Raw genomic sequence first — 72,089 nt, 5'->3', positions numbered from 1 at the left:
GGAGCCGCATGACTTCTATGTATGCCCCTGGTGAGTATAATGGTTTATTTTTTCTATACATTAAAGAACAGCAGCAGAACGGGGAACATACCAAGATGGGGGATAAATATACCAGGATGAAGGGTGCATTATAATTATATATAATATATACAGCTCTGGCAATAATTAAGAGACCACTGCAAGATTTTCAGTTTCTCTGATTTTTCTTTTTATAGGTATATTTTTGAGTAAAATGTACATTGTTGTTTTAGTCTATAAACTACTGACAACATGTATCCGAAATTCAAAGCTAAAAATGTTGTATTTATTTGCAGCAAATAATAAAGCGTCAAAATACTAACAAAGAAACCGTGCTTTCAGACCTCAAATTACTCATGTTTTAACTCAGGAAGAGTTTAGAAATCAATATTTGGTGGACTAACCATGATTTTTAATCACAGCTTTCATGTGTCTTGGCATGCTTTCCAATAGAAAACTGTTCAGTGGTCTCTTGATTTTTGCCAGAGCTGTATATATATGTATGTATATAACTGTATGTATATATATATATATATATACTAGATGGTGGCCCGATTCTAATGCATCGGGTATTCTAGAATATGTATGCGGCCGACCGGACGCAATCAGCAAAACGGTGTTTAAATTTGGCAGCAATATCGGTGATTGGTCGCGGCCGCTACCCGTGACCAATCAGCGAACTGTGTTAGTGAGGACCGGAGAGCTTGTTTAAATTTGGCGATAGAATCGACCAATCAGCAGAGCGTTGTTTAAATTTGGCGGCAATCTCGCTGATTGGTCGCGGTGGCCGGCCGCGATAAATCAGCAGAGCGGCATTTAAATTTGCCGGACATCTCGCTGATTGGTCGCTTTGGCCGGCCGTGACCAATCAGCAGAGTGTTGTTTAAATTTGGCGCCAATCTCGCAGATTGGACGCGTCTGGCGTCCGCGACCAATCAGCAGAGCGGTGTTTAACTTTAGCGCCAAGATCACTGATTGGTCGCGCTCTCCGCACGCGACCAATCAGCGAATCGTATTGGTGAGGAGCGGGGAGCGGAATCGTATTAGTGAGGACCGGGGAGCGCCGCTGCCTGTACCGCTACTTCCGCTGCGAGAAGCCGGGACATGAGAGACTGCTCGCAGCAGAAGTATCCCGACCCGCAGCGCCGCTCCCCGGTCCTCCCTTCACACCCTAGCCGCTGATGTCCCCACAGTATCTGCATGGTGTTACAAAGGTCCGGACATTTGTGTTAAAAATCACTGATTGGTCGCTGGCGCTGCCCGCGACCAATCACCGATTTGGGCGCCAAATTTAAATATCTGCCGCGTCCAATCACCGATCTTGGCTCCACATTTAAACACCGCTGTGCTGATTGGTCGCCGACGCTGGGCGCGACCAATCACCGATTTTGGCGCCACATTTAAATAGCGTCCACGACCAATCAGTACAGCGGTGTTTAATTTGGAGCCAAGATCGGTGATTGGTCGCGGGCGATATTTAAATTTGGCGCCCAAATCGGTGATTGGTCGCGGGCAGCGCCAGCGACCAATCAGCGATTTTTAACACAAATGTCCGGACCTTTGTAACACCATGCAGATACTGTGGGGACATCAGCGGCTAGGGTGTGAAGGGAGGACCGGGGAGCGGCGCTGCGGGTCGGGATACTTCTGCTGCGAGCGCCCGCTCATGTCCCGGGTTCTCGCAGCGGAACAATCCGCACAGGCAGCGCCGCTGACATCCTTGCGGCTAGGGTGGGAAGGGAGGACCGGCGCTGACATCCAATTGGTCGCGGCCGCTATTTAAATGTGCCGCACAAATCGGTGATTGGTCGCAGTCTTGGTCCGCGACCAATCACTGATCTTGCCGCCAAAGTTAAACACTACTGTGCTGATTGGTCGCGGACGCTGCCCGCGACCAATCACAGATTTTGGCGCCAAATTTAAATATCGGCCGCGACCAATCACCGATCTTGGCTCCACATTTAAACACCGCTGTGCTGATTGGTCGCGGCCGATATTTAAATGTGGCGCCCAAATCGGTGATTGGTCGCGGGCAGCGTCCGCGACCAATCAGCACAGCGGTGTTTAACTTTTGCGCTAAGATCAGTGATTGGTCGGGTCCGAAGACCACGACCAATCATCGAATAGTCTTGGTGAGCACCGGGGAGCGGCGCTGCCTGTGCGGGTACTTCCGCTGCGAGAACCCGGGACATGAGCGGGCGCTCGCAGCAGAAGTATCCCGACCCACAGCGGCGCTCCCCGGTCCTCTCTTCCGCATGGAGGTCAGCGACGCCGGCGGTCCTTCCGTTGCTACCGGCCGGGAGATGAGTACCTCGCGCCGGTCATCTCCCGGCTGCATCTCCGTCCCGCAGATGGGTCCGGCGGTCGAGGTCCTTCTGCTGGTACCGGCCGGGAGATGAGCGCCTCGCGGCGCTCATCTCCTGGCTGCATCGCTGCTGAGCTCCGTCCCGCGGATGAGCCGCTAATGGCCGCCATCTTTTTTCATAAATTCTGCGGCGCTGATTGGCCGCTGCCGGACCAATGAGCGACGCGGGATTTCCTGGACAGACGGGATAAGACGAATATATATATAGATATATATATATATAGATATATATACACACACAATTTATTCAGGATGGGGGGGGGGGGAATAAATCTTGCACCGGGGCCCATCAGACTTTGGTTACGCCACTGCTTATTTTCTAAGATTGCAGACCTTAATTTATCAATTAGGCATTTATATGGAAGTGTCAAATAAGTGTGCAAAGTCTAGGAAAAATACTGTATCCAAAGTTACCCGTCTATTCATAAAAACTTACTTATAGCCAACAAAGTACATCTCTTCCTGGCAGCTGTTTATATTGTGGCAGAAGGACATTTACGTTCATCATGCAAGAAAGCATCCCCAGTATGAAGTAAAATGTGTAGTTCAGTGCAAGTTATTCGCGTCATCTAATATGCATCAATTATGAGAATTTTTCTTGTCCACATAGGACAAAAATTCAACACCTAGTGGGATACATGACAAGACAAATTGCTGTAGACCAAGAAGTTGCAACACACTGTTAAATGGGTGTCTCTTATAAAAGGGACTGATAATAGGAATCGGTCACCAGGTTTTTGCCACCTAATATAAGAGCAGCATAATACGGAAACACTAATTCCAGCAATATGTCACTCACTGGGCTGCTTGCGGTAGTTTTGATAAAGTCCCTGTTTTATCAGCAGGAAATTATCAATAGAGAAGTAGTAAACATGCGGCCAGGACAGTAGTCAAGCATATTCATAAGCTTGGTATAACCCCACCACTTATTGGCATATTTCTGCCTATCAGTGGTGTGGGCTGGGTTATACATAGCTCAACATTCAGAGAACTGTTAGATCTGTAGCAGATAAAAAGAGGATTTTTTAACTTACCATACAATCCCTTTCTCTTAGACTTCATTGGGGACACAGGAAACCATGGGTGTACATTTCTTCTGGCCGAAGGCTTAGGCCACGGCCCCACTATCAGTATTTGGTCAGTTTTTTTTCTCAGAAGTGGGAACCAAAACCAGGAGTGGGTGATAAATGCAGAATTGGTGACTTGTTTCTATTACACATTTTCTCTGATTGTTCCTCACCTGGTTTTGGCTTCCACTCCTGAGAAAAAATACTGACCAAATACGGATAATGGGGTCCTGGCCTTACCCTAACAATTACAACCTTAAGGGAAAAAAAAGTCAGCTCCTCTTCAGCAGGCTATACCTGCCCATTGAAAATTAAGCAATGCAGTTAGGGGAAAAAAGCATTAGGAAAAGCAGAAAATAATTACAAATACACACATGCCCAACAGGACTTCAATGAAGGCTACGCGAAAGGAACTTTATGGCAAATCCAAAAATCCTCTCTTCTCTGGCGCTTCAATGAGGAACACAGGAAACCATGAGACGTCCCAAAACAGTCCCTAGGGCGAGAAATATATACAGTTGTGTAAGGCAAGTAGTAACCCAAGCGACTGCCATTTGCAGCACCTTTCTGTCCAGACTCAAATCCGCAGAGGCGAAAGTAATGACAAAGGACCATGTAGCTGCCTTACAAAGCTGCAAGGTCAATGCCTGATAAGCCGTGGGGCCTTCTTGGGCTGAGTGGAATAAGACTTGATCCCCAGCTGGGGAGCACTTTGTTATTGGCTTTAATAAGCTTCCAGAATGGCAGAATGGGCAAGGATCACATCTGGGGCAGAGAGACCTCGGCAAGGTCCTTCTGGAAAGACAAACAAGGAATCTGAACGTCTGAAGGAAGTGGTCACGCACAGCTCTGACCAGATTCAAACAGTGAGGATTTCTCTGTTTGATTAGGACAAGGAAGAATGATCTCTTCATTAAGGTGGAAGAAACCACCTTGGGAAGGAACAAAGGTACTGGATGCAAGACTACCTTGTGAAGGACGAGAAAAAGTGAAGGGCAGGATAGAGCCACAAGTTCTGATACTTGCCTGATGGCATCGATAGCAATCAGAAACACCACTTTCCAGGAAAGCCAGAGCGGGAAAATGGTGAGAACCAGGTTAAGATCCCAGAGATCCAAGGAAGCCCAGTAAGAAGGAATAGAGTGGGCCACACCCTGAAGAACAGTCCTGATTTGAAATATTGAAGCCAGATCCTTCTGGAAAAAATGGACAAGGTGCTGAAACCTGGCCCTTAAGAAAGCTGAGGGCTAAGCCAGACTCAAGGCCCAGCTGCAGGAATGCGAGAAAGGAAGGTAGGGAAAAAACCATAGTGGGTGACCTCATGAGATTCACACCAGCGGAAGAAGGCCTTCCAGGTAGGATGGTAGATACAAGGCGAGGATGGCTTCCGTGCCTTGATCATGACCATTTCAACCTGATCAGATAAACCTAGGTCTAAGGGATAACGTTTCTCCTTGTGGAGAGTGACATACTGGCTCTGGCACGTCAAGGTAAGGAGGCTTATTCGCCGTGCAATGCTCCTCTGGGAAATTTTATATGCAAATTGCCAAGGGTTGATTGTGACTTGTATTATTGCTGCTTCGAATACGTGGCGCTATAGAGTTCAAGTCCTCTTTTTCTCTGAAGAGGCAATTTACATATAAAATTTCCCAGAGGAGCATTGCACAGCGAATAAGCCTCCTTACCTTGACGTGCCAGAGCCGGTAAGTCACTCTCCACAAGGAGAAATGTTAGACCTCAGTCCAGAACCTCTCATCTAGTCAAATTAGTTCTCATACTTGGCACTGATGAGGGCCAACAGCCCGAAACACCATGTCTGCAAATTGAGATTCTGATTTGGCTTTTATCCTAAGTCATATTGCACGACTCGTTAAAGGGTTGATTGTGACCTGTAGGATTGCTGCTTCCAACAGGTGGCACTATAGAGTTCAAGTCCTCTTTTTCTCTGAAGAGGCAATTTGCAGATAAACCTAAGTATTTTAGAAACTGCGGCTTCAATAGGCATGCCAGTAAATTGAGAGACCAAGAATTCGGGTGAAAGAGAGGACATTGGTAGAGGAGGTCTGATCCATCCGGAAGTCTCCACAGAACATCTCCGAGGCGGTTGACCACTTCAGCGTACCATGATCTTCTGGACCTGTGTGGGGCCACGAGGATGATGGGACTTCCTTCTGACTTGATCTTCTTGAACAACTTGAGTAGCAGAAATAGGAACAGATAAGGGAAGGAAAATTTAGACCAAAGAATCGCCAGAGCATTAGCTGTGACCGCTAACAGGTCGTGAGTTCTGGACAGTAATTAGTGAACTTAGTTATTGTGTCTGGAGTGCCAAACTGCAGGCAGATTTGATTGGAGATGGTCGAGTGCAGACAACACTCTCCCGCTGTTTAAGTTTTGTGACTTATAAAGTCTGTGGCCCAGTTATCTACTCCCGGAATGTGGATCTCTGCAATGGTTTGGATTCTTTGTTCAGCCCAGTCGATAATATGTGAGGCCTCTGCATTGCTTGACTGTTCAGAATCCCTCTTTGAGGGCTGATGTAAGCTACATGGTGGCGTCAAACTGAATTCGGATTGGAATATCCGACAGCTTGATCTGCCAATGTAGAAGTACAACCCCTGGCAAAAATTATGGAATCACCGGGCTCGGAGGATGTTCATTCAGTTGTTTAATGTTGTTGAAAAAAAGCAGATCACAGGCATGGCACAAAACTAAAGTCATTTCAAATGGCAACTTTAGGGCTTTAACAAACATTAAAAGAAATCAAGAAAAAAAATGTGGTACTCAGTAAGGGTAATTTCTTTCAGACCAAGCAGAGGGAAAAAATTATGGAATCACTCAATTCTGAGGAAAAAATTATGGAATCACCTGCATCAGTTGTTTACGGAGCACGAGAGGACCTCCAGGTTAGTAACACAATATACCATATTATTATGATGCTTATCAGGAACTACAAAAGTGTGCACACCAATGTGTGAAGGGAGGGAATGTATAGGTGCCGTCGTGGGCTCTGAGAAGTCCCGTTACCGGTAAGTAACTACGTCTTTCTCCTTCCCCCATGATGGCACCACGGAGAGAATTACAGAGAAATGTAACATTAGGGAGGGACCAATGCGTCCAGAACCCTTCTACCAAAAGTAAGGTCTGAAGAAGAGGCTAAGTCCAGCCGATAATGATTAAAGAATGTAGAAGGAGATGACCATGTAGCAGCTCTACATATCTGTTCTATCGAAGTCCCAACTCTTTCCGCCCAGGAGGCTGCTACTGCTCTCTTCGAGTGAGGCTTCAGATTCTCCGGGGTGGCTTCCCCACGTGAGGAGTATGACCGGGTGAGTGCGTCTCTAATCCATCGCGCCAACGTGCCTTTAGAAGCTTTCCGCCCCTTTCGAGGACCTGAAAGCACACAAAGAGAGCCTTGTCCTTCCTACACTCCTGTGTGGCCGCTAGGTACTGGATTAGGCACCTTCTGACATCTAGTATATGTAAGTCCCTTGTTTCTGGGGTTGGGGCAAAAAGAAGGGAGGGAGATCTCCTGCCACCTATGAAAACGTGACACCACTTTTAGTAGGTATGCTGGGTCTGTTTTAATGCCAATTTTATCCTCCAAGATTTGTGTGTATGGAGGGCCTGCAGATAAAGCCTGGATATCACTGACCCTGCGTGCTGACGTGAGGGCTACTAGTAGTGATGTTTTAAGGGACAGGGTTCTTATAAGATGCATCTGCCAAGGGCTCAAAGGGAGGCTGGGTTAGAGCTGTGAGAACTAAGTTTAGATCCCAAAGAGGCGTGATCCGAGAGGGGATAGGTCTAGATCTAGCCAATGCCCTGACGAACCTTGTTATCCATCTATTCCTAGCCAGGTCGCAGTGATATAGAGCACCCAATGCTGCGATCTGAACTTTCAGGGTACTCGTGGCTAGGCCCCTTTCCAACCCCTTCTGCAGCAATTCTAAGATGGCAGACAATGGAACCCCTCCATCCAACCCGGAACGGACGATGAAAGGAACTTCCTCCAGGTTTTCCCATCAAGTCTGGTGGTTACTGGCTTCCTACTTTGTAGTAGTGTGAAGATTAAATTTGGGGAAAAACCTTTATTCCTCAGGAGAGCCCTTTCAAATTCCAGGCCATCATATGCTACTTTTTTACCCGAGGATGACAGACTGGCCCCTGAGAAAGAAGGTCCGGAGGTTACGGGAGAACACAGGGGTCTGAGATGGACATCATCCTCAACCAAGAGAACCATGTCCTCTTTGGCCAAAAGGGGGCTATGAAGATCACTTTTGCTCCGTCCGTCCTGATCTGTTTCAGAACTGCCGGAATCAGAGCAATCGGAGGAAAGGCGTAGCCTAGAGGGAAATTCCATGGAATCGTGAAGACGAGCAACGCTACAGGATTCCCTCTGGGGTCTATTGACCAGAACGCCTCCACTTTCCTGTTCTGACTGTTGGCGAATAGGTCTATAGTAGGACGACCCCACATATTTACAATCTGACTCAACACTGATTCCTTCAATTCCCATTCGCCCTCTCAGCTGGGTTCTGCTCAGGTAGTCTGCCCTGCAATTTTCTACCCCCCTCATGTGTAGGGCCGACAGGGACTTCAGATTGCTTTCAGCTAACTGAAAGATAGACTCTGCCACTAGCATCAGAGGACGGGACCGGGTACCCCCCTGGTGTTTCAAGTATGCCACTACAACCTGGTTGTCCGAGAACACGCTTACGTGGTGACCCCGCAGATAATCCAGGAATTCGAAAAGAGCGAATTCCACTGCTAGCAATTGTTTCATGTTTGAGGATGCCGAACTCAGATCCTTTGTCCAAGCCCCCTGATCGTTCCAGTGAGCCCCCTAGCCCCTGCGGCTTTCATCTGTGGTCAGGATCTGATGGTCTGAAGTCACCCACGGAATACCCCGGGTTAAATTGTCCGCCCTCATCCACCATCCCAGAGAAGACGTAGTTTTTTCTGACAAAGTTAGCTGACTTTGTAAGTGCCTTTTTAGAGAGCTTTCGTCTCCTAGAATCTCCCACTGCAACTGTCTGGTATGTATCTGAGCCCATTGAACAGCCGGAAAACAGGTGGTCAAGGAACCCAGGAGGGACATAGCTTTTTGTAAAGACATCGATGGGTGATCCTTTACCTGAGAAGCTTGGGCTATGATCTTTTGAATCTTCCCAGCCGGGAGACGACATTCTTGATTTTTCGCATCTAGTATGAAGCCTAGATATTCCTGTACTTGGTGGGGCTTGGTTCTGGATTTTTCTAGGTTTAAAAGCCAACCTAAGCTGATCAAGGAATCCATGACCCTCGATAGTTGGTCCCTGCACTGCTGGAAAGAACTGTCTGTTATCAGAAAATCGTCCAGGTATGGGACAATCAGTACATCTTGTTCTCTCAGGTATGCAGTTACCTCTGAAATTATTTTGGTAAATACCCTTGGAGCTATGGCTAGACCGAATGGGAGAGCCATATACTGGTAGTGCTTGACTACCCCCCCTCCCCCCACACAGATATTGCTACCCTGAGAAACTTCTGATAATCCTTGTGGATCGGGACGAGGTAGTAAGTGTCCCTCAGGTCCAGAACAGTCATAAAACAGTATTTTTACTGACTCTATTTTGAAAGTTTGAACATTCAACAGTCTGTTCAATTTCTTGAGGTTTACAATTGTCCTGTAAGTCCCATCTGGTTTTCTCCTCAATACCAGAGGGGAGTAGAATAATTCGCCTCTTTCCTGGGCTGGGACTTCTTGAAGGACTGATTTCTCTATCAAACCTAGAACCTCCTGCTCTAAGGGCTAGCTGCTCTACGTTTGAGGATCTTTGGGAGTCACTATAAAGTTTGGATGGGGGTTTGAGCAGAATTGGAATTTCAGCCCTGATTTTATTATGTTTAGGAACCAGGGGCTGTTGGATATGCCTTCCCAGGTAGGGAGAAACAAGGATAGCCTCCCCACTTCCCAGGAAAAACCTTCATTGGGCAGGCTTCCTATTATCATCGGGAGGTCTGCTGAACAGGAACCCCTTGGTCTTCCCTTTTTTTATCCTCCCACTTATCCTGGTCCCTGGGGGGTTTTCTACGAATATATCTTAGTCAGAAAAGATTTCCTATAAGAATTGTTGGACAGAATAGGGAAGTTTTTTTTTTTTTTTTTTATTATCCCAGCCTTTGTCTAGGATATCGTCCAGAGTAGGACCAAACAAAAATTCACCCTCCCAGGGAGTGGTGTATAACTTAGACTTTGTTTGGAGCGCTCCCGGCCAACACTTAAGCCAGATGGCACACCGGGCTACATTAGAAAAACTTGCTGCCCTGGCTGCTAACCTGACCGAGTCAGCGAAAGCATCTGCCAAAAAAGCAGCGGCTCCTTTCATTAAAGGGATGGAGATTAAAATAGTATCCCTAGCTGTTTTCTCCCTTAGTTTCCCCCCCCCACAGCTTCCTATGAACCTTTCAGGAAGGTGCCTGCTTTTTTTTTGTACATAGGATCTTTCAATACACCCATATCTACAAAGGGGAGTTAACCATTTTGGGAGGCCTTAGCTATAGCCACATCCAATTTTGGTGTTTTTTCCCAAAAGGAACATACCAGGTCATCAAATGGGTGTTTTCTCTTTGGGAATAAAAGGCCTTTCCTTTCTGGTCTTTTCCACTCCTTTTTCATTTAAGAGTGGACTTTATTAAGGGGAAAAAACTTTTTTGTTCCAGGCCCTAAACATAATATCCTGAACAGATCTTTTGGGACAGGGGTCTACCAGCCCCATAGTTGCCCTGATGAGACCATCCGTCTCCTCTATGGGAAAGCAGCTACACCTGCTTCTATCTCTGGATGAGGATGACGAAGAACTGGATGGATCCGAATCCTTGTCATCATACCCAGAGTTACTGGATCCAGAGCCTGGGGGCACATATTTGCCCATCCCCCCCCCCCCCCCCCTGCAGGGACCTAACGGTATCTCCTACTTGTGACTTTATAATGGATCTTAATTCTGAAGCAAATTTTGACGTTTCTTCGTATATTGTTCACTCTATACAAGAGCTACATAGTCTTTTTTCCAAGTTAGTGGGTAACTCTTCTGTGCAAAGTGTACAGATCTTGTGTTTAGTCTTGGTCACACTTTTTCTTTCCGGGTTAGGAGGGGGAACTGCTTTGGTGGATGGGTTCTCTCTCAGGTTTGATGCCGCACTGATGTCCTTGCTGCACTGGGACAATCTGCAGGAACACCAGCTGCCGCTGTTACCACGCTCGTGATGACTGGAAGGGTCCTCCTGACATCCCATTTCTTTATCCCGCTTTCTCTTCTGCTGCTGCAACTGAGGCTGCGGTGGTGGTGAAGACTGGGGCTGCAGAATCTGCTCCTCCTGGTGGATAGGGAGACTGGCCGAGCGCTTTTAGAAGCGCTCTGTTCCTGCTCACTATCAACTATTCATACTTGGTGCTCCCCCATCTACAGCACTTCCGCTGTGCGCACACACTTTGTTATTTTTTTTTTACATACCGGTGCTCTTGAATCCTGGAAGGGGTAGAGCGCAGGCGGCGGCCAGAATCCCAGTCAGGCACTGGGGCGCACCGCGTCATGGGACACCACGTCATAAGGCCGCGCCCCGCCCACGCACTGGAAGCCAGAAGTTCCTGCACACTGCTTACCAGAACAACCGGCCGTGAAAAACCAGGGAGAAGCAGCATCTCAAGTCCTCCGCTGCCTACCCCCTGCACACCCTAGAGGCCCACTGACCCCAGCAGTGGTGCTTCAGGACATTGCACCCGCCGAGGCAGGGAACCCCCGCTGTCTGAATTGGACAAGCCGGGCCTGGTATCCAACGGTGAATTCTTATGGCACTCAGGCCTTTAAAAAGGTACGCCAACCATAGGTTCCCCATCAAAGACAGGAAACCAACTGATACGGGAGAGAGGTACCGCCCTTTTTATCTGTAGGTTTCCTGTCCTTGAAGGGCGGATCCCCTCGCTCTGTGGTGCCATTGTGGGGGAAGGAGAAAAGGAGCCTACTCCTGTCCCTGGTGCGACTCTACATGACTTCTGTCTAGGGACCATAGTTCCAGCTGGTGGATTACAGAACTGCTCCACAGCCCTGGATGCCCCAAAGTCGTGGAGGCGCTGATCCCTGGTGAGCCAGCGGAAGGGTGAGATACTGTCACTTGCACCATCTTGTGTCCTTACTGGGAATGTAATGTATGCTGTTAACTGTAGGTGACCCAATAAAGTTTTACCCGAGTGTGGTACCCTGTGTTGTCTGAGTAGTGTTCTGCCAACAAGGAAAGAGTACAGGAGTTCAGTGGGATAAGGGGGTCTTTCTAAAGCGAGGCCAGCAGACAAGAGCACCCACAGACCCTTGTGTGTCTACACATGCACACTGCAGCTCTATTCTAGCGCAGATAAGAGTTCTGCTGATTGTAGGTGTCTGACCCCTGCGACCTGCACCAATCAATAAATTATCACATATCCTAGGGTTAATAACTTATCTTGACTTTACAAAATAGTATATATTAATATTGGAACACTAACAATACATTAATATTACCAGAGAAACTCACAACTACGCATTCATTACACACTCACATTTTGTTTTTATTAACGCCAACTGTTTTGTTTTTTTTGTCTTTTTTTCAAATTTTTATTACGGTTTTTCTTGTTTTAAAACAATAGCACAAAGAGAACCCAGGTAAGCAAGTCTCAGAACCAAGGCCCATGGCCCTGCCACTATACCATTAGACTGTACAAACCCAGAACGAGGGTGTAACCTAGAAATTAATTAGGAATTTGGGAGGAAAGGGAAGAAAACATCAAGAGCATGAGAACAGTGCCTGCACCTTTTGCTTTCCAGCACAGGTAAGAAAAGAAGTCTACAGTATAGATATGCTTATTATACTAGACAGAACTACACAATGCAGGTCTCTCCAGTACAGGCCCAGGCCACAGAGAGAGTGGTGGGCAGGGGGATTAGTGTGAGTGCACACAACCCCCAATTAGATACTCCCTCCAGAACAAGGGGTATAACATCAGAACAAAACAGGCAGCCAACAAGTACAATTTTCTGATGTGGGAGAATACAAGAGGTAATTAAGGACCATACATGAAGTGAAAAGCCCTCACCAGAAAATAAAGGGGAAAAAAATCCATCTAAACCCAGCCACCTTCCATTAATGGCCTTGGCTAATGCACACTCTGTGATAACTCGTCAAGTTGCGGCCCCCTTACTTAAAGATAACCCTCTACACTGGTGTTTGGTACCTCTATCTCACAGGAGCCAATAGAAACATTCTTTCTCCACGTCTACTTTCAGGCAGAATTTGCACAGAAAGGGCATCTGGGAGATTCACAGTTAGCAGCTTGACGCTACTTCTATCATATATACAGATTTGACTGAGCAATTGAATAAAATCCCTAAGGAGTTGATTGGGGACTGAGCAGGGATCAGATGGGAGCTTTCATTTTATTTTTATTTTTTTGCACCAGCTTCCCAGTGGGTGTAAAGGGTGTTGAGGGGTAAGGGAGGACAGGTACATAGCCTCCCATAGCAGGGGGCCTAGGGTTTAGCCTGTTGGGGCGGTGAGAGAGCAGGCGGATGGGAATCACTGCGCACAATCACACTGTTGAGGAGGGTGACTTGCGCAGCAGTAGATACTGATGCATGGCGTCTGCATCTCTCTTCAGCCAGGCAGCATTCAGTAGGATATTTTCACAGCACTGTTGCACCGTACGCTCAGCAGAGGGCGCTGGATGAGCATCGAAGAATGTCTGGTAAGGAAATGGGGAAGAAAAAGCATTAGAGAAACCCTAAATATTATGCTCTATATGCCAACAAACTAAGGTTCACATAAAATACAAAGAACAAAGAGGAGGTCAGTGTGAAATCACTAAATTACACTAACTGCTTACCTTGACCTCTGCAGCCATCTTGTCACTAGCAAAGCCATCCACAGAAAGCTGAAGGCCAAAAATAATGTGTTAGCGGCAAAAGACTGTCAATGTCACAGGTAAAGTAAACCAATCTCACAGAAAAAGCCTTCATACTTTAATGAGTCGTGAGATAAGGAAGCCACCTTGGTACCGGTTATACAATTCCTCCCAGTTTTCCTTCACAAAGGTCCATGCAGATTTCCTGCCTTGTTTGCTGGCTCCAGCGACACCTCCTATTACAGACACTGTGTCCTGAGGACGTACCTCTTCCTAGAGCGCAAAGAGAAGCATAATGATCTGAAGGATGTGCTGCACACCACTACTCCATCCTGAAAGACCTCTTCACAGGCGGACAGGGATATTTGGGTGAGCAACAGTTGCTTACTGCTGACAGCACCTCTAAACCCGCTATACTTTGTAGAAACCAATGACTATGGAGAAGTCACTGTGAGAACATGTGGGTGAGCAACCAAAGACTTACCGAAAGTGAAAAGCTTAACACCTTGTGGATTAACTCTGGGGAAGAAATGGCTCCAAGAACCCTCTCGATTCGGTTCTTTTCCTCTTGCATGTCAGCCTGTTTGTGGAGCTGAAAGTGTAGAAGTGGAAGATAGCAGTAACATGTGTGATGCCAGGCACTGTGCATAGTTAGGCATTATTGACTTTGCCCACCACCAAAGAATGTGTGCAATTTGGTTTAGATTTAAAAATGAGATCAATGATCACGGAGAGTCGTCCACTAGACAGGAAGGTCTTATATATATACATGATCCTTACAGCATTTCATTAACTGACCATGTCAATTGTTATTTTTATGGTGACACAAATGATTAGGATCAATTATAAGGCACGTGATTCCCTGGGTGTTCAGCCCAGTGATGACTGCGGAGAATACTATAGAGCTTCCTCAATGACCTGTCAATCTATCATTGTTACAGTTTCCTTTAGTTTCCTGCTGCAGGGCTTCTTGTAGTTTGGCACTTTTTACACTACATTTATTACTGACAATGGTGTGTGTGCTTGTGTGTGTTTGCAAATCAGCCATCAACCAAGAGGAAAAAAAAAGTTCTATTGCCACCTACTGGAAGTGACCCCCTGTATAAATCAATTGGGTGGCTACCTTCTTGGGGGAAGAGGCATAATTTGCCTACCATTTTCCCACAGAGCATTGCCTGATCTAGAAGTCTCCCTACATCACAAGAAGAATCTTAACCCCCTAGACCTGAGAATGTTATAAACAAGTTGGCTCAGTAGTTAGCACTGGTTAGGGATCACATCTGACGAAAGACAATTATAGGCAGTTCCCCAATTACAAATGTGAAATGTTCAAAAAAAAAAACCAAAACCTATACTCGCCTCACCACTGACCTCTCCGGCCGGTGCGCTTAGCATGCCTTATTTTTAAGACTTCGGGTCCCATCCAAGCCCCAAAGCTCACTGTGCGTTATAAGATCATAACGTAGACGTCACAACCTTATGACATGCAGTAATGTCCGAAGCCTGGAGACAGCCCAAAGTTCTGGTCTGTAGTAAAAAGCAAAGACATGTGGTGTGACATGATGGAAAGAAAAAGACCGGACGGCAAGCAGCTGGAGTGGTCAGCAGTGAGTAGTAGTATTTTTTTTAATCCCTGCCTTGTTCCAACTTATATACGTATTTGGGTAACGAACATATACAGAACGCATCTAGTTAGTTCCTGCTGATACAGGCAGTCCCCAGGTTACGATCTGTACATCAATAAATAGAAGGTACATCAGGGTTTTTTTTTCTATATTCATATCATGCAAAAACTTGTATATATACCAAAAATGTTATAGAAGAGTCTTAATGTTATAACCTTATCAGTGACACTAACCTTCAGCATGGTATCCAGAGTTGTGGTGTTTCCATGCTTCAGGACAGTCACATAAACCTGGGAACATAGATCTTGATTTAGGTAAATGTTGTGATGTTGGAAGAAGAAAAAAAAAAAAGACACAGCAATTAAGGAACTAACCGGGCTCCTAAGGTCGGCACTCAGCGTGTTCTTTCCTTCTATGTGGTCCTTAAACCTACGACGTGCCTCTTCCAGGGTGGGTTTATGGCCAGCCTTTCCCAACTTCCCTAAAACTAGCCCCCTCAGCAGTGCGTCCAAGTGTCCTATAAAGTAAAGGATATACACCTAAATAAATTTCCTAAAGTACAGTTAAAGAGGTCGTCCGGTCCAAAATGAGAAGTCAGCAAGTTACTCTGTGTGACTGTAGACTTATGAATCCCCCCCAGAGCACGCGCTGTGGGGATTCGCCGGTTTCTGAGCCGTGATACATGCGGGTGGGGGTCAGCGCGAGTGGTTGCCATTTGGCACTAACCTCATGGGAATGGGGCATTCTCCCCCCTGTTTGCACTGAGCACTTTATCACTATCTTCACTGCCACATCAGCCAAGCAGTGTGCACGAGGCACCTTACGGAGAATACCAACATGATTCATCTAAACCAAGTCTCTCTTATTAATCATTCATATTGTATTATCTGAATTTATAGGGTATGTGGTTCCTGATGAGCCGATTAGCAGGAGAAACGCGCCCACGTCGAGTGATACATGCCTGCATCTGTACTTTACCTTAGCGGTGTAGTTGTGGGGTTGGACTATTTGCATTTCTGATCTTGTCCCTACGAATAGGAGGGTCCAAGGACACCTCCATACTATATATCTTCACTTTCTGGCTGACTAGTGAATCTTTTTATGCTTATTGTATTTGAAGATTGGTCTATTGTATATATTGCTATAAAGTGACATCTATTTTCTGGTTTGGTGAGGGATGCAGGAATATTCCCTGTGATCATTTTTGTTACTAATACATATATACTTTTACTGTATTTACAGCCAGATTGAGATTTATATGCAGTATTATTGATTGTTTTTTTATGAGGATTCATTTCCTTTGAGCATCTGGGCCATTAAGATAATTGATAATTGACTGGAAAGGAGTACTCAATTTCCTATTTTTTGATTTACCACACCTGTACTCTACAGGTACAGTGGTGGTGGTCCATTTGTCTTGGGGATTGAATGGTGATTACCCTCTTTCATCCCCTTACACTGATAATTGACTCCCATCATTCTCACCTAATCAGGGACTTATAGGGTTCCTTTAGGGTGAGCAGACGAGGAGCGGGGGCGCCATTTGCGTTCAAGAGGGTGCCAACCTCCGCTATGAGATAGGGACAGATTAGGGGTCAGCTTAGGGCATTGCCCCTTACCCACTTTATGATGATGTCTTTTTGGGCAGAGAATACTTTACAGCCTTTTTAACTATTTTTTGGTGTTTTTTTGAGGGTTAGTTGCATTTGAATTTTTAATGATACAAATTTTAGGTGTATTTTTTCGGTGAAAATGTTTAAATGCTATACACTTCCATTATAATCTGTGATTTTGTTTTTGAGTCGGGACCGCCGGGTACGTATGCGTTATACATACCCTTAGCCAAAGCCCGTCTAGTGGGCACGGGCTCGCTCCATACACTTGAGCGTCTAGGGGCGTTACCAGTATGAGACATGTAAATAAAGAGAGCAGACTGTCAGTCATTACAGGTCTCGCACTGGTAACACTCCCTTTCATAAGTTCTGGAGGCAGATTCTCATACAGATCAGTGTCCAGCACAGAGATCTTAACAGCTCATTTACATTTTAAGAAAAGCATGGCTTTCTCTGGCATAAGATAACAGATGTCATTTCATTCAACTTTCTATGACTTGCATGCCCACATAGATGGTTTAGGAGGGTAAGTCTTACTGACAGATTCCCTTTAACCCACTGCCCAAAAGGGCTACTGATTCAATTCCACTGAAAGTTGTAAAATGACTTTTTTTGTTGCTTTGCAGTGAAGCCTGCTTGGCCACTAGATAGCAGTTTTCACATGTGCTGACATTTTTAACATGGCCCCACACATTAGGCTCTATGCAGATATGCATCCATCTGGCTTCCATCATAAAGCAAAAAAAACTAAATATTGTCTAATGGATGTCAATGGACTACACTGACATTGAATGCAGTCCAAAAAATTTCACAGAGGTGACCATTGTTTTCCCTTGCAAAAAAAAAACTGTTCTGCCAACAGTCTCCAGATGTGAACTTAGTCTTATATATTCATCTCCATCCTCATCAAGACGCATGCTCAACTGGGATGATCATGCATATTTATGTCAATGGAAACACTTTTGCAAGCAGTTTAATCACCAGCCATGAGAAAACATGAGTAAACACTGGAGTTTTTGGATAAAACACATTTATGATCACCTACCCTCGCCAGGTTTTGGGTCCCAGCCTAAGCGCTGTCCTATTGGTGAGAAGACATCTCTGATGAATCCTTGAATCTCCTCATGGAACTCTGTGTGAGATAAGAGTGTGGACAGGATCCCTAGATTACAGCTCAAGTCGCTCCATACAGTGTAATTAGGTTCATTCACAAAGGCCTCCATGACTTTAAGGACTTCAACCGTGCTGATGATGCCTGCTCGCGCCTGAAGGAGGGACACACATTAATAATACTGGGAAAGTTCAAGACTTCCACCATTTGTAGCAACACAGATATTAAGGGCAAATCTTGCACAGACTATTTTTATTTCACTTCCATACTTACCAAGGAAAACAGGTCATTCTGCAGGCCTAGCCTGTCCACTGGCTGAAGGGAGAGATCTCTAATGCCAGGCAGTAAATTGTCCAGCATAGAAGGGCTGTACTGGGTGCGGTAGAAACCAACTGTGCCCGGATTTAGCTAGGTTGGATGAGAGCAGAATTAAGCATGTAAAAGGAGACTTGAGAAATTCTGCAGGGACTCGAGACATTAGGCAGTTTGAAAACATGAGCTACAACAACTCCAAGATACATCTATTTTCCTTTTTTTTCTGGTGGTCTACGATGAGTGCAAAAAAAATTGTGAAAAAGTGTGAGAGTCGTACCATCAGTGGACAGTGGTGGGGCAACATCACTGGGAGGAGCAGACTTTCACGACCTGCAGCTAAGACATACATACACTGGTCCAGTTATGCAGGATATTTAGGCTCACCTTAACCCACTGGTCTGAGGTCACACCTTCTAGAACAACAGTCATCTCTGGCTTGTCCATTAGTAATCTCAATTTAGCGGAGGCTGGGGATTCACTGGTGCAGATGCTGATCGGTACCATCCAAAGGGGGCTCTCCTCACCTGAGCGAGGGCAATAGGAGGATGTTATATGGAGAGAGGGGCTGGAGGCTTACCAGCCAACCTATCATCGGGAGAATAAAGGAGATAAGAGAAATAGGAAGAAAGAAAGGTAGGATAGCTTTGAGCAGCTCCAGAAAAGCACAAGTGAGACTACAATGACAACACTGTACAGGTGAGCAGCATTGTCTGCAAAATGCGATTGGGGGAGTCTGCTACTATAGCCATGTTTAGGGTCGCTCGAGGGCTAGAAGGGGCAAAAAAAAAAAAATGCAACTGGGCAAGTCTTACCATTATGTGGCCCACTAGCACAGAACTTCCTTTGTGACAGCTTTAATATCCGTGTGTCGTCTTTCTGAAAAACAGTAAATTATAATCGTGATGTAGTCCTACCTGCCCTATTACACACATTACATGGGAGAACATGGACTGCCACGTAATGGAGCTTCATGCAGGTACCTGCTCTGATTCCACATAGATCAATGGGAAACCCATCTGCTTGGTCCATGAACTCATTACAGCAGCAATTGGCTTCCCACTGGCTTGCTCAAGAGATTCCCATAGGTCCTCTGCAGAAAAGAGCACTCATTTTACAGCTGTGCGAGGGGAGCTGAGTGGAAAAGGGAAGGTAGGTTTGGGTGGAGGCATCACTATAAAGTTATTAATGGTCAGCAAAATGACAGGGCCATGGATTACCTGTGGCAGCGTTCTTCTCCTGGAATTTAGTGAGGTATTGGTTCATGCCTTTACGGAAGTCCTACATGAGGAGAACAAGAATTTGTATCAGTAATACTAAGAAAATGAAGAGAGATGTGTGAAAGTGCTGCCCAGACTGAACATGTCCCTGGATGATCTGCAGGCAACGTTGAGAGGCACTCTCATAAAACATAGAAATTATGACATGCCATCCTTGAAAACGGGGTGACACTGTAGGGCACAGACCATAAAATACTGATCTAAGGATGGGGTGAGGAACCACCTAAGAATGTGGTATCTGATGAAAGTTTCTACACTTCAGGTCTGTGCGAATTGTTGAGAATCACTGGCGACCAGTCGTCAATACCATTTAGCTATTCACTGACATTGTTGTGCTGCACTAGAAGGTATTTTTGGATTTCTCTGTCATTTCCCCAGTGGACACTATTGTTAGTAACTAACAAATAAAGTAGCACTCTAACGCTATAGCATGTAAACATGAAATATATGAAATTTGACAGGCATTACCACTCCAGAAAATAAGAAAAAAACGAAGATACTTAGTGCATAATTTGCCCAGCAGCCAACGACAAGGCGATCTTTTGCTAGGAATCTATCCTAATGTGATTCCTCCATTGGGCTGATATCCATATAAATGTAGGCTAGGTAGGATCCTGACGTAATTAAAACCCATATAAATGTAGGCTCAAAAGAGGAATCACATTAGGGTAGGTTCCCAAAGTTTACAGAATTCTAAAAGAAAAAAAAAACAAACTACCACAGTGTCCAAAACAGTGTCTGCCATTACTGAGGGCAGAGCTCAGAGAGGGCTGCATGAAGCAGCTAACGGGTGCCCTTTAAAAGCACCAGCCATCATAAACTTGATTCATTTTGGATACTTCAACGATATGACCATTTGGGTGTCTTTCTTTATATAAAGTTGGGGGCCTTATTTATTACATTGGCAAAGGAAAGAGGTTGTTTAACCCAACCTTTACAACTTTGTAAGAATATTGCAGTATATGGTAAAAATTACAGTCTCAAGGGAGGGGAGGGGGGGGTTATCATTTCTGTTTTTGTATGTGATTAATTCGGGGAGATCTTTCCCATGGTTGTAATTATTTGAAAAATGTTTAACAAAAAGAATCTGATTTAAAAAAAAAATCATGGTCGCCTATGAATGACAGCCACATGCTGGACATAGGAGCACGGTCAGGGCAGGCATGGGAGAGTCTGCAGCAGAATCCCGGCTGCCATAGCAATCCATCAGCGCGTCCCAGGGTGCCTATGGGTGCAGTGTGCTGTAAATGCGGCTATCAGATAGGTCAACAGCAGCAGGTAGAGCTCGGCTCTAATAGCCGCCGTCAGAAACAGATGATGGTCGAATAATAGCTATCATCTCGTAGGAATGGTGCAGGCTCAGCTCCTGAGCCCGCTCCATACACCCACTCCCGACGAGCATCGTACATATAGGGCACTTATTGCCCAGGGGGTTAAACTCTTCAGATGGCAGATTTAGTCGAAAAATTGCATCAACCATGTTAGATTTCAACATGTCTGAGCTTTTTGTTCCTGTGGGAGAGGAGCTTTTTTCCCTTTGTTCCCCACTATCTATTTAAAGGGAATCAGTCACCAGGTTTTGCTACTTACTTAAGAGAGCAACATAACGTACAGACAGACGCTGACTCCAGTGATGTGGTGATTACTAGGCTGCTTGCTGTGGTTTTGATAAAAAAGTCATCATTTTATCAGCAGGAGATCATCACTAGAAGACTACTAAACCTGCTGCCACATAGCCTTCCCCTATTCATGAGCTTTGTATAAGTCACCCCCACCACTGACTGACAGCTTTGTATTCACACTGTGCATAGGCAGACAGCTGCCAATCAGTGATGTGGGAGGGGTTATACAGAGCTCAGCATTCAGAGAATTTGTTTTCCTCTGCTACAGATATATAAACAACAGCAAGCAGCCCAGTAAGTGACATCGCTGGTATCGGGGTCTCTGCCGCTACATTAATTTGCACTCTCAAGTGGTAGCAAAAACTCGGTGACAGATCCTTTTTAAAGTGTTTTTAAAACCAGTGAAAGTTTTATTGAAATATAATCAGAATCAGATACAGTATGGATATAGCAAACTGCCAAGTTTTGCGGTCCAATAAATCACCAGGAATGAATGTACATAGTGTTAACAGTATTTAAAGAAATTGTAGCGCAGAGAGCTTGAATAGAATCTCAAAACATACCTCAGTGGGTTTCATCCACAAAATGGAAAATCACACCAAACACACCAAGTTATACAACAGCCATTGCTGCTTGTCTATGTCTATCTAGTGAGATAAGTTGATAAAGGGCGAGAGTCCGAAGCTACTCAAGACCACACAGAAGAAAGTTCAGCCAGCTTTAGGCCATTTTAGTGAGTAATTAACGAGTTAATTTACACCATACTTACCTCATCGCCAATATAATCGTGTAGCATACGGATCACAGATGCTCCTTTGCTGTATGATATGGCATCAAATATTTCATCCACTTCAGAGGGATGGCCAACATCCACCTACATTCAAAAATGTCAAAAAATATGTAAAGTTTTTTTTTTGTTTTTTTTTTAAATGAGCAAAAATGTAGGAAAATAATTACTTCACATTACCAAATAGAACCTCATTCAGACATCAGCGATGTATGCAAAAAATGTCAATGTTTTTCTTCAGAGTTTCCCAATTACTATAATGTTAATCACGGACAGTACACCGACTGCATCCATGTACTGTTATTTTAAAGGACCCATAGACTTGTATGAACGATTGTTATCCTTGATGCCAGTAAAAAAATATGGGCATATGAACAGCTCCACAGACTATATTGAGTACATGTTCTATCCGTGAAAACCATGGCTATAACACATACGTGAAAAGCGGACGTCTGAATGATGAATAATGGTATTCATGGCACATTCAGGCTATAGAGTGTAGTAATTTCATCAAGCCACAGATATGATCACTGGTGATGCGAGTATAGTAAAACCCTTCCTACATCGTGGAACGGTTTGTGGCTTATCTCACGGCTTAGACATCCATGCTGACCACTGCTAACATTTATCTACATTGCATCCCAATACTAAGTGATGCACTGGATGCTGTTCTCCATAAGACAATCTTATATGGAGTCCAATACTTTGAGTACAGTGGAGATCATAAAAAAAAGCACAGAATGACTATAAAACTATAGATTACTAATCCATCAGAGAGAAGACAAGATGATCAGGTGTACATATATACTTAGGGGAATGAATGAATTGTAGTAGACTGCATCTGTAGGCGGACACCCCCGAAAAAAGAGCACGGCAGAGCTCACCATTAGTCTATTGGCCCCGTCGGCGAATGCATCAAGACCCAGTTTTGCGGGGGATTTCGGACGTATGCCCGACGGGGACACAGAAAGCAATGTGAAAGCACCTTTAGGCTGGCCATTCAAACCAGAAAGCTGCCAGCTGAAGTCTCTTCTGGTTGACATATTTGTCCCAAACTCTCCAAACTTCCTATTGTATTCTCAATAGGAGGGGTGTAAGCCTCTTCAGAGCGGCGTATCTCCCAAAGAACAGAAGGATCCAGCAGCTGAAATTACAAAGCCCGATCCCACGACATATGCGGCTGGGGGATCATCAGGATGCCTCCATACATATTGGATGGTATGCCAGGCCTATATGTATCTAAGAAAGGGGGCCTTCAGAGGGTCATTTTTATTAGTTTTGGTTGAAGCCACCTACATCAAAATTACAAAACCCATTAATAAAGTGACTGAGTACCTCGATTGGATGGCTATTATCCAGGGCATCCAGTTCTTGAGCACGAGTGTAATCAGCAGAAACAAATTGTGTCCATATATCATATTCTGGGAAGCAATGATCCACACAGAGGTATTCAATCCAGGAGGCAAATCCTTCATTCAACCACAAATGGGTCCACCATTCCTGACAGAGACGAGACATATTTCAGTCTACAAATATAGACCTTTATGGGACCAAACAGTGGCAGGATTTACATGCTGACTACCTTTATTAGTGCTGCTCCAAAAACCCAGGTTAGATCTACTGCACAAATACTGCAGCCGGAGACTATTTCTAACCTATATGTTTGGCTTTTCCAAACTTCAAATTCCTATTGAAAACTAATAATTTCCCTTTTGATGTCTGCTAAACTGACAGCCTGTTTGGTGCGTTCCCATTATTCTAATAATCAGTGCTCAGTACATAAGGCTGCTTTTACATGTTTGATATTCATGAAGTACGGATTGCAATGTCAAGGCCGGTTGAAGGTCTCCTGAACAAACTCAACAGCCTCACATATCTGTCACGAATTCAGGTCTCGATAGCTGGTCCAGACACCCTGATCTATAAGACTTGTGAAACCGGCCTTAGATGGAAGTCTTAATGAACACAATTTCCTTCAGCTCTAGGTATACATTCATTACCAAAGTCATATTGTGTTTTGCTTTTTTCCAACAAGGAGTTTGCTATATAGGATAATAACTAACTAAAAGCCAGAAAAATAACAAATAACAGTACCTACCATAGTAACTAGGTTCCCAAACCACTGGTGTGCCAGCTCATGTCCCACAACTAGTGCCACCCATTGGCGAGAGGAAGAACACGAGTTCTTGGGATCGATAAGCAGAGCAGTCTCCCTAAGAAATTAATAAAAAGTAACAAATATCTTATAAAGGAATCAGTGTCAGCCAAGTAAGCCAAAATTTTAAAGGGGTTATGCTTGCCTCTTGCCCAGACCAGTGTCTGTACCTCAACCTCCAGGGATGACGCATCGACATAATTAAAGCAACGTCTAATTGCTGGAGGCCAATCTGAGACTAGCAGGGACTGGGCAAGTGTCGTCACAGAAGTGCCAGAGTTTCACCACATTTTTTTGTTTTATTTCAGACAATTTTCTACAGCTGTAGATTTTGCTGTGAAGTAAAGGTAATCCACAGCAAAAACCACAAAACTAGGGTTTGACTCATGATTTCTACCCTATTCAATTCAATTATATAAATACTACCCACCCCAGGCCATTCTACATCATCATATCCATAAAAATAATTAAACCAATAATAGAACTGTAGGAGAAATAAAGAAGAAAAAGAAAACAAAAGAGGACTTCATTTTTGAAGATGCAAAACAGCATTCCTCCAAGCTCTAACGGGATCTTAAGATAATAAAGCAGCTTAATATGGCTTAGATCATGAGCAGATGTTCAGTCTCTTAACGCTAGCACAGTGTAATGGAGATACCTTGACCTATGACCAGATTAGCAAGAAAGGGGGGGCATAGAATCAACGTTCGCACCTGTACGTAACCAGACCCCAGTTTTCCATGGCTCCTGTGAAAAAAACAGAAAGTGAGGGAAGAGGTACACTAAATGACAGTCACCAGTACAGCAGGCCAGTCACTGCAAAAGTTACCAGCCGCAAAGTCTGCAATTGCGATGAGGTCAATCTTGGGAAGAGGGTACGGAACATTGAAGTAATCCTTATAGAAAGGCAGAGTTTTAGCAGCAACCTAAAACAGGTGACAGACAAAAATGTTTGCTGGCAGAGAAATTACCAGGTAATATAAATAATACATACACACATTATATAATGTGTATAATTATATGTCACATGTGTGTATGTATACACACACACACACACAATCTACCTCCAAGGCGAATTTTCCTTGCTCTGCTTTTCCAACTGGTGTGTAAACCCGGACCAGCACGCCATCAGCAGATCGGGTCTCTACGAAGTCATACTCCCCCACCACAAAGGCCACAAGATAGGTAGACATTACAGGGGTGCGTGCAAATTTCACTTCCACCAGGTTCTCATCATCTGGGTATGGCTTACGCTCAACCAGGTTCTAAACAATGTAATATTTAAAATAAAAAAAGCGGAAAGGAAAAGTATACACTATCATTTAAAAGTAAAAGAAACGTAAATCAACAGCCATAAAGGCAAATATTTGCACACCAGAGAACAGCCATTTGACAGAGCTGTGCTTTTCTGGGCTCTGCAGGACCTGCAAACAGCTGATCAGCGAGATTGCTAGGTGTCGGGACCACCACAAATCTGTTATCCTAAGGATAGCTCATCAATATCCTATTCCAGGAAAACCCCTTTAATGGGAACCTGTCACCAGAAAAAACGCTATTAACTTGCAGATACGGGGTTAATCTGCAGATTAATAGCATTACTAACCTGCCAGGCGCCTGCACTTAGCCGAACGCTGCAGGGAGAAAATGAACTTTTTTTCTCCCGACAGCGTTCGGTTTCATTCACCAGGGATGGTGCCGATGCAGTCACTACCGAGTATAGAAAGCAGCGGCTGTAACCGCGCCCCCAGCCCTGACTGACACTGACCCTGTATTGGGATCAGCTGTCAGTTACAGCCGCTGCTCTCCATACTCAGAGCCATGATTGAACTGGCGCCGCCCAAGTGACTGAAACCGAACGCTGCTGGGAGGAATAAAGTGCGGGTGCCGGGCAGGTCAGTAACATTATTAACCCCATATCTGAATGTTAATAGTGTTTTTTCTGGTAACAGATTCCATTTAATATATTTGAAATTTCATTTTATGCTACTGTAGGATTTAAATGCTTAAAAGGTTTGATGTAATATTACACAGGAATGGTGCTGGCTATGTTATTATAGAGCCAGCACCTGCCTCCAGGGTACATCAGACATACTGCTGTTTAACCACTTAAATGCCACTATCAATCTCCAATGCTTACTGTCCTCCCCGTGATGCCATTGCGGGGTTCCAATAAGTTGTCATGGGCTACTTAAAGGGGTATTCCCATCTATAAGATCCTATCCCAATATGTAGTAGGTGTAATATAATAATCATAATAATAATATTAGCAAATACCTCCAATTAGAAATGTAGTATAGTTTTTCTGATGTCTCTTTTCTGATGTGCAGACCTTAGGTAACCATGCTTACGACCACTGATATAGTGACAGTTAGCTAGTTGCTAGTGGTCGTAACCATGGATACCTAAGGTCCTGCAATACCCTGCACATGAGGAAAGACAGAATCAGAAAAACTATACGACATTTCTAATTGGAGATATTTGCTAATATTATTACACCTACGACATGTTGGGATAGGATCTTGGAGATGGAAATACATCTTTAAGGCTCCTGTTGGTACTCCTGTTTAACCTAAAGCACAGGCTGTCACACACAGGAGAGCAATTTTCACTACATACTCTAAGAAATTAGGATAATATTAATAATAAATCATCATCATCAAGTGAAAAGTTTAAAAAAATATATAAACCACTGCTTTTTACCCATCGAAAAATAATATAAAAGAAATAAAAAAAGAAGCACAAGGACCTGACATGACGCCATTGACTCATGTGACAGGTCACGCGACCGCTGACGTCGGCGGTCGTTTGACCTGTCACATGACTCAATGACGTCATCGCAGGTCCTTCACACCACCGCGATACACCGGGGAGACCGGACGCAGCGGAGAAGGAGACCGCGGGCCATCGGAAGGTAAGTATAATCTTTATTTTTTATTTTTCACCATTCTTATTCTTTTTTTTAAACTATTACTTGGTCACACTATATATGCTGTTTGCATGGATTTATATAGTGTGACCAAGTTGTCAAGCACTTTTCCAAGTGATGCTAAAATCGCTTGGAAAAGCGCTTGATAACCCGCATGCAGAAATGCATGCAAAAACAATTGACAAACGCTTCTACCTGGCGGGAAAAACGCATGTAAAATCCGCATGCGTTTTTTTACTGCCAGGGAGAAGCGGAAAAAATATGCAGCATTTCTGCATCGTGGGCACATAGCCTTAACCTCACAACGAATGGCGCAAAAAAACAAACATTGGCAGAATTTTTTCATTATTTTACTCCACATGGAATTTCTTTTCCGTTTTATAGTACATTATATGGTAACATTTATGGTGTCATTTAAATCTACAAAAAAGCCCTTATACGTCTATGTCGATGGAAAAATAAAAAATAAAATTATGGCTGTTGGAACATAGAGGAGGAAAAAATTAAATTGCAAAAAAATTTGGCTACGTCATTAACAGTGTTTCAGAAGAGTAGGAAATGTTCTAAAATAATTGACCCCAGTAAAATCCCCTCCTGCTTCAGCACCACTGCTCTGGTGGCCCCATCTGGTTCTGGACATGACAATGTAAAGGACATCACTGCAGGACTAGGGGAGACCACCAGAAGTGGCACTGAGCCGCTACGGATTTAACTGGTAAGCAGTGCGTCGATATTTAAGAACATTTCCTATCCATCTGCAAATTTTGTGAAATTCCAGAAAACCTCTGAAGGAAAAGCAAAGAAAACCATGCCTGAATAGCCTCAGAACTCCGAGATAGATCTTCCCTTTCACTGCTCCTGATCTTGGTATGATGGCGCCCTTCCACTGTGAGCAGTCTATGTTCCCATGAGGACAGAGAATCAGGGGAGTAGTGTCACATATAATCTTTTGTTGTTTTCCTAATCCCTGACTCATCAGGTAAGGGGGCAGGTCACAATTTCACAGTACAGCTAAAAACCATGAGTAAAACTGACAATAAATAGAAAAAAAAATACATATTTGTCTTTATAACATGCACTTAAGTTAACATAAAATTTACCATATTTGACAAAGCTACACGATCTTTGGGAACAATCAGAATAACGTCAAAGGTTGCCTTGATAGCCGGCTCATCCCAGCAGGGAAAAGCTCTGCGTGCATCTGTGGCCTGGGAAAGAAAAAACAGCTATATTTCATGCCACAAAGAGGTGGAATAAAGCAGCATTAATAAAATAGATGCAGGCACCTAGAGATGTGGCAATATGCAGGAAGGTATATGCATACACACACTTTACGTGTATGTATATATACATACACACACTTTGTGTGTATGTATATATACATACATACTGTATTTTTCGGACTATAAGACGCACTTTTTTCCTCCAAAATTTTGGAGGAAAGTGGGGGGGGGGGTGTTTTATAGTCCACATAATACATAGTCCGGCTGTTGATGGTGGGGGGAGCAGCGGGTCACAGGCAGTAGCCGGCTGCTGCAGCTAACACATGTGCATGTTGTTAAAGAAAATGAATATTCACTCCTCCCCACACCCATAGGAGTGGAGAAGAGTGAATATTCATTTTCTTTAATATCGCACACAGTGTCAGCCGCAGTCTTTCCGCAGCGGCTGGGCGATCACTTGTGCCCGCTATTAAAGAGAATGAATATTCATTGCTCTCCACTCCCATGGGCGTGGGGAGCAGTGAATATTCACTCTTTTTAACAGCAGACACACACATGATCGCCAAGCTGCTGCAGGAGCCGTGGCTGCGGCCAACAGTGCGGTGGCTATTAAAGAACATGAATATTCACTCCTCTCCACGCCCATAGTCCCCCGGTGTAGAGAGGAGGGAATATTCCGGCAGCTGACCTCAGCGTGTGGGGGCACATGGCAGTGACGTCATGCGCTGCTCACACGCCAAGATCAGCTGCTAGCAGCAGAACAGGATGCAGAGGGAAGGAAGGCGAGTAGAATCCTTTATTTTTTTCTGTGTGCAGAGTATTGGGGGCCATGTATACCAGTATGGTAAGGGGCGGGGGGGGTGGGGGGGGTGAATAAATACCAGTATGGTGGGGGTGGGGGGGGTGAACAAATACCAGGATTGGGGGTGGGGGCGGGATGATGTATACCAGGATGGGGGGAATGGGGGGTGGTGGGAAGAGAGATGATATGTACCAGGATGGGGGGGGGGGATGGTATATATCAGGATGGCGGGGTAATAGGGATATATACACTAGGCTGGGGATATACATATACCAGGATGGGGGATATTAGTATAGAATTGGGGTACATTACCCCTATAACAGTGCTAGCAGCAGATCATATATATATATGTTATATGTTTCTTAAAAATTCTGACAAGTGCCACACTGTCAGAGACCAAATGGGCATTCTTTTGGGCCTAGGAGTGACTGACTGAGTACAGTTTAATATTTCTATTCAATGTAGTATCTTATCAGAATCAAGTCTTTTGCTGGATTCCATTTCTCCATTACTATGGCCAAGTCCGTGCATTCACTAAACACTGCCGTACAATGTGAACATTGATCCTTTTAGACTGTTTCTTTCTATTCAACCCTGTCAGAAATGTTACAAGTTACTGCATCCTACTACAGTCTATGACCAGTACAAAATACATTAAAAGGAGTATTCTGTCCCCACTAGTTTCCACATCAATAGGTTAGCGGGACCAGTGGTGTCACACCCACCGATACCTGTCGCGATGCTTGCATATTAGAGGAATCAAGAGACGTGATGTTACTGGCCCTCCTCACCCCCCGATAGGTAATCCCCTTCAAGCAGAACCACCCTGTGACCCCAGTAATGCAACCAAGGATACACATTTCCTTACCTCAAACTGAGTGACAGCGGCATAGTGCACTTCTCCAGATGCTGTGGAATATTTACTGCGATAGAAACCTTTCATCTTATCATTCAGCTCCCCGACAAAATCAATCTTCAGCATCCCAGTACCTACACATACATAAGAAAGCATAAACCAGAGGCGAGGGGGATTCACTACACAGCCTAAGACTAGGAGATGGTGAACAGCGGGCTACTAATCTAGGGTACAGATGAAGATCACATACATGGACAGGACTAAACGTTAGAGCCATGAGGAGGCGTCTGGGAACTATGAAAATAGAATTACAAATCTAAAGCAGCAATGAAGTCTGATCAAAGGCATGTAATCCCAGAAGAGTGTTAGCATATATACACGACACCTACAGGTAGAACAAATAGAATACATTGCTCACTTTTGAGCAGGATTAGTTGGGGGCACCACAGAGGAGACTCCTTAAGGGGCCGTTCAGCTAATCACAGGAGGCACCAGGACTACAATATGGCAATGAGTTTTGATCAGCAGATTTCTTACCCTTTTGTAATGTACTGGGGAAGGACAGAGTCACTTTCTCATCTTCATTCTGGTAGTTAAAACCCGTGGCGTGGATCTCTAGAAAAGAGAGAAAGAAATCAGGTTATACCAACAGACAAAGGATCAACCTTATCAGGACCTTTTTTTTTTTTTTAACAAATGCAATGCTATTCCAATGGTTTTACATTTACAAAAGGAAATTATCTGCCACTTGTCACCTTTATTATCCCAGCTATTGGGATAGCTCTGATCGGGAATGTGTCAAATTTTTTACCATGCCACAGGATATCTGGTCAGGAGCCATGTGCACAGATACCCATGTTGTCAATCATACATTAATGATCACTGAGAAAGCCGGGTCCGCTGGGTGCTCCTGTACAAAGTGTCCCGGCTACTCTACACCTCTCCCACCCTCCGCAGTTGACTGACGTTATGCTGTCTCAGCCATGTAGAACATCATCTTCAAGTCATGCAATCAACATCAGTGGAAAAAGATCTGGAAGTATTCAGAGGGAATCTGTCATCAGGTTTTTGCTATATAATGTGAGAGCAGCATATTATAGGGGCTGAGATCATGATTCCAGTGATGTGTCACTTACTAGGCTGTGTCTTGTTGTTTCAATAAAATCAGGGTTTAATCAGGAGGAAATCATTGCAGGACTAGCTGCCTCATGTCTCCTTATCAACTACTTTGTGCAACCCCTATCCAACCATTGACTGTCCAAAGGCTACTCATCAGTTGTGTGGGGGTGGGGTAATATAGGGGTTTAGCATTTAGAGTTATGCAGCAGAGAAAACAGTAATTGTATCAAAACGACAGTAGGCAGACTAGCAAATAATACATAGCTGGAATAAGAGTCTCTGCCCCTACATCATGCTGCTTTCATATTTCATAGCAATCCTGCTGAAATATTTCCTTTAAAGCAAAGTATCAAGGCACTATACAGAGGTGGCAGCAGTCAAATTTGGTTGATCAAAATTGCTTACAGATTTCTTTCATCATCATCCACTGAGCCCTAGCATTGCTTCCCTAGTGTCTGCTATGATCCTTTTTCCTTTCACAAACATGCAGCTATATAAATTAAAATAGATACCTGGGGGTATATAGTGTAAAGAGTGCCCGATTACCACAGCCCCCCTCCTACCTTCTCTCAACACCCACGTGAATTCCCATGACACAGATGCAGGTGTCTGTGCTTATGAACCAGATGAGCCTACAAGTCTATGAGTCAGTCTGCAAACATTTTTGCAAGCTCCCAGAACACAGTCTTGCAGAAAGTAGACAAAATTAGGGGGTCACCTTTAACCTAATCTATATAAAGAGGGTTTCATTTTTGTAATAAAAAAAGGCAAAGTGGGATAGTTCTTTTGCACCTACGGATTGAAACGTGAGACCGAAGAAGAATGAGGGAGGCAAGGGTATTACTATACATGTCGTCATTATGTTATTTTATAGTCACTGTGCCTTTAAATAAGTCTAGAGCATGTGTACATATGTAGCCTTCTCAGAAGCCCAAGGAATTATTCTAAAAGGGAAAACCATGAATTCAGACAGGTATTTAATAGTGCTGCTCGGGTACGAGCAATCGTACTAATACTACTGCTGGCGGAGGCCTCACACCTTATTATTAGCAAAGTTAGGAGCGGAGAGCCTCTATTATCAGGCTCTATGGCATTATCCACAGCCCAAGTCCCCAGACAGCAATTGGAAAAATCTGGAAAAAGGGAAACAAAACTTCACACCAATGGACTAAATGGATTCATTCTCTGCAATAGGGGCATTGTCAGACTGGCACAGAGCCCGCCGATGACTGTAGACTAAGCTGGCATCAAGAGCAGAGCTTAGCTCATACCTGGCACATTAGGACGCACTATATAGACTTATGTCAGCACAAAACAGCAGACATCCACGAGACAGCTCTTTATACACAGCCGACATTGTAATCTAAGCTGCTGTGCCGCCAAGGCAACTGTGTCGGCACGGCTATGTGGCGGGCACGATCCCATACAGAAACAATAAAGCACTACACGTAGAAGCAAACAGAACAAGAAGATTCAAATACGGGGAAGAAATTTTCACAAATATTATAGGAAAATTCCAATTACTTATGATACACCAGCTACTTTTCTATATTCCCTAACTTTACATTGCTTGTTATTCCCCATTATAGCATATCTTCTATATAATAGCAGTTATTTACATGACACTAAGGTTTTCAGGCCAGGAAATGTATTATTGACTTCGCTCTCCACAAAAGTCAGCTGGGAGGAGCATATAACTAAGCCCCGCCCATAGTTTCTTGACCCCCATTTTGCAGTGTGCCCCATTTGTAGCATATGTAGAAGAGGTCAAGGGAAAGTTGCTCACAAGGATTAGGTAGGTGAGCATTAGCCTCACTATCCCGTTATCTATATTAAAGGGGTGCACTCATCTCTGGCATTCATTGTATATTCACAAATATCGGATAGGTGCAAGCCCCAGACCCATCTTCAGACCAGAAGCCCCCAACCACAGTCTTATGGCTGCTGTGAATGGAGCAAGGTGGGGTGCATTCTGGAGAGTTCTGGAAAACAGGGAGGGGACCCTCATCTATTGGACGTTTGTAGTGTATCCTGTGGTTATCTGAACTGTTGCATAAAATGAGTTGTTTTTTTCATTTTCTTGGGAATGTTTCCTTCCTTCTGTTGTGACCAAGCCATTACTTTAATATTCACACAGAGGATTCTCCGATGCCAGCGATTTGCATACTCCCGGCCACATTCAGACTAGACTGTATCCAGCCTCACTCAATACACTTGCATTAAGTGAGGACGCATCCATCTAGTCGGCAAGTGGCCACATTTGTACAAATCACATACTTGTGGCCACACACTCGCCACAGGCACCGGAGAATCCTCGCTTCACAGCACGCGCTATGTGAGGATTCACAAGTCTGCAGTCAGAGGCCTAAGGCTGGACAACCTCTTTAATGCTTGTAACAAATGCAATGAAATGCGAAAGGGTATTTGTGAGAATGATCCACCCTTAAACTGTTTATATGGTCAGGTTTCTCTGTGAAAGATAATGTCATCCACACCTTTACTGATGCAATCTGTTGTTCCCTGACTAAATAGCTGATTTAATTAGTGTCTTACTTCCCAAATACTCCCCCCAAGCCTCTGCCTTCTTTGCTTTATTTCCGACAAGACCCACCTTCCTCTGCTTGACTGACAACTCACTAGCTATGTAGTCAAGCCATTGAGCTGTCAGTCAAGCAGAAAATGGTGGGGTTGGGCGTAGAATAGAGCAAGGGAGGCGGAGGCTTTGGAAATGCTTTGAACACGCCTAGAGCATTTAAGCTTTAATTCATATGCAAATGAGGCTTATCGGTGTCGCTGGAGTCTGACATGACTTGGTGTCATATGCAGAAGAAAACGCAGCACTACTGGACCTGGGTGCATGAGTTGGGTCCAAAGCTTTGAAATGTCGCGATAACCTCAGCACACCAAATGGTATAATAAGATACTTTTATTTGCAGTCCACAGTAAAGACGTTTCGGTCGACAAGACCTTCATCAGTGTACTGCATGTAAACAAAATGAACAGATATAGAATACAAACATTACAGTGATTATAAAGTCACAAATTATGTATACAAAACATAAAAAAGGTCTATGTGTCTATGTAACCTTTTGTCCAGCAGTGAAGCAAAAGAAGGGGGCAACCTACCAAGTTACTGGGACGGGAGCAGGAGAAGAGAAGGAGATGGGACCCAATACAGGGATTCCTATGGAGAAAGTTCATACTATGAAGTAATGGAAGGATATATGGGGCTATAATAGGGTGAGGACTATAAGGGAGGTAGACATACCGTTTGTGCCATGAAATATAGGAGAGGTGCTGCATCGATCGCGGTATCCACCGCTGGATGTGAGCAGAGTGCACGACTTGGAGACTGGCTATAAATATAAGTAGAGGAGAGGAGGGTTTGGCTGCCAGCCAATAAGGAAGTTTGAATGTGCTAGTAATTAGCGCTCGATGCGGTGACGTCACAGGAAGTGACGCGAAAAAAGGAGTGCCGGCATAAGATTGGTCCGGCGCCGCGCATGCGCACGTGCGTGTGTGTCAGCCGACGTGTAGGTGCGTTCCAGGGACCAGGAAGTGGTTTCAGAATCGAAGTGATGTGTTCCACTGCCGGAAAGGAATGGCAAGGAGCGTTCCACCATCGAGAGAAGGGGTTGCAGAGTACAGGAGGGATATAGGAGAATTAGGATGGGTATGGATCCTTCATCTGAAATATGAAATACAATGTCAAATCGAGTTATAAGACACAGTACAGTAAAACAAACAGGAATACTGCTATGATACCCTTATACAGCCAATCGCCACATTATAGATAAGCATACATGAATCTTGGTCCCTATTAATACATGGCAAATGAATATCGGATTGCGGGTGTTAACTCCTTGTGGAGTAAAAAGGATAAACATATAAATAAATAAATATATGTTTATCCTTTTTACTCCACAAGGAGTTAACACCAGCAATCCGATATTCATTTGCCATGTATTAATAGGGACCAAGATTCATGTATGCTTATCTATAATGTGGCGATTGGCTGTATAAGGGTATCATAGCAGTATTCCTGTTTGTTTTACTGTACTGTGTCTTATAACTCGATTTGACATTGTATTTCATATTTCAGATGAAGGATCCATACCCATCCTAATTCTCCTATATCCCTCCTGTACTCTGCAACCCCTTCTCTCGATGGTGGAACGCTCCTTGCCATTCCTTTCCGGCAGTGGAACACATCACTTCGATTCTGAAACCACTTCCTGGTCCCTGGAACGCACCTACACGTCGGCTGACACGCACGCACGTGCGCATGCGCGGCGCCGGACCAATCTTATGCCGGCACTCCTTTTTTCGCGTCACTTCCTGTGACGTCACCGCATCGAGCGCTAATTACTAGCACATTCAAACTTCCTTATTGGCTGGCAGCCAAACCCTCCTCTCCTCTACTTATATTTATAACCAGTCTCCAAGTCGTGCACTCTGCTCACATCCAGCGGTGGATACCGCGATCGATGCAGCACCTCTCCTATATTTCATGGCACAAACGGTATGTCTACCTCCCTTATAGTCCTCACCCTATTATAGCCCCATATATCCTTCCATTACTTCATAGTATGCACTTTCTCCATAGGAATCCCTGTATTGGGTCCCATCTCCTTCTCTTCTCCTGCTCCCGTCCCAGTAACTTGGTAGGTTGCCCCCTTCTTTTGCTTCACTGCTGGACAAAAGGTTACATAGACACATAGACCTTTTTTATGTTTTGCATACATAATTTGTGACTTTATAATCACTATAATGTTTGTATTCTATATCTGTTCATTTTGTTTACATGCAGTACACTGATGAAGGTCTTGTCGACCGAAACGTCTTTACTGTGGACTGCAAATAAAAGTATCTTATTATACCATTTGGTGTGCTGAGGTTATCGCGACATTTCAAGGCTTTGGACCCAACTCATGCACCCAGGTCCAGTAGTGCTGCGTTTTCTTCTAAATATTACTTACTCCTTTCCGCAAGCACACTGTTGTGTCATGTCATCAGTAACTTTTTCCTATAACGCAGATGAAGCGTCAAACATTATTGCCCAAACCAACCTTTCCAGCGAGTTCCTTAGGGTACCACCCAGGGAAACACGTGGGCGGGACTTGGAAAAAGAACGCAGACATCTCACCAACATCGAGTTACAGATGGAGGATCCATACCCATCCTAATTCTCCTATATCCCTCCTGTACTCTGCAACCCCTTCTCTCGATGGTGGAACGCTCCTTGCCATTCCTTTCCGGCAGTGGAACACATCACTTCGATTCTGAAACCACTTCCTGGTCCCTGGAACGCACCTACACGTCGGCTGACACGCACGCACGTGCGCATGCGCGGCGCCGGACCAATCTTATGCCGGCACTCCTTTTTTCGCGTCACTTCCTGTGACGTCACCGCATCGAGCGCTAATTACTAGCACATTCAAACTTCCTTATTGGCTGGCAGCCAAACCCTCCTCTCCTCTACTTATATTTATAGCCAGTCTCCAAGTCGTGCACTCTGCTCACATCCAGCGGTGGATACCGCGATCGATGCAGCACCTCTCCTATATTTCATGGCACAAACGGTATGTCTACCTCCCTTATAGTCCTCACCCTATTATAGCCCCATATATCCTTCCATTACTTCATAGTATGCACTTTCTCCATAGGAATCCCTGTATTGGGTCCCATCTCCTTCTCTTCTCCTGCTCCCGTCCCAGTAACTTGGTAGGTTGCCCCCTTCTTTTGCTTCACTGCTGGACAAAAGGTTACATAGACACACAGACCTTTTTTATGTTTTGTATACATAATTTGTAACTTTATAATCACTATAATGTTTGTATTCTATATCTGTTCATTTTGTTTACATGCAGTACACTGATGAAGGTCTTGTCGACCGAAACGTCTTTACTGTGGACTGCAAATAAAAGTATCTTATTATACCATTTGGTGTGCTGAGGTTATCGCGACATTTGGTGTCATATGCAGACTGCAGCCAATGAGTGGCCGCTCGTCAGCTGCAGCCATTACTATTTCATCAGAGCGGACATCTGTCTTGACGAAATATTGATGCGCAGACGATCATTGGCTGCAGCCGACACATGATGACTAGTCACATCATGATCAGGGAACAGTGGAGCTGACATTGCTGCAATGGCCCCCGCTATGTAAGGGGAGTATCCACAGTTTTCATCTTATTTGGGTTCCTGAACGGATTAAGCTGGGGTTCTCCAGCAGTGAACTATCCATTTCCAACAGCGACATTTCAGTCAGGGAACAACAAATTACATAAATTAAGGCGTGGAAGACATTATCCTTCAGAGAGATACATGACCATATAAACAGTTGGGGAGGTGGATAATTCTGATAGATTCTCCTGCATTAAACCTTGCTCCTGGCTGCGCCTGCAGGAGATACCAGATGGCATTTTGACACGGAGTCAGAGAGCGATGACAGCAGTGCACAGCGGGCAGCAATGTGTATGATGTGATCTACAGCCTGTCTCTCTATGGAGGCTTCTCTGCTCACCTTCACATGGTGCCAGTCTGTTCCCACTAGGCAGATACACGAGGATCTGTAATCCTCATGTCAATGAGCAGGCCCCTGGGGTTGGGGGGGGGGGGATGTGCACACCATTTCTATAATGATGCATGTATTCTCTGAGACTGAGCCAACAAGGCCCACACTGGATATAGAGCTACCATGGGCTCCGCAGGTGTACGTCCACACAACTGGCACCAGCATGGACATCTGTATTCGATAACAAGATCAGTCCCATATTATGGACACCAGAAGGCTGGCTGTGGCAGCAGACATCTGATGACTGTACTGTTCCAAGTCCATACCAGGATGCCCACTGCAATGCAGTTTATGGTATGACAGGGGCTAGCAAGTCTATCAGGTTAGTATAGTATGCTGGAAATGTTTCACTGACGAATCCCAAGCCATTTGGCAGCTGACCAAGGAATGTCCGTGGCAAGACTAAACTTGTGATGTGCTGGTAGGAGGGGAGGACTGTGGGGATCCAAGCCATTTTAATGTAATGCTTATTAACCAGAATGACTGGTCATTGACAGACAGCCCTTTACTGGTAGATGCAGATTTATCCATCCACTCCAGGCCTTTAGAATTAGTGAGCCACTAGCGCTGCATGCTTGTACGCTGCGGAATGCAGGCACACAACACTGCACCCTCCTCCCCCCGCACTGACAGTACAAATCCAGCTTAGCTCTGCTCTTTGGCACGGCCAGAAAGCTCCATTAGTGCATTTGTCTCCTTAATAACCTGATGCACTAATGGCTTGTAAATTACAGCATCACAGACCAAAATAATCAACTCCAAAATGATTACCTCTCGATCATAGAAAATGCTACAAGAGACATGGCAGATCTTTGCTGGTTTCAATATGAAAACCAATCTCAATCTGCTATATACCTGCACCCATTTTTATTATAAACGCCAAGTGCGTGCAACCTGCAGCCTGGGGGCCACAATGCAGTGCCCCAACCACCAGGACACAGGCCTGATGGTGCAGAAAAACATAGCCGTCATCGGGAAGCAGGATCCTTCTGATGTGGAGACTACAGTGGGGTCATGAGACAGCACCTGCAATCTACTTCCTGCACTTAACATGAATATAGGGGCAGGACTCAGGACACATGCGAGGACCCTCTAATAGCCATTAACATGTAGGTCTCTCATTAGGGAGAATAAAAGTGGCACTGAAGCACGGATAATCCACATCAGATTACAGCAGCAGGAAAGTGGAAGAAATTTTACAAAATGTCGCAAGATTCAAAATTGTAGATATTAAATCAATGATTTGCTTTTCAACCTCCACAAGAAAATCCATAAAGGCAGATTCACAAAATTTGGTGAGGATAGAACTTGCTAACAACCCCGTGGATTTCCGCAAATTTTCCGCAGAAATAATCCCCAGCAAATTCTGTTTGCGGTCTTACCTTTATGGGGGAATTATGGATAGTATGATTTTCTGGGGGACCCCCCAGAGAGGAGGAGGAGTGAAGGTAGCTGATGTGCCATAAAGGTCATTGAAAGGAGTGATCTCACTAGAAACAACCACTCTCAGAATGCAGCCCCTAGGGCAATTAGCAGATTATGCCGGGTGAAGCTGCGGTCGGCCAGGCATATTCCCTGCAGCTGTATAAACTGGCTGCCATTCAATTATATGCCCATCCTTGTAATCCGCTAATGGGATGGGAGTCACTAGTGCAGATAAAGCATTATGGACAGGCGCTGTCTTAATAAGAGAACCCCTTTAAGTTTGTATAAGACCAGTCAAAAAAAAACAGTCCACCCCTGATTTACACAGTGCCATAAACCTAGTATTTACAAAAAACTGCAACGAATCCCTGGTATATATAAGGTGTCCTAGAGGGCATTACTACCTATAAATACATCCAACGAAGAAAAAAAATTGCCAGGACCAAAATACATCCACATTATTTAAAAAGATGTAAATTTTATTGAATAAAAGACACAAACAAATATTATGGGAATCCAACAACAGGTATAATGATGCACAGAAAGGTGGGTGAGCAACAGAGATAGCCCAATACTGTATATACTCTAATTCTGTAGGTATAAAGTGACATAGTGCTCAATAAATCTCTGACCATATAAATAACCCATTTAAGCATATAAAAGTTGAGGGATAGTACCCAATTATGTATGTAGGTTTGATTCACAAATACATTGATTTATGATTATGTTGATTATATACTCACTTTGAGTGTACACACATATATTTTCTTTATATATATGTATTTGATGTATTATTTGTATGATCAGAGATTTATTGAGCACTATGTCACTTTATACCTACAGAATTAGAGTATATACAGTATTGGGCTATCTCTGTTGCTCACCCACCTTTCTGTGCATCATTATACCTGTTGTTGGATTCCCATAATATTTGTTTGTGTTTTTTATTCAATAAAATTTACATCTTTTTAAATAATGTGGATGTATTTTGGTCCTGGCAATTTTTTTTTTCTTCGTTGGATGTATTTACAGTGCCATAAACCTGGAGTTCGTACAATTAAATGATACAATACTACATTGTTTTAGCGATTAGCACTGCAGCCTTGCAGTGCTGGGGTCCTGGGTTCAAATCCCACCAAGGACAACATCTGCAAGGAGTTTGTATGTTCATGTGGGTTTCCTCCCACACGCCAAGGACATACTGATGGTGAGTTTATAATGTGAACCCCAATGGGGAGAGTGATAATGTCTGTAAAGAGCTGTGGAATATAATGGCGATATATAAATAAGCATAATAAATAATCATCAGAAATGCACACTTTACTCATACAAAGCCATTATATCTCCGCTCTTTGCCTGTGTTTATAAACTACAGAAAGGATTTTGTATTCAGTGACATGTTCATCTTAAAGTCATTAAACTCCCTCATAGGACACGTCAGGTTTCTGGGCCGGCAACATTCTCAATCTGAAAAAAAAAAATGGAGTGTTGGAAGGGGGATGGGGTAGTAGGACATGGATTTTTACAGTAAGTACACTAGTCTCATCAGGTCTTAACGTATGCAGTTTGTATTGTGAAATCTGGTTAACAGATCCACAAAAACACAGGGCAATGACTGAATATTTGAGTCAATGGGTAAAGGGCACCTGGAGAAATCCACATCATAAAGACGTATCTCTGCCTGCCATTTCTTGTGCAACATGTGCTGGTCTTGTTCAGTCTGGAGATATTACACCTCAGATGGAAAGAATAAAAGAACTATAAAAATTGTAACAGCTTGTTGAAAATTAACAGTTTTGCTTATGTCAGATCAGTATGGTACAGGTCTGTGTGGCAATAACTGAGGAGGAGGAGGATCCCCATTCCCCTCCATGGCTTGTATTAGCAGGGGGTCAAACTGCTCAGATCTGATTGTCATTTAGCAGGTTTGCTCCATTAATATACAGTGACAATCTTGGTTAGCAGCTGCAGCACAGGGCTACAAGCTACAACTGAAAAGTCCATGAGCCACGTCAAAAAAAAAAAAAAAATCAGCTCTAAACCGCTATCCAATTGCTAGCAAAGCAATGCGGAGGCCGACAGTAAAAGCAACCGGAGACAACAAGGTCTTTCTCTCTACACAGACCATGCAGTTATTTCATGGTAGTGTATAATATAGACTAGTATAGTGATGATGGCTGAACATTGCTAGTAGAAATCAGGTACAGGTAACCATACACACTATCCTCCCAGCCCACCACACAGTCTGCTGAAATCGGTAGATTCAGCCTTGGCTTATTTAATGTGTATGGCCAAGTTTATGTTTCATGCACACAACCATATCATAGCTCTGTTAAGGGCCAAAGTTGCACAGGGCAGTAATAGGCACCCAAACAATACACCTTTATACTGAACTTCTAGTGACGTTTTTATTCTCACAGATTCATGTGGAATAGATCATAAAACAAAATGTGCCACAACATTCCCAGGATGCAGGCAAGGATGCCCCCATCAGGTTTGCTAGTTGCCCAAACAATCCTAGAATGTCCATAAAAATAGTCACTGCCGCAGCCTCTGCCCCCTTCCTGAGATGAAGCATCCTCAGTGATGCTCGTTTGAGGCGCCTGGCTAGTCCCTGCACGATGTGCACAATGGCAGTGCATGCTCTGTTGCCAGCTCAGATCAGCAGTAACGAGCCAGTAACAGAGCAGTGTCAGAATACCCGGCGTGCAGACACCAACAACGCCCCGAAAGGGACACTACTTGCGGGGGCTATGCTGGTCTCTGTACTCCAGGTAGTTTTACAACACACACTATTACTGCGCTTTGGTGCAGGCTCATTAATGCCGATTTGAGCCAGCAACAGAGAGCGCACTACCACTGTGCATTTTGCACATGGACTAGCCCAACCCCTGAAACAAGCGTTACTAAGGACGCTTCTTTTCAGGGAGAGGGCAGGGGCTGCGGCAGTTCCCTGATGACGCTTTGTTTGAGTATCCCAGCATGCACTGGGATTCTCAAACGAAGAGTCATCATAAAGTAAGTGAAAAAAAAAGCAGCTAGTTTGGGAAGGATAGGGAATTTTTAATTCAAGTATATTATTAGAAAATAATGTGTAGATTATGGCATGAGATAGATAAGGATTCAGGATGAAAATTAATTTAGACTTCGGAGCACCCCTTTAATGAAGAATTATGATTTTTCAATGTGTGCATAAAAACCGTGGCAACTTTGTGCACCATGTAGAAGTACAGAATTTACATAGCGCCATTAATTCCACAGCGCTTTACAGACATCATCATCATCACTGCCACCATTAGGGAACATAATCTAAATTCCTTATCAGTAGGTCTTTGGAATGTGGGCGGAAATCCACACAAACACTGTTTCCTTGAAGGGGCGGTCCAGATTTGAGAGTAAAGTCTTTAGTCACTATGTGCAGACTTCTCAATCATGAGAGCATGCAGTTCCATGACTGAATGCAAGGCAAATTGCGTGCTGACTAGTCTCATCCAGCTTCTCTCAACAAGAGTGACTAGTTGGGATGCAACCATGTACAGTCATGTGACCACTCACTTGCATCAGCCAATACTGGGGGATCTTGAGTGTGCACATTGCATGCTGTCATGATTCAGTGGTCTATAGTTACAGAGTGAATGCAGACTTTGCTCTCAAACCTGGACAAACCCTTTAAAAAGATTTAAAAAAGCTAGAATCATTTTATTACCACGAAGTAAAAGAAAACTGAATAAAAAAAAATTAAAAAAAAGACAACCTGTGGAAATTCCCATTCTTACTCCTACGATAAAGATGTTTGAACATTGCTGCTTTGAACTCACACGCAAAACATACCATGCAGTCATCCTGTCGGGGTAAAAGAGAATATATATATTTTTGTAACTTTTATACTTTTGTAACTTTTATACGCTTTTTTTGCTAATGTACTAACCACCATTTTGTGTCTTATAACAATAAGCTTTCCTTGCTACGTATTACTCAAATCGAAACTTAAACTAAGACAGTTCCAGTGTTGCCAAGACTTATTTCAGAGAAACGAAACAAGATTATAAGCTGACGGCTGCAATATCTGCCCAGAGACTGAGATAAGGAGATGTGGACCAATCAGGAGTGGCCAGACACTGGACTTTCATGGCTTACCCCGCTCCGGACAACCTCTTTCCCCTCCCATTATGTAGTGTATTTAGGTTTGTGTATGTAGGAATAAACACAGAACATTGCTGAGAACGTTGTCTGTAGTAGTCTTTTGAGCGTGCTCTGAGTTTGAACCAGCTTGTTGTCTGACTCATTCTTTGAATGGTTGACCCATGCTCATAGCCTTAATTTGGAGTGACTGGAGGACGAGTGGAATGTCATCACGACCCTCACAAATTGCGCTCAACGTGCGGCGTGGCTAGCGGTACGCCGCCCTCCCGGACCCATATCGCTGATTTCCCTGGTGGTGACCGCGGTGGCTGAATTTGAGGCCTGATCAACCTCCATCGAACACGGTAAGTTGAGATGTATTTTATATGTCTCACTTGCCTGTGTGTCAGCCGCAGCGGTTCCTGTTGGGTTGTCAGGTTGGATCTGGGTGGGTGATCGGTCGAGTGGTGAGACCTCAGGCGTCCCGCACCACGTCCTGAACCAGCAAGTGTTAAAACGAGTGACGTCGCATGCCTGCGCGTGCTCGTGTGAACACCATCTCCTCCTCCTCCGGTCACTGAACTCTCTTTAGATAGCTGCCTCCCGTAACTGATAGTCGAGGTTTCAAAGCATTCCTGAATTGTAGTGTAAGGGAGAAAGAATCTGTGACGAATTGAGGTGTACTCTTCGTCTTATACAGAGAAACCTCATAAGGAGGTGTTGTGCTGTCAGAATCTGTGACGAATTGAGGAGTGCTCTTCGTCTAACACAGAGACTGCTGTAAAGTCAAGGTTAGGAAACAGTGTATTGAGGTGTCTCTACACTGTCGGGTGGTGCCGTGGTAGGAAAGGAGATAGAGAGACACCTCAATCTATCTCATCAGTGTATTGAGGTGTCTCTACACTGTCGGGTGGTGCCGTGGTAGGAAAGGAGATAGATTGAGGTGTCTCTCTATCTCATCAGTGTATTGAGGTGTCTCTACACTGACGGGTGGTGACCTGTAGTCAGGGTGCCGTGGTGAGTCGCACTGTAAAGTCGCCATTCAAGGCTAGGAAAGGAGTTAGATTGAGGTGTCTCTCTATCTCATCAGTGTATTGAGGTGTGCTCTACACTGAGGAGTGGCGACCTGTGGACTGCACCAGTGATCTGAGTCGCGACAGATCATTGCATTCTATAAGAAAATGTTGCGTATATTCAAATTTGAAAGATCTCGTAAGTTGCAGAATGCTGCTGTGGGAGTTAAGCCAATTAGTGGAGTTAGGGGAAGGCAAGAAGGCAAGAAGAATGTTAGGAATTTGTATAACATGATAAGCTTATCCAGTACAGGCAGGCTTTAGTTTTCAGTGTAGAAAGAATGTGTTACATAGAAATTGGGAAAGCTGGGTGAGGACTTCTGCACCAGGCTCAAGCACATCTTAGAGTAGCGAGTGATTTGAAGTCTGAAGGCTGGAAAGAAGTAGATGGTGTGGGGGGGGACAGAGAATGCCGAGCCTTTGTTTGGATACATGAAAGCTGCAGACTGTGATTTGTTATGTGCCCCCAAAATGGCCGTTGCACCTTTGATGCCTGTCACTACACCGAGCCCTCAGCCACCGCCCTATAATGGTACCAACAACAAATCACCGGAGGGGTGGACGTGTCGGGTGTGTGGAGAGCAAAACCCACCCTGGGCGGAGTTCTGCTGTGTCTGTGGGGCGGGCCGCCCATGGCACGATGCCCAGCCTGCCTCCAAGAACAATCCCACTTCCACTCCACCTCCTCCCTCCAACGGCCATCTTACTACACCTTTTCCTGCCTCCAAGAACAATCCCACTTCCACTCTAACTCCTCCCTCCCACGGCCATCTTGCTACACCTCTTACTTGTTGTGAAAAGCCCCAATCCGGCCTATATCCACTACTAGATCCGTCCGGTGCATATTACCAGCCACCAGCACAGGTGGAAAAGCCCGCAGTCCCAGAGCACCCATCTGAAACTAATGTGACAACGCTTCCCCTGTTTCCTATGGGAGTCACCCACAACCCTGGGGATATCCTCCTCAACTCCCCAGAATTTCAGGCCAGACTGCTCTCCCTCCGCCAACATACTGTTACTCAAGACGATACGGAGCCAGATGAGGGATGGGCTCAAGATACTCCAGCCCCCCCCCCCTCCTTTACCCCATACGTCTCCTATGGCATCCTCCACCCCAAAACCATTACCCGTACTCCGGCCCTTGCTCCAAGCAACTGCTGAAAGAACACCACCCCCCAGCCTCTCAGAAGTTTGGGACCCCTGCCGCTCCCGTAATCTAGTAGACCCATCAGGACGCCCTGTCACTCTGTCAATAGGCTATGGTGACATCCTTACACATCGGGTGGGGGCCATAGTCAACCCTGCAAACACCTGTATGAGCCATGTTGGAGGATTGGCTCGCAAAATTTCCCTTGCTGCTGGTTCTACTCTGGCTACAGAATGCCAGGCTCACTTAGCCGAAAACGGAGAGCTTTCACAAGGCCAGACCTTAGTCACCCGTGCGGGTAGACTGCCCGCTGATGTCATCATACATGCAGTGGGTCCTATTTATGACTCCCGGAACCCTGAAGAGTCACGTTCCACTCTCGCATCTACCATCCGTTCAGTACTCCTTCATGCAGGAAAATTGACTCATCAGGATATGCCCAGACGCACTTTAGCGATACCACTCATATCTTCTGGAATTTTCGGCTACCCACTCGGGCCGTGCATGGAGGAACACGTACTGGCCCTCAAGGAAGGCGTAGAGACCCTCCCTCATGGATTGGACTCGATACGCATTGTCTGTGTCCGTAGTCCAGCAGTTCATGTTGCTATGCCTTTGGCCCTTGAGCTACTAGTGGCAACCTCCTCCCCGACACCGATTCCCAATGCGGTTCTGTTGCCTGAAGAATCCTCCCTAGCGGCCACCCCAAACACCACCAAGGAACAAGCGACGCTGCCCGGTCCTCAACAAGTTCCTGGACCTTTAGGGATGATCAAATATCAACCCTTTACCCCAGTACAAGTAGACACTCTGGTCTCAAAGCTTCCTGATCCCGATAAATCTCCCATGCAGTATGCTAGACGCTTGGACACAACCAGAGCCATTTATGGTGCAACCTGGGCTGAAGAATCCTCCCTAGCGGCCACCCCAAACACCACCAAGGAACAAGCGACGCTGCCCGGTCCTCAACAAGTTCCTGGACCTTTAGGGATGATCAAATATCAACCCTTTACCCCAGTACAAGTAGACACTCTGGTCTCAAAGCTTCCTGATCCCGATAAATCTCCCATGCAGTATGCTAGACGCTTGGACACAACCAGAGCCATTTATGGTGCAACCTGGGCTGATTTAGCAGGTATCACATCTGTGAAGGCCAAGGAATATTTCTTGCCTACTATCGAAAAGGCCATGGATTCCACAAAAGCAGGATCCCTTAGTACGTATGAATCCGGCCTAGAATACATGAAACAGTTAAAAGCCTGGGCTCAGGATCGCTTGTCAGATCAAGCTGGATCTGTACAAGATGTTCAACAAGACCCTGATGAATCAGTGGAAAGATATGCTGCAAGACTCAGCATGCATTTTGAGGATCTCGGATACAGTCCTCACGTCAAGACGCAGGCCGCCCTGTTGGTTCAGGCCCTAGTAGATGGCCTACAAGACGCTCTCAGAGATGAAGTCCTGAGAGTACGGCCCGAGATTCGTTCTTCTTCTTTCAACGACGCGGTGGACATCGTTAAAGCTTTCCAAAAATCAATGCTAAAAATGGAAAAGGATACTAAGCCAAAGAAGAAAACCGCTCCTGCCATGGTATATCAAGCTCAAGAAAGTTACCCACCCCTTGGCAACCAACATGGAATCAAGTGGGTAATGGTTAAAGGCACAGGTGATGATACTCCTCCCACATATAGAAGACGAGACAGAAGAGATGACAAGGGACCATCCAGAAATAGAAGACAATCTCGTGATTCTGAAGGACGAATGTTGTGTTGGGAGTGTGGTAACCCTAATCACATTCTCAGAGACTGTCCAACCCGCAGACAGTACCATGACCGGTCGTTCCGTGACGGTCCACACAACCATGGACCTTCCCGTGAACCATCTCATCCACGCCAATGACGGCTCGGTCAACCAGTGTCCACTTTCCCGGCTACGCATCTCACGGCCGCCTGTGGGACTGTCACTTTACAGGTGGACCATCAACCACTGGAGTTCCTGGTGGACACTGGGGCGGCCACATCTGTCATTTCCTCTGCACAGCTCCCTCCTTCTGTATCCCTATCACCGGATACCCTCACCTGTGTTGGGGTGGAAGGCCAACATATTTCCTCTCCACTCACAGTCCCTGTGTCTGCAGGACCGTTCACCGGAGTACTCACAAGATTCTTGGTCTCTGAAACTTGCCCTGTCAACCTGTTGGGAGCCGATCTCTTAGAGCGGATGAAGGCAACAATTACCTTCGGAAACCATGGTATGGAGCTTCTTTTGCGGGACCCTCATTCCGAACAAGGGACTGAAGACCGCTGTGTTCTTAAAGCCTTCCCTCTCATGATGATGACCATACAACCTCACACTCTTCTTGATATCTCACAGTTCCCTCACTCTCTGTGGTCCAGTGGGCCAGAGGACGTCGGCCTCCTGCAGGTTCCCCCGGTCCGAGTACACCTCAAGCCTGGACACAGGTACCCACGGTTGCCACAATACCCCCTCAAGGCTGCACAAAAACAAAGCTTGGGTACCCAAATCGCTTCCCTCCTCGAATCAGGAGTCCTTGTCAGATGTGTATCTCCATGCAATACACCCCTCTTTCCTGTAAAAAAGAAAACCGTTCCGGGAGAGTCTCCAAGATACCAGTTGGTTCAGGATCTCAGAGCCGTCAATGCAGCTACCATTTTAGAAACTCCAGTGGTACCTAACCCAAACACCCTCTTGTCTCAGCTGCCTCCAACGGCCACCTTGTTTACGGTGTTAGATCTGGCCAACGCCTTCTTCAGTATACCCTTACATGAAGATTCGTGGTTTCTTTCTGCCTTCACCTTTCAAGGAGCACAGCTTACATGGACCAGGACTCCGCAAAGAGCCCAGAACTCTCCTAACCAATTCACTCATTCTATGAAGTCTATTCTGGAGCCATGGGTTCAAGAGAACCCTCAGGTCACCCTTCTACAGTATGTGGATGATCTTTTACTCTGTGGCACTGAAGAAAATTTGCCAGAGATGTCAGTATCCCTTCTCTGGTTTCTTCACTCAGCTAACTGTAAAGTCTCGAAAGGCAAAGTCCAATGGTGTCTGCCCAAGGTCATTTTCCTCGGACATTGTATATCACAAGGTGCTAGACATCTGACTGAAGAAAGAAAACAAGCCATCATGGATATCACCTTCCCAACCACCTATTCCGCTATGCAGACTTTCCTTGGCCTCATCACTTACTGCAGGCAATGGATCCCTGATGCCTCAAAGCTCATGCAACCTCTGTACGACTGTCTCAAGGATGAAGGCTCAGTTTGGCTTCATGCTGAAGATCCACGTGTTTCTCATCAACACAGACTATGTTTTGACCGCCTTAAACAGGCTGTTGTCTCTGCCCCGGCCTTGGGCTTACCAGACTATACTCAGCCATTTCACCTTTTTGTCTCGGAATCGGAAGGTCATGCCTCTGGAGTTCTAGCACAACGCTATGATCATAAGTATCGGCCTTTGGGCTACTACTCAGCCCGCCTGGACCCTGTCGCCCGAACTGCCCCCACGTGCCTTAAGGCGGTCCACGCTGCTCACATCCTCCTTGACAAGCCAGCTGATATCGTCCTTGGACATGATCTAGTTATACAGGCCGGCCATGATCTCTCAGCTGTTCTGCAACAAACATCTCCGAAACATCTAACCAACCAAAGACACCTGCGGCTGCAGTGTTCCCTACTGTTGCCCTCCAATATAACATTTACCAGATGTCTGACTATCAATCCTGCCACTTTGCTTCCACCTTCTAGGGGGGAAGGTGAAGAGGGTGAAGGTCCATTGGTGGAACCTCATGATTGTATAAAAATTTTGCAGGAAGAGACTTCTGCTCCAGAGAATATGGTGGCACATCCGCTCGCAGACCCTCAAGGGAAGTTCCACACGGGATATGCTGTCACAACGGACCTAACAGTCCTCAAGGCTGAAGCTCTACCACCATACATGTCTGCACAAGAAGCTGAACTTGTGGCTCTCACAGAGGCCTGCCACCTGGCAGCAGGAACAAAGGCGAAAATATATATATATATATGGACATGGAATTTGCAATGATTCTGGACTCTTGTGGAAGTCTAGAGGATTCATCACAGCTGCAGGTACACCAGTGAAACATGTCTCATGGATTAAGGCCCTAATGAAGGCCCTGGAACTACCCATTCAGGTTGCTGTTATCAAGGTCAAGGCTCATGGAAGACTAGAATCCAGAGAAGCCAGGGGCAACCACCTAGCTGACCAAGCAGCCAAGACTGCAGCAGTGGAGAATGTGTCATTAAAGTGGCAGGAAAAGGAAGAAGAGATGGGGGAGACCCTGCAAACCGTAGCTGTGGCGCTCACTAGAGCAAGAGCCAAAGAACAGCCGGCGGAAGACCATACAAGTCCAGCGGAGACACGAGTGGAATCCAGGGGGGTCAGGATGCCTGAAGAAAAATTGTGTGAGGAACAAAGGAAGACCCCCCACTGAAGAAGTCAAGCAATGGAAAGCGGCAGGAGCTGTGCTGGCAGGTCGCAAAGATTCAAAGGTCAACTCGACTTTACCAAGTGGATGGGAAGCCTTGCTTGCCTAGACGCATGTACTCAGCTGTGGCAGCATGGGCTCACGGGCCTACACACAGAGGAAAGAATCAAGCCTTGGCATGTATCAAGAAACTGTACTTTGCACCCGGAATCTCTTCCACTGTGACTGCGTACTCAAAATCCTGCTCTGTCTGCGCTACCTGCAACCCAACGTGTACGGCACGGGTCCCTCTCCAACACCTGGCTAAACCAGACTACCCTTGGCAGAGAATACAAGTCGACCATATCCAAATGCCTAAAGCAGGAAAATAGGAGTACGTTTTGGTAGCCGTGGATATGTTCTCAGCCTGGCCCGAGGCCTACCCGGTTGTCCACATGACTGCTAAAGTCACAGCCAAGAAACTGATCACCGAAATTGCCTGCAGATTTGGAGTTCCCCAAGTCATAGAATCGGACCAAGGACCAGCTTTCACAGCAAATATCTACAAAGAACTCTGGAACATGTTGGGAACAGATTTGGGCCTCCACACTCCATACCATCCTGCCAGTTCAGGCAAAGTGGAGAGAATGAATTCCACACTCAAGACCCAGCTCTTGAAAATGACCCAAGATCATCCCCTCCCCTGACCCGACCTACTCCCCATAGTATTGTATCATATCACACACACTCCTCAGGCCAAACATGGGCTGACTTCCTATAAAATTTTGTTTGGGACCCCACCCAAGATAGGAGAGATTAGGCCCCAAGAGTTGTCTGAAACACATGATAGAGTGGTAAAATTTGTGATTGCCTTGTCTAGAGAATTGACTAACACCCGCTCTCCAGTATCTGCTTCTCTCCCAGAATCTACAGGTGATGCAGTACATGATTTCATCCCAGGCGATCTAGTGTATGTGAAGAAGTTTGTCCGGAAAGACTGCCTCCAGCCGCGGTTCGAGGGACCGTACACTGTGCTTCTCACCACCCAGACGGCTCTGAAGCTTGAGGGCAAGAGCACCTGTATTCACGCCTCCCACTGCAAGAGAGACAGAACGAGTCTATAAAAGATGACTACCTTCTTCTATATCCTTTCCATATGCTTACTGTCTGTCCCAGGGTGGACAGCTACCACACAGGGGTAGATACTTCCTTCTTCTCAGGTTGGTTGGGAGGGCTCAAGGGATTCCTCCAACAAGTTTGTCTAGTAATGGGAGGTCTACTAGTATTGGGCCTGGTGGTCCTGTGCTGCATAGTCCCCTTATACAGGAAAGCTATAACCAATGCTGTCCCAACCTCCGGGACCTTTCTGAATCAAGAGAAGATATGGAGAAATACACTCCTTTGAACAAGCCTGACCAGCCCCCCCATGACAAAGTCCAATTGAGAGATTTAGTTTAGGGACAGTTGGGAGAACTCCATGTGTCACCCAGGATAGGGCTCGATTGTCTGGGGGCGTCCCATAAGGGGGCAGCTTCTAAGATGATTGGGTGAAGAAATCCACCTCCCCTCTCCCCACACATGGACAGTCTCAAAGGCCCCGAAGCAAGGGAAAGCTTAGTGTTTAGGGGGGAATGTCGGGGTAAAAGAGAATATATATATTTTTGTAACTTTTATACTTTTGTAACTTTTATACGCTTTTTTTGCTAATGTACTAACCACCATTTTGTGTCTTATAACAATAAGCTTTCCTTGCTACGTATTACTCAAATCGAAACTTAAACTAAGACAGTTCCAGTGTTGCCAAGACTTATTTCAGAGAAACGAAACAAGATTATAAGCTGACGGCTGCAATATCTGCCCAGAGACTGAGATAAGGAGATGTGGACCAATCAGGAGTGGCCAGACACTGGACTTTCATGGCTTACCCCGCTCCGGACAACCTCTTTCCCCTCCCATTATGTAGTGTATTTAGGTTTGTGTATGTAGGAATAAACACAGAACATTGCTGAGAACGTTGTCTGTAGTAGTCTTTTGAGCGTGCTCTGAGTTTGAACCAGCTTGTTGTCTGACTCATTCTTTGAATGGTTGACCCATGCTCATAGCCTTAATTTGGAGTGACTGGAGGACGAGTGGAATGTCATCACGACCCTCACAATCCAAGAGGAGAAGGGGCTCATCATAAAGTAAAACTGGTATTTGTTGTCTTAAACCTGTAGCAGAGCATGGTCTTTTCTGCCCTCATCTCTCACAAAGTAAAAATTACTTTTGGCGCACACATCAGCTGTCCTGATTCTCATGCTCTGTAACTTGCCACCCACTATTAATTATCAGTTTCTCTTCATCAGCATTCTGCCAGCACTATAGATGCAGGAACTTTATTTTCTTCATTTTCCAGCTTGCACTGCCCCTGTCATTGCCCAATATCTTTCCTTCACCTAAAAGCCCACCTCCCTGTCTGTATGCAGTGTGACAGACAGAAGCAAAAGACAAAGAGCTGCACATAATCAGTCTGGGTATCTGCTGCTAGAGACGGATAACATTTGGCAACAGGCAGTGGTTAGCAAGAAATAAGTCTTGGTTTGCAAATTGCCAAATGAGATCAAGTTTTCTCAAAGTACAGTGACCATTACATCTAGTACTGCTATAGAGCAGAAGAATACATTACAGGACCTCCACCATTACATACTAAATGTCTCGCTCTCCTCAGATGTAACTTATCAAAAATAAATAAATAAATCACAAAAGACAAATGACTCACAGAAGTGATAGCCATCCTTTCAGGAATGGTTTTAACTGTGCCGTCATGAAGCCCATAACTGCAAGGAGATCTCAGTTTCATCAGAACTTCCTCCTTCACCATCTTCATACTTTGAATTCTCTCCTATTAGATCTGTCACACACTATGATTTATCCCTGTCCTCCCCTATACAAAACCTCCATGGCCACGCACACGCACCCACACACGCACGCACCAGATGTAAACCTCACATTTTATCACATAGGAGTCATCGTCAGGCCAACGAGCCTTCACACATGGCACTAATAAATGATGGGATCATCTTCTGCTGCATTCCCTTTCTCCTCCTTAAGCACAGTACCATCAGCTGTCTCGCCCATTCTAAAGTAGCTCTTTCCTCCCAGACGTTTCAAAGCTAATTCATCAGGCGCTGTAGTCACTTGATTCGCTTCCTCTTCACGTCTTCCCCTGCTTGACCCTCTGCAAGCTCATCTGTCATTTGCTGTACTCAACCAAAGTCATGTATGTCACAATCAGCCCTGCACTTCCTTCTGAAACTACATTAAATGGCTCAGTGGACTTCCCCTATGCAACTAATGTTTATAGAAAAAAAAAACCTTTTCAGTAATACTCTGACTTTTTAGATCTACGATCAATAGATTTTTTATCACCACTTTTATAATTCTCTCACACTCCACTGGGTCCTTTTTGAGGACTTTGGTTTATGGGCTGACTGGTATAACACACCTGCTTGCCATTTTCTGCTCTCTGCAATGCTTGGAATGCCCTGGCACCAGGAAAATCAAGTATTACCAGTGTGGAATATTTAATATACTGGGATCAGGTCTCTGATTGGAAAGTGAGTGAGGGTATCAGTAGCTGCTAAATAGCTCAATAATAGACAAAAAAAATGCAACTCACCCCCTTCCTGGACCTAACAGTTGTAGAGAATTATTTAATGTCATACGAGTGCAGTTAGATTTACGTGGACCCAGACAATGGAGAAATTAAGCTCTGATCAGAATTTGAGCCAAGTGTCATTACCATAAATCGATCAGATTCTCTCGGAAGAGAATCATTGCTCATGTGAGCGAGCCCATAGGCTGAGAATATACTCATTTGTCTACCCCACATTAGCGCCAAATGCATCAACAAGAGACTTTACTGCAAAACGGCACAGTTTTCAAAGAGGACTTCATGACCATGCGGTTTTGTGGGTACAACTGCAATTTCCCAGTAAACCACACAGATTAAAGGGAGTGTCAGCAAAGACTAACTGTTCAAGCCACGTACAGGTGCTCGGTGCATTATAGCATGGCCAAAACATTTAAAGGGGTTGTCCGGTCCAAAACTATAAGTCTGCAGTGTGCCCACTGTGCTCTGCGGGGATTCGCCGGTTTCTGAGCTGGGACTGGAGGGTATGTATGTTATGCATCCTCGTGGTCAGAACCCAACTAGTGGGCACGACCTCACTCAATACAAGTGTAAGCAGCAAGGCCAAGCCCACTGGATGGGCTCTGGCCAGGAGTATGTATAAAGCATACATACCCTCCAGTCCTGGCTAATCCCTGTAGAGTACAGTGCACGCGCTGGTGGGATTCCTAAGTCTGTAGTCACACAGAGTGACTGCAGACTTCTCATTTTGGACCGGACAACCCCTGTAAGTGCACCTTACTTACTTGTTTTCCATCTATCTCTACCCTTCTCTGGCTCTATGACGCAAGAGCTGTCAGTCAATCAGAGAAGAGGGGGGTGGAGATGAAGGTAAACAAGCAGGTGGGAAGGTGTACTTAAACGTTTAGCCCCATCAAAGGTGCACAAGCGCTTGTACGCCATTTGTACAGTCATTCTGTACGGACAGATGTGATTTAACAATCATGACAATTTGTGATAAAATCATATTTTGGCGCACTTACAGACTGTCACAGCCGCTCCTCAGTACTGTTTAATATAACTAAACTAGTAATGACTAACAATCAGTCACTACATAACTATTAGGATAGAGAATCCTTAAAGCTGTTGTCCGGTCACAACACATTACATAGAACAGCTCATCAATATCCAATCGGTAGTGGCCATACACCCAACACCCCCAACAATCAGCTATTTGCTCCAGCAGCAGTAATTCTGTTCAAGATATGTACATCTGGCGGCCACTGGAGAAAAAGAACAGCTGATCAGTGGGGGTGCCGGGTGTCGGATCCCCAATGATCTGATATAGAGAGGTCATCAATATGTTGGGATCGGATAACCCCTTTACGTAACTTACCTTCATCTCCTTCTGGGGCATATGAGGCCGTGATGATGTCAATGTCCGCACAGTTCATAACAATCTGATTTGTGGCATTCTTTACCTGCACAGAAAAATACACATAATATTAATTGCTACAAGGCTCAGTGTGTTGGCACTTAATTCACTGCAGGCTAATGCTTCTCAGTGGCACATCTGCCTATACATGCACAGGGACCTTCCCAGCCTACAAATTTCCAATCAGGGCCCTAGGAAAACTACAATCCCATGTGTGATCAGTAATGGAGTATCTCGCTCCACCCAGATTGCGTAACATGTGGTTTAAAAGACATTAGTGCAAAGAAGGTAATTTATTTTCATGAAGAGATACCACCAGCACTTCTTGGTCCAGTGCCCAAGGTGGTGCCTGCCCTACAACACTATAGCATGAACAACAGGCGAGCTTTCCACTCTTCATTCTGGTCATTAGAGGGCTGGGTAAGAGCCATCATCTCCATGATGAAGTGCCTCGTCTGACTAGGAAGCAGAGTTCAAAGGAGACAAGCAATTGATCTAGTGGATTTGCTCCGGCTTCAGAGGGCAGGCACGGCCAGCATGTCATACATTAATTAGATTCAGTCACAGAGACTAGGCCGTGTCATTAAGGAAATTTCCATGCAGCTACAGGGCTCTGCACAGAAAACCCACAGCAGGATCTGGACCTTTCTAGGAAAAGTTTCACTCAACCTGAATGTGTGCACCAACAAGGCAATTACTTCCACCCAGGATTTATTCACATTTCTTGGCAAAAAATGGTTTGCATTTTTGTTTCTCTTTTCGGGGGATTTTGACCACATGGCTTTATAGCATTGGCCCGATATGCCAATATGGCAAAGTTTCCTGGTGCACCACTGCCAGATTGTGTGACTACAAGAAGAATTGTATAGGGTCCAATGGTATAGGGTTTTGGTAAGAGATATGAGATAAAAAAATGGCTAAAATGACAGCCGTGTCCTAACAAGTAGAGTCAATATAATATAATGCTGTATCAGATATACAAATTTAGAGATATTTTGGCAAGCGGGTTCAGTGGCTTCATACATGCAGTTTATGAATAGACCAGAAGAGTGGCAACTGAAGGCGCTAAACCTGCCGGTCCAAAAAATGTCTTTGTTGGCTACTTACACTGGCAGATATTCTGCCCGTAACCAGCACTACCTGGCAATACAGAGTCAAACAGAGCTCATTTCCATTCTGCACATATTGTAGGGTTTTCATACAATCAGTCACTCTGCATAGCTTCCATTATTGTCCCCATTTACAGAAGAGCTGTTGGATCCCTGCACAAGTTTACACTGGGCAATGATGGCACCACATGAATGGGCTTAGTCTGTGTAAGGCTTCTTTCACATGGACAACGCCTGGTTCAGAACACCCGGCCTAACCACGGCATCAGGTCTTCCAAGCACAGCACTGTGTTTCATGGACGTGTGAAACCATACTTATAGGTAGATCCACAGTATCATTCATTGTCAAGAAGAAGTCACCCTGAGCATGTTCTGGTCCCCATGAATAAGAAAGCAACTTTCAGAGTCATTGAGGTGGGGGAACAGCATGTACAGATCAAGTGATTCTTCAGCCTACAAAAAGAGAAGTCCCCTATACATGTGCTAGAAGTAGGATCCATCGTCTGAGAGGATTAATGGATATACAGTTACAAAGATCTTTGTCAGGTCATACATAGTAGTGAGAAAGGTCTAGGGTAAAACCTGATGACTGGCTCCCTTCATACAGTGGCATTACTTCCTCCAGGTCCATCAGTGGGCATGACACAGTAGCTTGCATTACGTGTGCTTATATGGCCAGTTCTGACTAAAGGTGCCCATGTACCTGGCTGAGCACTGGCATTCCTCTTCCCTTCCTCATACCCATTCATGCTCAATTCGGCCAAATGGACATGTGTTCACAATAGGAAATAAACCACTGCCAGAAAATTCTGGCATTGAAAACAAAGAATGAATATGTTGAAATTCAGAGGACCTGTCACAAGGTTAAGAGTGGGCAGTTCTTGCTCTTCTTTTATACCCGCTGCTTTCCTGAGCACAATACTCAGAAAGCAGCGGGTATAAGAGAAGCGCAAAAACTGCTCTTTGTTTTGTTTTTTTGTCTTTGTTTTGTTTGTTTTTTAACCCCAGAGATATGAGTCTTTTGTTTAGTGCTGCTTTTATGGTCCTCACAAAAGGGCAGTGCTCAGAGGATTATTATGTAAAGCAGTCTAAAGACACGCCCGAAGAGAATCCAGGGGGCCACAGCCCCTTGCTAAAGAGTATAAAAATTAGCACTAAATAAATAAGCCTATATCTCTAGAACTGGTGGATTTAAGAAAAAGAAACAAAGACTGAATATACTCAGGGGAACAGCAAGAATAAAAGAAGAGCAAAAACATCCCACTTTTCACCTGGTGACAGGATCCCTTTTTAAGCGCATAATACAAGAAATGCTAAGTTCAGCAGGAATCATCTCAGACTTTCTTACAACCTGTCGCCGTGTATCAAAGATAACTTGGCGGTATACATAGCAATTTGGCAGAACAAGTTGGACAGGCACGTATCTGAAGTAACCAGGTGGAGTTATGTAATCTTCTAATGCTTCATAGACTTAATTATATGTGATTTCTACTGTTTACCTAGAAAGCGAAATCTTGTGTGACAAGTCATAGTGATGTTTATGTGAGGCCCCTTTCATGCCACATTATGGGCATACAGTGCTTGTAGAGGAAGAATACATGGCACAAGCTGCCTTTCTTGGGGCAGGTGGGACCTTTGCATGTAACCGTATGACTCCATAGCACTGCATTATCACTGTATTTAGAATTTTATTTCATAAAGCCCCCATTAATGAATGATTACTAACATTTGTGCTGGAGTTAAATTGATCTTGAAGGCTGGAGAGCATTAAAGGAGTTGTCCACTACTCAGACAACCCCTTCTCAAAACCCATGTTTCCCCCAGTAAAAACACATTCCGATGCCATTCCAGCGGTATCGATACTGGCTCTCCCGGGGATCATGTGACATTGTTATGTCATGCAATCCCTGTGGCCTATCAGGGCCACTTCACTGACCCCTCCTTCAGACGCAATTGACATCTGTAGGTAGTCAGAACAGCCACAGCTTTCACTTCCTCCAGATGTCTGATTTGTCTGAAGGAGGGGGTCAGTAAAGAAGCCGCTGATTGGCTGCAGGAATCACATGACATAACATTTCACCGGAGCCCCAGGAGAGCCCGTGCTTACACTGCTGGAACGGGGCCGGCACCGGAGGAGAGTATAGGTGTTATTTTACTGGAGAGGTTATCTGAGAAGTGGACAACCCCTTTAACTATAAAATATTGTATACTTCAAGACAGAACTGCTGGTGAAATGATAGTTACCCCACATTAACCACAAGTCCACAGCAACATCTCACCAGCCAAACTACACAACTTCCACCGGCCCAATGCACCCTGTAAATGAGAGATTACTAGGATATAAAATGGAAAGGTTTAACTCTCACCGGTGAAATATCTGCTTAATTACAGATGGGATACCAGAAAGACAGGATGCACCTGCTGCACAGGCCACAAGTCCAAACAGCGCACCCAGTGTCACCAGATGTTACCTAGGGTTCTGCAAGTGCGCAAAGCAGGAATTTATACGTAGGGAGTACAATCAGGGCTACAAGGTTAGAAAACAAGAAGCTAAACGTGTACACAGAGCCTTGTACTTTACACCCTGGAAGGAGATCAATGGACTCATGCAACTGAGGAAGGAAAAAGCTTATTAGACAAAAGGGAAAAGCTTGCACGTGACAGCTGGACAATGATCTTTTAGGATAACACTAGCTACAATCCTCTGGGTTAAGCTGCCAATGGACATTTCATATTTCATGGTGAACAGAGTCAGTTTTATATAGTCTCTGGGGACTGGTTGATAATCTCTCCAAACCTCACCAGTAAGCGAGAGGCATTTCCAGTTAAAGTGGATCTGTCACACTGAACAAGCCCTCAATTTACAAGCAATACGGTTCATGAACTAAGTGATTTATGGATTTAAAGCCCAGATCGTCTTGGAGGAGAGATTTATTCAATGACTGACAGCTCTAGAACGTGGGCTGTCAATCATAGAGGGAGACCACCCTCATGACAAGGCCAGTCTATGCAGGTAGGGCAGCTTAATGTGGGTATGTTCACATCTGACAAATTTTCTGTGACTGCTACATAGATCTGAATCCATGGTGTTTATAAAAATGCCTGCTTACTGCAGAAACAAAACAGTGACATGTAGGAAACAGCAACAACGTCTGACTATACCCTGCGGGGAGTCTGTAGGAATATATGGATACAGGACATGCGCCTTTACCCAGAGGAAGAGTCCACACTCGGCATCTGCTGAAGAAAAACTACAACCAACAACAGTTCTAGAAAATTCACTTCTCATACACAGTTTCCATTGGGTTATCCTAAGTTCTAAAGCAGTTTCGGTCTGTTTTTCCAGAACAACAAACTTTTCCAAGATCAGTTTCTATAAAATCCGGCCATGGCTACAGGGAGGAGAGAAGGGCAACCATCCTATAGCTTCTGAATGGACCCATCAGAACACAAGCGTGACCCCGACCTTGTCATTATTGGCATATCTGAGCACTGCCCTGATGTAAATCACTATACTGCTATGATAGGTCCCCCTTATGTGTTGACCACTACTGTATTACCCAGTGTAAAATAAAAACCAGACACTTACCTCCAGCAAAGTTGCAGTGATGTCAGCACTGGGTCTTCGTGACATTGATGTCATGTGAGTGCTGCAGCCAATCAGCGGCCACTAATGTACCGCAGTTCTCACCACTTCCTTCAGACATTCGAGCTTCATCCAACTGAAGTGAGAGCTGCAACCACTGATTGTTATACCACGAACACAGTGGCCAGTATCAGGAGAGCCTCGGGAGACCCAAACCCAACATCGCTCGAACGGGAGGTGAGCATCTTATTTATTTTACAGTGGGAAATATAGTATTTAAAGGGGTGGTCTAAAACTAACATTTATTTTAATTCTAAATGTCTATTTAAATGTCATAATCTAATCTCTTTTTCTAATATACTTTAATTAAAAATTCACTATACTTCCCTCTCTAACTGCTTTATATTTGTTTTTTTATTACCTACCTCCTGTTAGAGGACACTTTGTTTGAGAACCCCTAGTAGAGGCTGGTGGAGCTGGTCTCTGCTCGCTGGGTTTTCTCCTAACAATGTGCACCGACAGTGCGCTCTATTGCTGGCTCGTCACTTCTGATCAGAGCCTGTGAAGGTGCGCACTGTCACTGTGCATTAAAAAGGTTATTGCACAGTGATATGATCCTACTAAGGATAGGTCAGAATTGACAACCAGGGCTGTGGAGTCGGAGTCCATTTTGGTGGACAAACTCCAACTCCTAAGATATATAATAAATTGGGTACAGTAGTTCAATGCAGTTTGTGGGGAATATTTTTTCATAAGAATTTTGGAAAGTTATGAAATGTCCTATAAATGTCTGTCCTATTGCTGATCTAAGGGTCTAGACTTTTAGCGGAGATGAATCTGTGCCACAGTAAATTTATCACTTAAACATGAGCCATGTATGAGGGAGTTGGAGTCATGGAAATTGAGGAGTCGGAGGTTTGGCTTACCGACTCCACAGCCCTGTTGACAACAGACAAATGCTTAGTACAGAGGGGGATTGGGCTAGTCCCTGCTGTTACTGGGGACTCTACATTTCAGGGTGGGGGCAGAGGCTGCAGTGAACGCAGCCTCTGCCCCCTGATGACATCTTGTCTGTGAATCCCAGCATTCACTGGGTGTTTTCAACTAGAGTCGTCAAACAGGAAGTAGGTAAAAATAAATAAAGCAGTTAGAGTAGTGAGGGAACAATAGGGAATTTTTAATTCAAGTATATTAAAAAAGGGATTCGATTATTACATTAAACAGACAAACATTTAGAATTCAATAAATGCTAGTTTCGGACCATCCCTTTGAGAAAGGTTTGTCCAAATAATTGAAAACCCCTTTAAATCATTAAGCAAGTTTATATAGAGATTTAAAATTGGGTTGCCACATATTGACCTTGCCCATCCATGTAGCAACATATGACCAAAGAAATATTCTGGCCGCACCTCTGTTCCTGCACACAGGTCTCATGCACTATACCTGCTTTATATATATTCCTCAGCTCTTTGGAATCTGCAGGGCCTTTTACGCTGCACTTTGCATCAGAAAGGCCCTTTTTTATCAAAATGCTGAGATTTTTACAATTTGGAACATCGCACAACAAAACCTTGTTTCATTTGATTTTAAGGCGTTGTTCATGATTATAAAACACTGCCTTAAAGCAGGGAAAGTGGTAATGAGAGCTATTACTCACTTTGTAAATCCCCTTAACTGTACTGCAGCAATAACATGACAACCATGTGCCCGCTACATTCAATCACTGGCCTCAGCAGTTTTGTGACGCCCATGCAGACATCATCGCTGACAACAGTTATTAGCTGCAGCGGTCACATGGATGTGGTGGACAGCTGATAAACACAAGCAGGGCCCACAGAGGCGGTGCTGCTGGGGTAGAGGGGGTGTACCTGGTGAGTGAGGAGAAGATATTTTATCACGCAGGCTGTTTGGGGCAATACTGCAGTGTTCTGATACAATTTTCATTAGTGTTCGGTCAGTTTTTACCTTCGCATGGAGCCACTTTTTCTTGTAGGCAAACAGAAAAAAATTCTAAGCTTCAGGTCCTATCCAGAAGAACTCATTCAGACATCTGACTGCAAGCTTGTGAATCCTGACATCACGTGCCCTACGCGCTGTGAAAACTCTCCAGTGCCGGCAGGTGCGTAACTGCAAGTATGTGATCACGTGCCGACTAGATGTGCACGGCCTCGCCCATTGCAAGCACATTGAGCAAAGTCAGACACGTCTAGTCTGAATGAGGCGGGAAATATGCAGAGTGACTGCAGACTTGTAGCCCAAGTCCGGACAATCCCCTTTAACATTGCAAAAGATAGAAGTTTAGTCTTTTTTTTTTTTTTTTTTTTTTTTTTTTTTTTGACATGTACAAATTACTGATGAAACATTGATGGTAAAAACTGACACTAACCAAACACTGACGACACTCAGACCATTTTTTTTGCATATGTGAAAAATCACTGACATCTGAATGAGACCTTAAACAGTAAAAAAAAAAAAAAAAAAAAAAAAAAAAAAAAAAAGGGACAGTACCAAAATGACATAAGGATGGCATCTGCGTGCTGGCTGCCAGGCTTTTTTTCCTCACAGACCCTGTGATTTGACTTGGATCAAGAATGCACATGTCTAACATATTAGGTCTTTTATTGCTTAGACCCCAATTCATCAAAGTGATTACACCAGACATCTGGTGTTCAGCGCCTTGAAAAGTTGCGCAACACAAAGTTGTATAAAAACTGACGTTTTCATGCCAGTTTTGGCCAGCTAAACCAAAATGCAAAGCTGGGGCAAGACATAGCGAGGCCGGTAGGTACCTCTTGTTGAATCAGGCAAGTCTCACTCCAACATGCCCCTCATCAAGACTGACGTGAGCAATGCTGGTCTTGATGAATCGGGGACTTGGTCTGCAATAAAACATGGACATGTGTGCAGTCACACACTATAATAGGTACAATTTCTATATGTGAAAAACGGACATTTGATGAGGACTAAGGCAGATCCGTCTTCTCTGTACTTCATGGCTGGCCACAATTTGGCCCAGACTGATCACCGTAAGTTGGGACTGATATTATGTTTGTGCGTTGTGTTTGATCATTACCTTTTCATATGTCAAACTATGCAGAAAAAAATCAGAAATCAGTCAGAGTCTGCACATATTACTATGAAGAAACTATTCCATGGGGTCTGTGACTACAAAGACACACCTATGATTAGCGGTTCAGCATGTACCAGCCAATTATACTCTTGGACAACAGCAGACACTTCTTGTCATGCTGCCCATGCCACAACATTTCCAGAATGCCACATCTACGAGTTTCCTAACACATTCTCCTATTATGACCACATGGACAGAAAAAGGAAAAAGTACGCCCTGATCCTCAAGCATCCAAAGTATAAAAATGTGTGAAATCTGGACAAGAAATAATAGAACAGAAGTGTCTCTACTGAAGGATAAATGCACAAGTCATGTTGGCGTTGTATAAAACACACTGCTATGTACTGTACTACGACTCTCATCCTTCTTTGGGCTCCTGCACAAGGCATATACCATGGCTCCATGTATATTGCTCACACACTTCTATGGTTCTGCACTTTATGGCCCCTGAGAGGTATTGTCACGAGTTACATGGAAGCCTGTGCAATACAATGATGGTAGAGAAATAACCAACAGCTGACATTGTAAACAGCTGACCCTGTAAATACAACACGGCAACTTTTGGAACTCCCATACAAATTAATGGTGAGAGACATGCATGTGCAGCCACCTCTCTATTCTAGACAGTATGGGACTGGGCCCAACTCATATAGATGTGGGACCCCCAAGCATCAGTCAGTTATTGTATACACTGTAGACGTGCCGTAATGGTCTGAGATGGAAATACTCCTTTAAAGGGAATCTGTCACCCCCTGGGACTTTTCAGACCTCTAATATGGGCATAGAGGTGATAGAAATGTAAATCTATATGTACCTGTATGGCCCATATTAGAGGTTTGCTTACTGTGTAATAGCTTTTTATTAAATTAGTTTTGACATGCTTCCCATCCGGGGGGACACGAAGAAATCCCACCTATTAGCTACATTTCCATATTCCCCCCCTGCCATGCATGTCACAGGGCCATAGCATGCGCTGTGACGAGCGTCTCCGACCGCACCCAGTGAAGCTGGAAACTACACAGCCTCACTGCGCACACGCGGCGGCTCCCAGCGCTGAAAGCTTTACTGCCTGGCCGTGTCATACCGCGCATGTGCCCCACAAATATCAGCGCTTGCTGGGAGCAGAATTCAAATACGTGGGCGGCACCAGCCCTGACTGAATACGAGGATCACACCCCTATGACTGAACGAGCAGGTAGGATTATAAGTAAAATGTTATATACTCATTATATTTGCACCAATTTTAATGAAAAAAGCGTGTTAGTAATGCACATTGCATCACTAACAGCGCTATGGGGGCAGTTTACATAGTAGATGGGACATGACAGGTTCCCATTAAGTCTAGCTGAATAGGAGCAAAACAGACAAAATCACAGCTGATTATACAAATCAACACTGTCATAACACAAGAATTAGGCATGATGGATTTCAATAGACCCAATACTGTGTTTCTCTAGTATAATCAGAGGTGTATTGAGACAAGTAGAAGGACAGACAGATTCCAATGAGTGTGAAACTAGGTAGAGGAATGTAAAAGGGCTTTTCCCACAAAGTGCATTTTCATCAATAGATCTTGGAATAAAAATAAATTCCACAACTGGATGTACAGTTATATGAAAAAGTTTGGGCACCCCTATTAATCTTAAGCTTAATGTTTTATAAAAATTGGTGTTTTTGCAGCAGCTATTTCAGTTTGATATATGTAATAACTGTTGGACACAGTAATGTTTCGGCCTTGAAATGAGGTTTATTGTACTAACAGAAAATGTGCAATCTGCATTCAAACAAAATTTGTCAGGTGCATAAGTATGGGCACCCTTATCATTTTCTTGTTTTAAATACTCCTACCTACTTTTTACTGACTTACTAAAGCACCTTTTTTGGTTTTGTAACCTCATTGAGCTTTGAACTTCATAGCCAGGTGTATGCAATCATGAGAAAAGCTACTTAAAGTGGCCACTTGCAAGTTGTTCTCCTGTTTGAATCTCCTCTGAAGAGTGGCATCATGGGCTCCTCAAAACAACTGTCAAATGATCTGAAAACAAAGATTATTCAACATAGTTGTTCAGGGGAAGGATACAAAAAGCTGTCTCAGCGATTTAACCTGTCAGTTTCCACTGTGAGGAACATAGTAAGGAAATGGAAGAACACAGGGACAGTTCTTGTTAAGGCCAGAAGTGGCAGGCCAAGAAAAACATCAGAAAGGCAGAGAAGAAGAATGGTGAGATCAGTCAAGGACAATCCTCAGACCACCTCCAGAGAGCTGCAGCATCAACTTGCTGCAGATGGTGTCACTGTGCATCGGTCAACTATACAACGCACTTTGCACAAGGAGAAGCTGTATGGGAGAGTGATGCGAAAGAAGCAGTTTCTGCAAGCACGCCACAGAGTCAGCTGAGGTATGCAAAAGCACATTTGGAGAAGCCAATTTCTTTTTTGGAAGAAGGTCCTGTGGACTGATGAAACCAAGATTGAGTTGTTTGGTCGTACAAAAAGGCGTTATGCATGGCGGCAAAAAAACACAGCATTCCAAGAAAAACACTTGCTACCCACAGTAAAATTTGGTGGCGGTTCCATCATCCTTTGGGGCTGTGTGGCCAATGCCGGCACTGGGAATCTTGTTAAAGTTGAGGGACGCATGGATTCCCCTCAGTATCAGCAGATTCTTGACAATAATGTTCAAGAATCAGTGATAAAGTTGAAGTTACGCAGGGGATGGATCTTTCAGCAAGACAATGATCCAAAACACCGCTCCAAATCTACTCAGGCATTCATGCAGAGGAACAATTACAATGTTCTGGAATGGCCATCCCAGTCCCCAGACCTGAATATCATTGAACATCTGTGGGATCATTTGAAGAGGGCTGTCCATGCTCGACGACCATCAAACTTAACTGAACTGGAATTGTTTTGTAAAGAGGAATGGTCAAAAATACCTTCATCCAGGATCTCAGTAAAAGCTACAGGAAGCGACTAGAGGCTGTTATTTTTGCAAAAGGAGGATCTACTAAATATTAATGTCACTTTTCTGGTGAGGTGCCCATACTTATGCACCTGTCAAATTTTGTTTGAATGCAGATTGCACATTTTCTGTTAGTACAATAAACCTCATTTCAAGGCAGAAACATTACTGTGTCCAACAGTTATTACATATATCAAACTGAAATAGCTGTTGCAAAAACACCAATTTTTATAAAACATTAAGCTTAAGATTAATAGGGGTGCCCAAACTTTTTCATATAACTGTACTTTAAAAAAATGTTCCTGTGCTGAAATAACTTTAAAAATGTGCCCCTGCCAGTGCAATGTACTGTTTAAAGGCAGTGTCTGACCGTGCAGGGACATGGTCTGATCATACCACATCTCCTGGGCAGGGGAGAAAGCAAAAGAGAGTATACAGACATTACAGCAGGGGATCACAGCTGATTTTCCCTGTGAGGTAAAACATTTCCCTGCCTGTTTTTAAGCAATGTTTACCTCACAGGGAAAATCAGCTGTGATCCCCTGCTGTAATGTCTGTATACTCTCTTTTCCTTCCTCCCCTGCCCAGGAGCTGTGGTATGATCAGACCATGTTCCTGTACGGTCAGACACAGCCATTACACAGTACATAGCAGGGGCACATTTATAAGATTATCTCAGCACAGAAATATTTTTTTAAAGTACATCCAATTGTGGAAGTTATTATTATTCCAAGATCTAATGATGAAAATGCAATGCACTTTGTTCGTGGGAAAACCCCCTTTAACAGTCCCCTACCTTTTTTTTTTTTTTTTTTTTTTTTAACACAGATCCAATTGTGCAAGTTATTTTTATTCTAAAATGTACTGATTAAAATGTTGCTGAAAATTAAAGGCGTTGTCCACTATTTTCACATTGATGCCCTATCCATAGGATAGGGCATCAATGTATGATCGGCCGGGATCCCGAAAGCACCCCTGCCAATCAGCTGTTATCGGTGCCGGCCGGAAGTCCTTACCTGCGGGGCTTGGCCGTCAAGTTGCAGTGGCCGGCACTTCTTACTGCACATCTGCCTCCCATTCAATTGAATAGGAGGCGGATGTGCATTCCCCCGTGCTGGCCACTACAGCTCGACAGCCAAGCACCGCAGGTAAGGACTTGCGGCCACCGCCGCCACGATATCGGGTGATCAGTGGGGGTGCCGTAGGCGGTACCCTGGCTGATCATACATTGATACCCTATCCTACTGATAGGGCATCAATATGAAAGTAGTGGACAACCCCTTTAACTTTGCTTGGGGGAAAACCCCTTTAAATGTGATTTCCAGGATAAACTTTTATTTGGGCAAAGTCATGTATATGCATGGAATAAAAAAACAGCGCTGTTACTCACATCCAGTGTCCAGCGCTGCTTCTCCGCCACGAGCGATGAGCTCAGTAATTGACCGTAGTGGTTACTAGCACTGTAGTAAATACATCATCACTGTAGCCTATAAACAATCACTGGGATCAGTGAAGAAGCACGGTGGCTCAGTGGTCAACACTGCAGCGATGGGGTCCTGGGTTCAAATCCCACCAAGGACAACATCTGCAAGGAGTTTGTATGTTCTCCCCGTGTTTGCGTGGGTTTCCTCCCACACTCCAGAGACATACAGATAGGGAATTTAGATTGTGAGCCCCAATGGGGACAGCGATGATAATGTATGTAAAGCGCTGCGGAATATGTTAGCGCTATACAAAAATAAAGATTATTATTATTATTATTATTAAGAAGAGGCGGTGCTGTACACAGGGAGGTTGATTTAAGGGGTTGTCCAATTTCAGAAAATATTTGTCCCTGGCTGCACTGTGTTATAAAATAACAAGTTGCTCTTTACTCACTGTCTCCAGGTCCAGGGCCCAGTTCATGTCTGGTATTGACTGTAGCACTGATGTCACATTGACAGCGCAGCAGCCAATCAGTGAGCTCGGTGGCTCTGTGTTTGGACAGAACGCCTTCTTTCAGAACGGCTGAACTCATTGATTGGCTGTCAATGTGACATCAGTCACGCAGCCAAAACCAAACAGCAAGAACAATGTCAGAGACTCATCGCTGGACCCAGTGATGGTGTGTAAAGAGCGGTTTTTCCAGATTATAACAAACTGCAGCTGGAGATGAACATTTTCAGAAAGAGGACAACCCCTTTAACAGCTCTGTTGAATGTTTTATACCTTTACAAGCCTTGGCTCAAATATAAGTTTATCCTGGAAAATTGCTTTAAATAGAACCTATCATTACATTCATGCTGCCTGAACCTTGGGCAGCATGAATCAGAGCCTGGCTGTGTGATTGCAGCCAGGAATGATTTACTCAAACACAGAGAAAATAGTTTAAAAAGCCAGTCGGGGAACCGTAGGGAGAGACATGGCTGCACTAATGTGGACCCCAGCCAGCTTCTCCCCGCACTGCTCCAGGTAACTGACAGGTCTCTCCTATGAGCATACATAGACCTAGCAGTCACCTGGATGGTCTCTTCCTATGGTCCCCAATCGGCATTTCAGAGTAAGGCCTCATTCACATGCCCATGTTGCATTCGTTTTTTTTCCACAGATACAACACACACCCATTATAAATGTATGGTGTGAGTCACATGTCTGTTTTTTTTCCAGCAGCACAAATGAAAAAGCCCAATATAAGGCTGTGAAAAACACGGACACCACATGAAGAACATCTGTTTGCCATGCGTGTACAACATTTCAAAGTATAGGAGAAGCTTTGTAATTTATTTATTCATGCGTGAAAAACACTGAGAACACACTGATAGTAAAAACGGGCACACGCATGACACTGGTATAAATTTTTCATGCACGTATTAAAGCACAAATGTGTGAATGAGGCCTACGACATACAGTGTCAGGCTCTGGATCATGCTGCCTGTGAATCAGGCCCTTTAAATTTATGACAGGTTCCCTCTAAGATGCTTCAGCAGAGGAGACCAGTCACCATTATTACTAGACCTGTATGTAGGGGGCTACAAAGGATCAATAGAAATGTCCTAATATTGGGAAGAAGCAGCTGCTTGTGATTAGGAGTGCACGTCTGCCTGAATGGCCAATTACTGCTGAGGGCAGCCAAAATTCACAATGTAAGGAGAGAGGAGCTGGACCGGTCATTCAGGGCTGTCCGGGTATATGGGACGCAATGCATAACTGTCCATGTGGAGATCTGCGGACACACGGTCACTCCCTGTCCTACAACTGCAAACTGCTGCTGTGTAAAGTCCATGATTAACCCATGATAAACTGCCAAGTATAATACAGCAATATAGTAAGATAGATACACACATATATAATCATGCCGGGAGGTGATCACAGGAGACCCCACACAAATTATGCACATGTATGAAGAGATCAGGGAGCCTGGTCTGGAATCCCACAGCTGTACTACAGCCCTCCTCTGCACAAGCTGGGGGAGCTGATAACAGAGAACAACAGACTGCTGTACCGCTATACAGAGAACACACACACATCCATCTGTATCCATTACTAGCGCGTGTGTGCAGCCCCCATGTCAGCCCCCGCAGCCTTTACCTCCACAGCGGCCTCCAGTTTCCCCTCGAAGGTGAAGTCTATGAGATCGGGCTTGAGACACAGCCCATAGTTGACGGGCCTCACGTCTGCGGGGAGCCGCTCGAAAAGTCTGCGGTCCGGCATGATAGAAACAGAAGCCCTGCGGCCTGTGACAAATTGAGGAAAAAAAAAACCCTGCAGCCCGGACCGCGCACTGGACTGAAACGACCCAGACGAGCCTCTACCGACTGACAGACTGACTGAGCGAACGAAGAGGGGCGGAGCCGCGCAAAGACACGACGTAACCGCGTCAACTGTCGCGGCTCCAACCGCAGAGTGCCCCGCCCACCGCGCGAGGCACTCCCTGAGACCGCCTACCCCGCCCAGGGAAAGGCATGAGAGTAGGGAATGTAACCCCGCCCTCTGCGCTATTACACCCCGCCCACTACACCGGGCCACGCCCTGACTCGTTTTCTGTAGACACGTGCCACGCCCTTCCATTACGTTCTGTCACGTGCTGGAATCACAATTGCTCCCGCGTTTATCCCTGCAGTCAGTGGAGTCAGTGCAGTGGCGGTGGAGTTGTTGTAACCTCCAGTGCAGGCCTTGTAATCAGTGCAGGAGCTTTGGCCCTGTAATCAGTGTTGTGCAATGAGTGCAGGAGCTGTGACTGTGTAATCAGTGCAGGAGCTTTGGCCCTGTAATCAGTGTTGTGCAATGAGTGCAGGAGCTGTGACTGTGTAATCAGTGTTGTGCAATGAGTGCAGGAGCTGTGACTGTGTAATCAGTGCAGGAGCTTTGGCCCTGTAATCAGTGTTGTGCAATGAGTGCAGGAGCTGTGACTGTGTAATCAGTGCAGGAGCTTTGGCCCTGTAATCAGTGTTGTGCAATGAGTGCAGGAGCTGTGACTGTGTAATCAGTGCTGTGTAATCAGTGCAGGAGCTTTGGCCCTGTTATCAGTGCAGGAGTTGTGGCCCTGTAATCAGCGCAGTAGCTGTGTAATCAGCGCAGGAGCTGTGACCGTGTAATCAGTGCTGTGTAATCAGTGCAGGAGCTGTGCCCTGCTGTGTAATTATTGCTGTGTAATCAGTGCAGGTTCTGTGCCTGTAATCAGTGCCATGTAGTCAGTGCAAGAGCTGTGCCGTGTAATCAGTGCAGGAGCTGCATCTTGTCACACTGAGCTTTTATTGCTGTTGGACTTATTACTTTGTATTCTGTTTGCTTATGATGAGCCCTAAAGCATTGGTGGAGTACAGTGTCCATTTTAGGACGTGATCAGATATCAAAATCAAACATCAGAATGATGTCAGTTTGAGGCTAAATACCCTGTCTGAGAACTGATTCTGACGAGTGATTTTTACAAGTGTTTCTGACGAATGATTTTGACAAATGATTCTGATGAGTGATTCTGACGAGTGACTTTTACAACTGTAATAATAATTAAAAAAAAAGAATAACTATACGCTGATGGGACTTGAACCCAAAAGCCAGTTCACTAACCACTAAACTATTAACTTAGATGTAAAAACCTTGGAGTTCTATTTGGTTATATGATTTTCAGTGCAAACTTGTTTAAAACTCATTGGGACGTATGCACAGACTGCAAGCAAGCCAAATTGAAATGATGTGTGAGTCTGATGTGTGACTTTCTTCAAACATCAGAATCACAATGACTTTTAGTCACCCTGAGTATTTTCGTGGTTGATCTTTTAAGACAAGAAAAGCTATTAGTTGCTATCACTTGACTGGATAGCGCAATGGTAAGGTATCAGTCTCTCAAATGACAGTATCAGAGATCAAATACCCATAGGAAGAAGAGTGTTTTTTTTTTTTTTTAATTATGACTGTTTAGCACACAAACTACAGGGGTGTTTTACTTTTAATATCTGACACTCTGATTGTCGTCCTGATGTATTAAGAGTTTCAGACACTCTGTATATTTGCATGGTAAATTACATAGCCAAAGTAAATTGGGAGTTTGCAGCCAGTACTTGGGTGGATGGAAATAAAAATTTACAATAAAGACATTTTATCATTAGACCCCTTTAAGAAATTATGCAAATGTACAGTCACTTGGAAATAGATATGTAGTAAATTATTGCCTCCCAATTTACTTTGGCTATGTAATTTACCATGCAAATAGACAGCATGTCTGAAACTCTTTCTTAACACATCAGGATGACAATCAGAGTGTCAGATATTAAAAGTAAAACACCCCTGTAGTTTGTGTGCTAAATAGGCATAATTAAAAAAAATAATATTAATCTTATTCCTATCAGGATTTGAATTCTGACTCTGTAGCTTCAGAGACTAATGCCTTACCATTGCACTATCCAGTCAAATCATAGTATTGGCATCTTTTCTTGTCTTATGAGATCATCCATGAAAATACTCAGGGTGACTAAAAGTCATTGTGATTCTGATGTTTGAAGAAAGTCACACATCAGCATCAAACATCATTTGAATTTGGCTTGCTTGCAGTCTGTGCATACATCCCAATGAGTTTTAACCAAGTTTGCACTGAAAATCATATAACCAAATAGAACCCCAAGGTTTTTACAACTAAGTTAGTAGCTTAGTGGTTAGTGCACTGGCTTTGAAACATAGAATTTTGTGTTCAAGTCCCATCACCGAACAGTTACTATTTTTTTTTATTATTATTACAGTTGTAAAAGTCACTCGTCAGAATCACTCGTCAGAATCAGTTCTCAGACAAGGTTATTTAGCCTCAAACTGACATCATTCTGATGTTTGATTTTGATATCTGATCATGTCCTAAAATGGACACTGTAGTGGAGAGCTACCCACACTGTTGTATCATCCCAATGTTCTGCTTACATCCTCACACCCTGCAGTGCAGCAAGCGACAGACCGCCGGGGGTCACACCATGTCTGTGTCCCCCGTTACTGATTATATTGATGGTTTCCTGTAAGAATCCACCAAAAAGGAATTCAGATCAACGCCCCCTACAGAGTCAGGGACCTGGCTCTGTGGTCTGAACGCTGCCCCAGGCAGAACTGAGGCTTGTTTCTTTTTTATACTTAGGAATGTGTTGATAATCTTTGACAATTGAGATTTGCACACTAACACCAAATTGGGATACTTAAAGGAGTTGTACACTACTTG

General features: G+C 44.6%; 1 protein-coding gene across 2 annotated transcripts; it reads right to left on the bottom strand.

The window, feature by feature from the left end:
- Positions 1 to 12,013: 12,013 nt before the first annotated feature.
- Positions 12,014 to 69,282, bottom strand: NPEPPS (aminopeptidase puromycin sensitive). 2 transcript variants are annotated; one of them, XM_073683476.1, is made up of 23 exons: positions 68,984 to 69,282; positions 54,591 to 54,675; positions 30,213 to 30,290; positions 29,688 to 29,809; positions 27,895 to 28,002; positions 24,933 to 25,133; positions 24,698 to 24,794; positions 24,582 to 24,615; positions 23,812 to 23,926; positions 23,049 to 23,213; positions 21,696 to 21,800; positions 19,245 to 19,305; positions 19,008 to 19,117; positions 18,840 to 18,903; positions 18,412 to 18,551; positions 17,986 to 18,120; positions 17,647 to 17,866; positions 15,363 to 15,505; positions 15,222 to 15,278; positions 13,848 to 13,955; positions 13,481 to 13,636; positions 13,346 to 13,393; positions 12,014 to 13,204 (listed from the first exon to the last, which is right to left on the bottom strand). In XM_073683476.1, the coding sequence occupies exons 1-23, from the start codon at positions 69,104 to 69,106 to the stop codon at positions 13,052 to 13,054; spliced, it is 2,628 nt and encodes an 875-aa protein (XP_073539577.1). In that variant the 5' UTR covers positions 69,107 to 69,282; the 3' UTR covers positions 12,014 to 13,051. The 2 variants fall into 2 exon arrangements, with proteins under 2 accessions (XP_073539577.1, XP_073539576.1); XM_073683475.1 differs by lacking the exon at positions 68,984 to 69,282 and adding an exon at positions 58,105 to 58,228.
- Between the last annotated feature and the right edge of the window lie 2,807 nt (positions 69,283 to 72,089).

Source organism: Phyllobates terribilis, unplaced genomic scaffold (genome assembly GCF_046119375.1).
Source record: "Phyllobates terribilis strain yellow unplaced genomic scaffold, ASM4611937v1 Scaffold_5__5_contigs__length_657084704, whole genome shotgun sequence".
NCBI lineage: Eukaryota > Metazoa > Chordata > Amphibia > Anura > Dendrobatidae > Phyllobates > Phyllobates terribilis.
The sequence above is the reverse complement of the archived record's forward strand: the minus strand, read 5'-3'. Positions and strand labels throughout refer to the sequence as shown.

Excerpts from the sequence above, each read along its gene's own strand:
- NPEPPS (XM_073683476.1), bottom strand. The coding sequence starts at position 69,106 with ATGCCGGACCGCAGACTTTTCGAGCGGCTCCCCGCAGACGTGAGGCCC. Across the intron at positions 24,795-24,932 it reads AAGGAAAATTCGCCTTGGAG|GTTGCTGCTAAAACTCTGCC; the intron begins GTAGATTGTGTG and ends CACCTGTTTTAG. Across the intron at positions 15,506-17,646 it reads GGACCCAAAACCTGGCGAGG|GACACTTGGACGCACTGCTG; the intron begins GTAGGTGATCAT and ends TTTACTTTATAG.